Raw genomic sequence first — 72,089 nt, 5'->3', positions numbered from 1 at the left:
TTTAGAATAAATGATTTTTTTAAAGTTTCGTACTTGGAGTCCAGATTGTTGCTTTGAAGTCAGCCTTGTAGTCCTTAGACATATTCATTCCTAAAACTCATTTTTCAAGGGTCATAAGTGTCTCTAAGCCCATTTCCTAAAAGGAAAGGGGACTTGTGGATCAGCCCAGTGAATGAGGGAGAAAATGTTGACTATATTTTTCATTATCAATTCAAAATATAAAATTCAAACAATGAAATGTTTATTTTCACTATTTTCCCAAGCCTGTAGATTTTATAAGTATTGAAAGATCTATTTAAATTGGAAAGTCTACATTTTAGATTTTACTTCTCCCAAACCTGGCTTTAACTCATAACCCAATGTTTACCAGAAAAATAAATAAAAGCCACATTATTCGGGACCTAGTGAGACTGAAAATGTCCTGATCACTACCTCGAGTAGAAACAGACTCAAGTAAACAATTACAGAGTAATGGGTGAGACAAGACACTTCATCCAACTTGGAGCCTAAAAAGAGTTTATTGAAGACTAATTAGGATGGGACCAGAATTATCTCCTTAATTATACTGTCAATTTTAACAGATGTTAAGTATGAGAATAATGCTTTTTCAGAAGTACTTATCAGGCATTGGTGCCACCTGGTGGCCATTTTAATTAAATCTAAAATTATTGTTTAAAAGAATTGGAAGCTTTTCCCCCTCACTGGGGGAAAAAAAATAGGAAAACACATTTTTTATTATTTTGCAATATACTTTATTTTACAGTTTCTGAAACTTGGGGACCAATATATCAATTCACCCTTACTAGATTCTCCAGTCAACCTGACTCGAGTCACTTACTAAAAGACCACATCTCATCTTTATCCAGATTTGTGAATAGGTTAACAGTTACTACATAATTTGTAAAATAAGTACTTTACAGAGGTAATGCAAAGAAAATTCCGATGAAATGAGCAATAAGAGATCATCAATGTTCGATCATATATATATATTTTTTTCTCTGAGATGGAGTCTCACTCTGTTGCCCAGGCTGGAGTGCAGTGGCACAATCTCGGCTCACTGCAACCTCCACCTCCAGGGTTCAAGCGATTCTCCTGCCTCTGCCTCCCAAGTAGCTGGGATTACAGGCGTGTGCCACCACGCCCATCTAATTTTTTGTATTTTTAGTAGAGACGAGGTTTCGCCATGTTGGCCAGGATGGTCTCAATCTCCTGACTTCGTGATCCGCCCACCTAGACCTCTCAAAGTGCTGGGATTACAGGCTTGAGCCACCGTGCCCGGCCCTTGTTCATATTTTTAAAGACACTTCATTCAACAGTTTTTAAAGCAAAGGTCTTTACTTATTTAAAAAATCTAAATTATGGCATCAGTGGTCCTTCCTAAACAAGACTCAGAGAAGTACAAACCTTAAAGAAAAATAATTTATGGGCCAGGCATGGTGGCTCACGCCTGTAATCCCACTTTGGGAGGCTGAGGCAGGAGGATGGCTTGAGCCCAGGAGTTCAAGACTAGCCTGGGCAACATGGTGGGACCCCGTCGACACAAAAAATAAAAATAAAATTAGCCAGGCATGGTGGCGCACACCTGTAGTCCCAGCTACTCAAAAGGCTGAGGCAGGAGGATCACTGGAGCCCAGGAGGTCAAGGCTACAGTGACCTGTGATGGTGCCACTACATTCCAGCCTAGGTGACAATGAGAACCTGCGTCAAAAAAAGAAAAAAAAAGAAACTTACAGCTATAACTACATCAAAGTTAAATATTTGTTTAGCAAAGGACATCGTACACAAACTTAACAATGTATTTTCCATGTCTAAAACCAACAAAGTCTATTATAAAAGAAATTTCTTCAAATCAACATGAAAGGAAAATCAAAACATATGAAAAAATACTGACCCGGATGGAAATCTTAAATAACCAGTGAGTAATAAGAAAGGATAGTCAGCATGTAATGAAATAAATATAAAAGAGTATCACTTTATACCTATCAAAAATTAGGGGTAAAAAGTCTGATATTATCAATTGTTAGTGAAACTATGAGGAAACAGAAACCTTCATGTACTGCTGGTAGGAAAGAAATTTGACAGTCCTTATAGTTAGCTATCTGTGGGAGACCAGAATAAAAATAAAAGATTGTTGAGCTAAAGACTATTAAGAAGCAGCAGATGGGCCGGGCACAGTGGCTCAAGCCTGTAATTCCAGCACTTTGGGAGGCCGAGGCAGGTGGATCACTTGAGGTCAGGAGTTTGAGACCAGCCTGGCCAACATGGTAAAACCCCATCTCTACTAAATACACAACAAGTAGCCGGGTATGATGGCGGGCGCCTGTAATCCCAGCTACTTGGGAGGCTTAGGCACGAGAATCACTTGAACCTGGGAAGCAGAGGTTGCAGTGAGCCGAGATGGCACCACTGCACTTCAGCCTGGGTGACAGAGCGAGACTCTGGCTCCAGAAAAAAAAAAAAAAAAAGAAGGAGCAGATGCAGGAGAGCTCTCTGCCCTCCCTCTATCTGCCTGAAAGCAGGACATAGATTTATAAGAAAAAAGGTATCCTGCCACCCCTTCTTTACCACAGATAGCAAAGGTTAACCACTGAAGACGGCTTTAGACCCTCATTAGCCTTGAAATGATACCAGAGGAAATTTATTTTCACAAGCCTTACTAACCTTTAGCTGCCATTCGTTTGCCTTCCCCACAAGTTGTTGCTTGTAGAGACTCCAAGTCCTTTTCCTTTGTGCTGTCACTTCTCTAAAAATTTACTCTTCTTTGTTGAAAATAAAATAAAAGCTAGAATTCAAAGCTACCTCTTCTTTGTTGAAAATAAAAAGCTAGAATTCAAAGCTACTTCTTTGAGAACTACTCATTGGTATCTCCCTTGTACATATGAAACATATATGTTGATAAACTTGTTTTTCTCTTGTTAATCTGTCTTTTGTAACAGGGATCTTTTCTGATTACAAATGTATGGGAGTTATTTTCCCCCTACATACGCATCCTACAACCCAAGAGTCACATTCCTCGATGTATTCATTTTCTATTTCTGTGTAACAAATTACTCCATGATTTGGTGGCTTAAAAATAAATAATAAAACAACACTTATTATCTCAAAGTTTCTGTGGGGCAAAAATTCAAACATGACTTTCCTGAATGCCCTGAATCACAGTTTTTTGAAAGACTGCAATCAAGGACCTGGAGCTATAGCCATTTTAAGGATCAGTGTGGTTGTTGGTAGGCTCAGAAGATTCATTTCCAAGCTCACTCAGAGTGTTGCAGGTCTTAGGGCCTCACTGGCTGTTGGCCAGGGACATCAGTTCCTTGCCACATGGACCTCTTCCTAAGGGCAGTTTATAACGTGGCAGCTCACTTCCTCCAGAGCAAGAGCTCCAAAAACAGAGAATGAGAAATGGTGAGCAAGACAGAAGTCACAGTCTCTGTAAACCAATTTTAGAAGTGACATCGCATTACATTTGACATATTCTCTTTGTTAGAAAAAAATCACCAGACCTAGTGCATATTAAAAGGAAGGACATTAAACAAAAGCATGGATATCAGGGGGCAGAAATCATTGGGAGCCATTTTAGAGGCTGCTTACCACACTGGGTATGTATCCCAGAAACTCTCAACAAAGCCTCAAAAGAATAGAAAAGATGAGGCTTCTTTTTTTCCTTTTTTTCTGAGACGGAGTCTCGCTCTGTCACCCAGGCTGGACTGCAGTGGCACAATCTCTGCTCACTGAAAGCTCCGCCTCCCGGGTTCACACCATTCTCCTGCCTCAGCCTCCCGAGTAGCTGGGACTACAGGCGCCCGTGACCACGCCTGGCTAATTTTTTGTATTTTTAGTAGAGACGGGGTTTCAGTGTGTTAGCCAGGATGGTCTCGATCTCTTGACCTCATGATCCACCCGCTTTGGCCTCCCAAAGTGCTGGGATTACAGGTGTGAGCCACCGCGCCCGGCTGAGATGAGGCTCTTTATCACAGCACTGTGCAAGATAATTGCAGGCAACTTAGATGCCCAACAATGGAAAAATGGATACCAAAAGAGTATTTCTTTAAATTTAAACCATAAATAACAGTGTGAAGATTTGATTTTAGATAGATAGATAGAGACAGATTTCAATGTATCTACATAGAAGTATGAGAAGTAGACATCCTTGGCATGAGTGACAATGGGAGAAAGGAATGAGCATAATCAATGCAATTTTATGGATCTAAAGGCCTTAAAAACAAAGCCCCAAAACCAGGAGTAAAAATAATGTATCCCTCCACGGCTATGTTCCAGCCCCTGAGTTCTCCTTGCTAGAGATAGCCACAGTTACTGACTATAAAAGATAAATGCACATGTATGAAGTCTTTGTACAGGTTATTTACCTGTTGTTTTCCAGTCCACCTACCCTCCTATAATCTGAACATCTAGGGCTGGGAGGTATCAAACTACATTTCCAGGCTCTCTTGCCTCTCTTGTTAGGCACGGAAAGGAACTGAGAAGGCTGAAAAAAGAGAGAGAAAGGCTCTTGACTCCAAATGTGTGGTAGTTGGTGGCAGATACTCTTGCTGCTATGTGAATGAAGTGAATCCAGATGACCAGCTAGGGCAGAGGAGCACCCTTTGGCTAAGTGAGACTTCTTTAGCAGATCCAAGCTTGACTCTAACCATGCCTCCAATGGTGCAGTAGCCAGCCCAGGGGCATCTCTAACTTCTGATCTCTGGATATCACCCCTTCATCTTCCATGTTACTGCTCCAGTCCCATTTGTCTTTCTTTTTGCACTTCCAGCCCTTTTAGGTCAGGGCACCTGAAAAATACTGCTTTACTATTAACCTCAGAATAATTGGACCCCACAATTTTAGACAATGAAATTCCTGTTTTACAGATGAGGAAATTGAGTTAAAAGAAGGTACTTGCCTGAGGGTCACAGTAAGACCTGGGATTTAAACCCAGGGCATCTGGTTCCTGGGCCCATGCACTTAGTCATATTCGCTATGCTTTCTTTCACACACGTATAAGTAGAGCAATACTACACTTCCGCATGGTACCATATTAAAGGAAAGAAATGCATGGTAAAGATAGCGAAATAATGTCTGTGGGCCATTCAAGTAAATATTCATTCCTTAGAAAAAGGAAAATGTGGACAAAATAGTTATAAAATCAAGTGACATAACCAGTCTCCATTCCTTCTTGATAAATTCATTTATATGCTGGGGTAAAATTAAGTAAGTTTCCATATGTCATACCACAGATCTGCTGCTAAACTTTCCAAAGTTCAGTCAGTGGGGCGTGCCAGAATACGTGAAGATATTATCAGACCTATTCTAACTGCCCAATGGGTTCACCTCGCCCGCCGCCTAGACAGCCAATTTATCGAGACAGGGGAATTGCAGTGGAGAAGGAGTAATTCATACAGAGCAGCTGGGCAGGAGACCAGAGTTTTATTATTACTCAAATCAGTCTCCCCATATGGGATCAGAGTTTTTAAAGACAATTTGGTGGGTAGGGTCTTGGGAAGTGGGGAGTGCTGATTGGCCAGGTTGCAGATGGAATCATAGGGGGTCGAAGTGAGTTTTTCTGCTGTCTTCTGTTACTGGGTGGGATGGCAGAACTGGTTGAGCCAGATTACCGGTCTGATCCATTAAGTACAGGGTCTGAAAAATACCTCAAGCACTGACCTTAGGTTTTATAGTAGTGAGGCTCTCCTCAGGAGCAATTTGGGGAGTTTCAGACTCTTGGAGCCAGAGGTTGCATGACCCCTGAACTGTAATTTCTAATCCTGTAGCTAATTTGTTAGTCCTGCAAAGGCAGACTGGTCCTCAGGTGAGAAAGGGGTCTTTTTGGGAAACAAAATTTTTATCAGTTTTGTTTCAGAGTCAAACCATGAACTGAATTCCTTCCCAAGGTTAGTTTGGCCTATGCCCAGGAATGAACAAGGACAGCTTAAAGGAAAATGTGGACAAAATAGTGAATTTCAAAATCTTGAAAGCAAGATGGAGTCACTTATGTCCGATTTCTTTCATTATCATAATTTCCTCAGTTATAATTTTGCAAAGGTGATTTCACTATTTCCCATGTTAGACTGTCTCTTATCATAAGGTATTTTGAAATACCAAAAGAAATACTAAGACAAGCCATATCACAACCTTTAAAATTATCCTTTAAAAAAGAATTTCTGGCCGGGCGCAGTGGCTCAAGCCTGTAATCGCAGCACTTTGGGAGGCCGAGACGGGCGGATCACAAGGTCAGGAGATTGAGACCATCCTGGCTAACACAGTGAAACCTTGTCTCTACTAAAAAATACAAAAAATTAGCCGGGCGTGGTCGCGGGCACCTGTTGTCCCAGCTACTCTGGAGGCTGAGGCAGGAGAATGGCGTGAACCTGAGAGGCAGAGCTTGCAGTGAGCTGAGATCCGGCCACTGCACTCCAGCCTGGGCGACAGAGCGAGACTCCGTCTCAAAAAAAAAAGTTTCTCTTATTCTTGCTTACACTGTACATTGTCAAACCACAGAACCACGGGGAAAAGTATAGGACGTTGATGTTACTATCACTTTAATAGGCTAAAGTCCAAAGCTAGAAACTGTCAGAATATTTTATTTCCCAAGTTGCTAAGTCTCCATCCAACTTTTATGGGCTTCAGTTTATTCCATATCTGACAGCAAGCAAGCATGTTTCTGTGAACATTCACAGTGCTAAACACTCCTAATGAAAATAAACGGCTTTTCATTTTCTAAGACAGAAGTCATTCTGGATTGCCAAAATTGAAAATCGCTAGTCCTCTGTTATGTGCCACCTCCCTAACAATAACCTCACATAAAAGAGGATCTGCTTTTCTTTTTCCTTTATCCAATATCATCTTCGTCCCTTTTGCTAACATTAGCAATAACAACTAAAAAAAAAAAAAATGTGTCCCTTCATGGAACTCTTCTAAATTAGATTAGATGGAACTGAATAAACATACACACACTCTTTCTGTCACATTAACTTTTCTCTAAAGAACACCTCAGAGATCAATGATGGATAGATTGCTCAATAAACTGCCAATATTCACTCAAGTTTCTTTAAATAAATAATATAACAAAGGAAGAATTCTTTCCTTTCCTCTAACATTACCTTATATTAGCTAGTATATATATTATTCACCTTGTATACATTATATAAACACAGTATTGTAATACTAGCTAATATAAGAGGAAAAATATATAATACATATTTTAAAAGATATATTTATACATATTAGCTAATATATAATCCTCTGATATTAGCATTATATAATATGGCGATACTTTTAACTCTTAACTTTATTCTGAAATAATTATAGATGCACAGGAAAAAAAATTGAATGTACAACTGATCCTTGAACAGCATGGGGGTTAGGGATGCCTGCCACCCACACCATTGAAAATCCACGTATCATCCCCCAAAATTTAACTACTAACAGCCTACTGTGGACTGGAAGTCTTCACAATAACATAGTCAATTAACACGTAATTTGTATGTTATATATATATAATATACTGTATTCTTACAATAAAGTAAGCTAGAGAAAATCAAGAGGAGAAAATACATTTACAGTACTGTGTTGTATTTGTCAATACTGTAACTTTATATCATCTATTTACAAGGTGAACCATCTGTCTGAAATAGTGGACAGAGCTGCAAACCTCAATCTACAGTACATATTAAGCAACTCAACTTTTTCTTGTCATGATTTTTCTCTGCTTCTTGGGAGCACTTCCAGCATTACTAGTGGCATTTCATAGAGGTCGCATGGTGTTATTTAAAGTTTACAGTATTGCACTGAACACAATAAAAAATATGCAGGAACAAAGACAGATCACTTTTTACTGTGATAAGCAATTTACCAGAGAAATGAGCTGCTCATGCCAAGATGATTAGGGTCTCATGGAATTTTAAGTGGAACTTCCAACATGAGCTCACTACAATAGCAACAGGAAGTGGCTACAAAATTATTACAATAGTACAGTGTTATTCCAGTTAATTTTATGAAGATTGAATAAATCATTTTTGCATCTGTTTACATTTCTCAATGGTGAATAGCGCCATGTATAAGTGTTTGTGTGCCTAAGTTTTGATAAATGTTAACTTTCTATATTTGTGTATACTTTATGGTAGTAAATGATAAAATAGACTAGCATACATTTTATGCATTCATGCCATGTCTAACTTTTTCTTAACTTTTTGATATTTCTAGGCTACATGGTTTGTCTGTTTTTTCAAACTGTTGCAAATCTTCAAAATATTTTCCAATATATTTATTGAAAAAATCCACCTACAAGTGAACCCTCACAGTTCAAATGCGTGTTGTTCAAGGGTCAACTGTACTCTTCACCCAGCCTCCCCCAGTGGTAACATCTCACATAACATAGTACAGGACCAAAACTAGGACACTGACACTGCCACAAACCAATATCTAAAATAAGAGGCGGCCAGCCTGAAGTAAGACTAAGAACACTTGGAGTTATGTCTTCTTAGCTTCCCCAATCCCTCCTTGTATATTAGTCGGTTTTCACACTGCTATAAAGAACTATCTGAGACTGGGTAATTTATGAGGAAAAGAAGTTTAATTGACTCACAGTTCCACAGGCTTAACAGGAAGCATGACTGGAAGACCTCAGGAAATTTACAATCACGGCAAAAGGGAAAGGGAAAGCAAGCACATTCTTTACTTGGTGGCAGAAGTGGGGTGGGGGAAGTGCCAAACACTTAGAAAACCATCAGATCTTATGAGAACTCACTATCACAAGAACAGCATAGGGAAAACCATTCCCCCATGATCCAATCACCTCCCTCCATGTTCCTTCCCCAACATCAGGAATTACAATTCAACATGAGATTTGGGTGGGGACACAGAGCCAAACCATATCACTCCTCCACCTCAAGCCACCTTCCAGAGTACTATTAAAACCAATAAAATCTGTAATGTGTAGAAAGAATATATGCGGATTAACTAACCCACTCAAGACAACAGTAGCAGAAAAAGTCAAGCTACTTTAAAAGAATTGATAGGGGTACATCTACTATCATCTGAACTTTAACCTTAGTAGGTGTTTGGGGAAAGAGGGTTGTCCTACTTCTACAATCAGAACAAGCATTTCCCGTCAGAAGTTGCACAGTGAAATGAATTTTAAAGATGTAGAGAGTATCAGTTAGCTATTACCTATAATGCTGCATAAGAAACCACCCCCAAAACTCAATGGCTTAAAATAATAATCATTTATTCTCATACTTACGGGTTTGAGTTGTTTGGGGTAGGTAACACTGCTTCAAAAGTTCCATCCTGAGTCCAGTTTGGGGAGGCAGTGACTACCCACAGATGTTTTTCCAGTGATGATGGTAGGACAAGAACTCAAGTACAAATAACCACGTTTGTTCCCTGACAAAGATGAAAATACTCTCAAGAATATTATTTTAATCCATAACTATTTATTTATTCCTGACTATGAGTATCAGGCCATTTCTTATAAAGAAAAGAAGACAAACATGACTAGGGAGGGCAAAGAGTAAGGTAAATGAAACAACTCCCAAACGAACTTTTGCTCCATCACAAATTTGCCTAGCATCAAAGTCCGTCTATTATCAGAGAAGGCAAAATGCCAAAATTGGAACTCTACCATCAGAACACAGATTTTTTTAAAGACTCTCTTTGAGACAAAGCAAGTCACATTCCAGACTATTCAGTATCATCATCCCAGGAATTTAATACCATTCCATGGAGACTTCTATAGCCCTCTTAGTATAGAACATTCTTGAATCCAGATGTACACTGATTTATCTTGTCCTTTATTGAGTAGTCAGCCCATTAGCATTATTCTGGTACAAATCCATAAACACAGGAAAACTACCAGACATATTTTCTAGTTCGTGAATATTCCCCAATAGTTTTTCTTCTCTGTATAGGTCATTTGTGGTTGTCCACATGATTATTTATAAATAACATGTGACATTATACACAATAAAGTTCTCTGGAGAAATAAAATAATTTACTGTGCATTAAAACTGAACAGTCTGTGCTAATACTACAATATCAGACTTCTGTGGTTGACCAGCACTGAGAGGTGAAGCCAGCTGGACTTCCTGGGTCCAGTGGAGACTTGGAGAACTTTTCTGTCTTACAAGAGGATTGTAAAATGCACCAATCAGCACTCTGTAGCTAGGATTGTAAAACGCACCAATCAGTGCTCTATAGCCATCAAGAGGTTTGTAAAATGCACCACTCAACGCTCTGCAAAATGGACCAATCAGCACTCTGTAAAATGGACCAATCAGCAAGATTCTAAAAGTAACCAATCGCGAGGACTGAGAAAAGGGCAGTCTGATAGGACAGAAACAGGACATGGGAAGGGACAAATAAGGGAATAAAAGCTGGCCACCTCAGCCAGCAGTGGGAACCCACTCAGGCCCCCCTTCTACATGGTGGAAGGTTTGTTCTTTTGCTCTTCACAATAAATCTTGCTCACTCTTTGGGTCTGTGCCATCTTTAAGAGTTGTAACACTCACCACAAAGGTCCATGGCTCCATTCTTGAAGTCAGCAAGACCATGAACCCATCAGAAGGAACCAACTCCAGACACAGCACTACTCATATAAAATTTAACAATATATAGGATTAGATGCAGATTTGGCTTCTATAAACAAAATAAAGTCTTGATCAATACAGACAACTCTCTCTACAAGTTCTATTTACCACCTCTCCAAAACCTTAAAAATCTGCTTGACTTCCTGCTTCATGAATGGACTCTCAAAGAGTTATTTAAAACAAAGCAATACCCAACCAAAAAGACCACCCATTTTTCAAAATGTAGCTCAAATCAGATTGTACTACTAACTACATACTTGAGGACCTATGCATTGTGCTATATTTGTGCTGCCCTAAGGAAATATATAGCTTAGTTGGAGAGAAAGACATACATACATATAAAAATGGCAATGATAACTCAGGAGGTTTATAAAAACTAACCATGTAGGACAAATTATAACTGCTACAGAAGTTCATCTAATAGATCACTATAGACTGGGCTTCACCAGAATTGAGCCTAGAAAACATTAAAAGAGAAAAACATGCCAAACATCAAGAACAGTAAGACTGTAAAAGAGACAATCTCATAAACTGCATTACATGGTAGGTACAACCTTTCTGAAAAGGATTCTTCTATGTACTGAGATTCTTATATGCTCTTTGACACAGTAAATTCAGTCTTACATATATATTCTGAGAAAATAATGAGAAATGAAACAAATTTTTACAGGAAAAAAGAAAAAGAAAAAAACCTAGAAATGCCCAGCCACAAAAATTGTTAATTCAGTATTGGTATGTCAGAGTATCAATTGTCTAATGTCACAACAATGCTCTGTATCAACCACAAATCATCAGGGGCATACAAGTTTATTGCTCCTGTGTCTGGGGTGAGTTGGGGTTTGCTAGCAGCTCTGCTGATTTTAGCTGTGCTTGCTCACATGTCTGAGGGTTAGCTGGCTTCAGCTACGGCAACCTACGGCAACCTCTGTTTGTTCTCCCTCACTTCCTCCAACAGATTTAACTAAACATGTTCTCACAGCAATGGCAGAGGCCCGAGAGGAAACATGCAATCTCTCTGAGGCTCAGGCTCAGAACTTGCTCCTCATTCTAATCTCCAAAGGTCAAAACAAAAGTAAAAGGGCACTACAAAGGGACATCAGAAAAAACAACCTAACAATGCACTTTAAAGAACTAGAAAACCAAGACCAAACCAAACCAAAAATTAGTAGAAGAAAAGAAATAATAAAGATCAGAGCAGAAATAAATGAAATTGAAATAAAATACAAAAGATCAACAAAAGGTTGGTTTTTCTGAAAAGATAAACAAAATTGGTGACCTTTCAGCCAGACTAAGAAAAAAAAAAAAAAAAGACCCAAATAAATAAAATCAGAGGTGAAAAAGGAGACATTATAACCAATACTGTATAAACTAGAAGGATCATTAGAGACTACAATGAGCAAGTATGTGCCAATAAATGGGAAAACCTAGAAGAAATGAATACATTCCTAGACACACAAAACCTAGCAAGATTGAACCATGAAGAAATCCAAAATCTGAACAGACAAATAAAAAAATAACAGGATCAAAACCAAAAAGTCTTCCAGCAAAAAAAAGCCTGGAACCTGATGGCTTCACTGCTGAATTCTAGCAAACATTTAAGGAAGAACCAATACCAATTCCACTTAAACTATTCTAAAAAATAAAGCAGGAGGGAATACTTCAAACTGACCCTATGAGGCCATTATTACTCTGATGCCAAACCCAGACACACACATACACACACACACACACACACACACACAAAGCTATAGGCCAGTATCACTGATACGTATTGATGTAAAAATCCTCAACAAAATACTAGCAAACAAAATTCAACAACATATTAAAAAGATCATTTACCGTGACCAAGTGGAATTTATCCCAGGGCTGCAAAAATAGTTCAACATATGCAAATCAATCAACGTGATACACTATGTTAACAGAATGAAGGACAAAAACAAATGATTATTTCAATTGATGCTAAAACAAGCATTTGATAAAACCCAACATCTGTTCAGGATAAAAACCCTAAAAAAATTGAGTATAGAAAGAACACACCTCAACATAATAAAAGCCATATATGATAGACTCACCACTAGTATCATGCTGAATGGGAAAAAACTGAAAGCCTTTCCTCTAGGAACTGAAACACAACAAGGATGCTCACTTCACCACTGTTGTTCATCATAGTACTGGAAGTCCTAGCTGGAGCAATCAGGCAAGAGAAAGAAATAAAGGGCATCCAAACTGGAAAGAAAGAAGTCAAATTATCCTTGTTTGCCAATGATATATTTTAATTGGAAAAACCTAAAGACCACCAAAAATCTATTAGAACAAAGAAATTCATTAAAGTTGTAAGACACAAAATCGACATATAAAAATCAGTAGCATTTCTATAAGCCAACAATAAACAATCTGAAAAGGAAATCAATAAAGTAACTTCATTTACAATAGCTACAAATAAAATTAAATACCTAGGAATTAAACAAAGTGAAAGATCTCCACAATTAAAACTATAAAAAGTTGATGTACTTTGTAAATTGAAGAGGACATAAAAAAATAGAAAGATATCCCATGTTCATCAATTAAAAGAATCAATATTGTTAAAATGTCTATACTACCCAAAGCAATTCACAGATTCAATCCAATCCCTATCAAAGTATCAATGACATTCTTCACAGAAATGGAAAAAAAAAAAAAAAAATCCTGAAATTTACATTAAACCACAAAAGACCCAGAATAGCCAAAGCTATCTGAAGCAAAAAGAAGAAAATTGGAGGAATCACATTACCTGACTTCAAATTATACTACAGAGCTATAGTAATTAAAACAGCATGGTACTGGCATAAACAGACACAGACCAATAAAACAGAAGAGAGCCCTGAAACAAATCCATACATCCGCCATGAGCTCATTTTTAACAAAGGTGCCAAGCACATACACTGGGGAAAGGACAGTCTCTTCAATAAATGGTGCTGGGAAAACTGGATTATCAATATGCAGAAGAATGAAATTAGACCCATCTCCTACTACATACAAAAATAAAAAAATAAAAAAAAATAAAATGAAGACTTAAATCTAAGACCTCAAACTATGAAACTAATAAGAGAAAACATGGGAGAATCTCTCCAAGACACTGGCCTGAGCAAAGATTTCTTGAGTAATACCCCACAAGTACACGGAATCAAAAGAAAAATAGACAAATAAGATGACATTAAATTAAAAAGCTTCTGCACAGCAAAGAAAACAATCAACAAAATGAAGACAAAACCCACAGAATGGGAGAACATATTTGCAAACTATCCATCTGGAATTAATAACCGGAATACATAAGAAGCTCAAACAACTCTACAGGAAAAAAATCTAATAATCCAATCAAAGTATGGGCAAAACATTTGAACAGACATTTCTCAATATACATTTCATATACAAATGGCAGGCAGGTGAAAAGGTACTCCACATCACTGATTATCAGAGAAATGCAAATCAAAACTACAATCAGATATTACCTCACTCCAGTTAAAATAGCTTTTTTTTCCAAAAGATAGGCAATAACAAATGCTGGCAAGGATGTGGAGAAAAGGGAACCCTCATACACTGTTGTTGGGAATGTAAATTAGTACAATCACTATGGTTCCTCAAAAAATTAAAAACAGAGCTACCATTTGATCCCATAATCCCACCGCGAGGTATATACCCAAAAGAAAGGAAATCGGTATATCGAAGGGATATCTGCATTCTCATGTTTACTGCAGCACTATTTACAATAGCCAAGATTTAGAAACAACCTAAGTGTCCATCAACAGATGAATGGATAAAGAAAATGTGGCACTTACACACAATAGAGTACTATTCAGTCATAAAAAAGGATGAGATCCTTCATTTGCAACAACATGGAGGAAGCTGGAGATCACTATGTTAAGTGAAATAAGCTAGGCACAGAAACACAAACTTCACATATTCTCACTTATTTGTGGGAGCTAAAAATTAAAACAATTGAACTCAGAGAGAGAATGAGGTTACCAAAGGCTGGGAAGGGTAATGGGGGGAGGTTTGGGGGAAGAGGGGATGGTTTTAATGGGTACAAAAAAAAAAAAGAATAAGATGTAGTATTTGATAGCACAACAGGGTGACTATAGTCAATAATTTAATTGTACATTTTAAAACAACCAAGATACTTTAAGTGAAACAAGAAAAAAAATCAAGAGTATAATTGGATTGTTTGTAACACAAAGGATAAACATTTGATGTGATGGATATACCACTTACTCCCATTTGATTTTTATACATTGTATGTCCATATCAAAATATCTCATATACTCCATAAATATATATACCAATTACATACATACAGATAAGAATTAAAAATTAAAAACAAAAAACAAAGTGATATCAGGGTCAGCAGGTCTGTTGTCTGTTTTTTAAAATAACGCTTTATTAGGACACAGCCACTCTCATTTACACATTGTCTATGGCCCTTTCATGCCACAACAGGAGAGCTGAGTAGTTGTGATAGAGACCATATAACCTCCAAAGCTTTAAATATTTATTTGATCCTACTATAAGTTATAGGATAAAAGGCTTAGATACAGGGAAGAGTGATGAATTGGGGATATTCTGTGATCTACTAGTGTAATATTGTTTTATTAAATATATTTACAAAGAATTGTCAATGGCTTTGAAAGGGCTTATTTTATAATAAAGAAGGCACAAAAACTATATATACAGTATGATCTCACCACTAATCATCTGTAAGTTATATTACATATAAATAATTCACATAAATAATTTTCATATATATTTTTATTATATTATTTTTTATTAATTTTTTTTTTTGAGACAGAGTCTCACTCCTGCCCAGGCTGTAGTGAAGTGGTGCGATCTCAGCTCACTGCAACCTCCGCCCGCCAGGTTCAAGCAATTCTCCTGCCTCAGCCTCCCGAGTACCTGGAATTACAGGCGCCCTCCACCACATCTCGCTAATTTTTGTATTTTTAGTAGAGATGGGGTTTTGCTATGTTGGCCAGACTGGTCTCAAACTCCTGACCTCAGGTGATCCACCCGCCTCGGCCTCTCGAAATGCTAGGATTACAGGCAAGAGCCACTGCACTCAGCCCATATATATATATATATTAAAGGCAAGCCACAGACTGGGAGAAAACAGTTGTAAAATACATATTAACAAAGGACTATCATCCAAAATACACATCTTAAAACAAGAAAACAACCCAATTTAAAAATGAGCAAACATGTGAACCATCACATCACCAAGATATACAGGTGGCAAATAAGCATATGAAAAGATATTTATCATCATTTGTCATCGGGGAACTGCAAATGAAAACAGCAATGAGATACTACTGCACACCTATTTGAATGGCTAAAATCTAAAAACAACTGACACTACCAAATGCTGACAAGGATGCAGAGCAAGAGGAACTCTCATTCACTGAAAGTGGTAATGCAAAAGGATACAGCCACTTTGGAAGACAGTTTGGTGGTGTCTTCCAAAGCTAAACAATCTTAGAATAAGATCCAGCAATCATGATTCTAGATGTTGATCCAATTGATTTTAAAACCTAAGTTCACAGAAAAACCTGACCATGAATGTTTATAGCAACTTTATTCATAATCACCAGCAGCTGGAAGTACTCAAGATGTCTTTCAATAGATGAATGGATAAGCAAACTATGGTACATCCGTACTATAAAATATAATTCAGCAAATAAAAAGAAATGAGCTAACAAGCCACAAAATACATACAACATTAAAAATGCATTGCTAAGTTAAAGAAGCCAGTACGGAAAGCTACATGTTATATGATTCCAATTATACAACATTCTGAAAAAGGCAAAACTACAGAGACAGTAAAATGATTAGTGGTTGCTAAGAATTTAGGGTTTAGGACGAATAGGAGAAACACAGATGATTTTTAGGGCAGTAAAATTCTATCTATACTGTAATGCAGATACAAGGCATTACCCATCTGTCAAAACCATAGAAATCTACAACACAAAAAATAAATTTAAAAAAATCATTTAGGAGGTCAGGTGGTCCCAGGAAGAAATGAAGACTATGATAAGACTAACTTTTTTACAAGTATATGAAACAACTGCACTAAAGAGAATGGGGAGAAGGTGCTGACCGAAATAACTCTGGAAATGAGAACAGTCTGTAAGACTAAGGGCAAAAGGGAACTGCACATAAAACATTTACTGTAGTTAATAAAGTTATTTTTTACAGGATGTAGGTTAATGATTCTTGTACTACTATACTTGTATACTGGAATTTAATAATTAAGTAAATAGATGGCAGATGGTGGAAATCAGGTTTCACACTGTTGGAATGGCAGATAAACAAAGACAAGTAGCTAGACTGACCCATGCAGTAATTAATTATAATTGGAGACATCAGTATAAATGGATGGCAGATGGTGGAAATCAGGTTTTACACTGTTGGAATGAGAGTTCACGGAAAAACAAGGACAGGTAGCTAGACTGACCCATGCAGTAATTAATTATAATTGGAGACATCAGTATGACTTCATGTGTACTTTAACAGAGATATATTTGATACATATAGAAATATTTATAAACATATATAAATACATAGGTTAGTAAAACAGCATTTTTTTTACTCTGTCAGCTGAGAGGAACTAAATGAAATTACCTCTCAGTAGCAGCAAGCATGCCTAGCACCTAGATGTTGGTTTCCAAAACCATTCTCCAATAAATAAAACCAGAGTTCCTTGAAAAAAATGACCATTTCTAGGGCAATAAATACACAAGATGAGTCTGTAACACCTTATAGTACCAGAACGTAAGGAAATGCTCAAACACAGACACACCATAACACAATGATGGGCGTATGGCAAAGGACCATACACCCAAAGGAGACAACTGAAAGAGCTCCCAATGGCCAAAGCTAGAACAATTCGAACAAAATAATTAAAACAGTATCAGATTATAACACCAAGTATAAAATAAATATTCATGACTCCATATGGCTAAACATGACTGAAATAATTAGTAAATTAAAAAGAGACAAATCTCCCATCCAGGAGAATTCCAAATAATTTACATAGATATCCCATGCTTAAGGAGGGGCAGTATAACTCACTACCTCTTAGGCATGGGCTGTGCACAGTGACTTCCTTAGAAAGTGTACAGTAAGGAAAGGGGGAAAAAAAGAGTAACTTTACAGTGGAGAAACCCGACAAACTCTACCTCAGTCAGGTGATCAAGGTGAACATCAACAGTGAGAAATCATGTTGATAGTAAACACCATTGAAATTATGTCATGAAAATGGCACTTTGCCTCTGCAGTTTTTCTCCCAATAATCTGTAATCCCAGTCTTATCATGAGAAAAACATCAGACAAATTCCAATAGCAGAGCATCCTATAAAATATCTGAGCAGTATTCCTCAAAATGGTTAAGATCATCAAAAACAAAGGAAATCTGAGAAACTGCCACTACAAAGAGAAGCATAAGGAAATATGACAACTAAACATAATGTGATACCCTGGATGGGGTCCTGGAAAAGAAAATTAGATAATAACTAAAGAATTCTAAATATATGGACTTTAGTAATAATGTATCAATACTGGCTCATTAACTATAACGAGCATACAATTATGTTTTATATCATACTGATATAAAATGTTAATAGGGAAAACTGGGTATGGAGTATATGGGGATTCCCTGTAGGGTTTTCTTAATTTTTCTGTTAAATGTAAAACTAAATAGAAAATAACGCCTATTAAAAAAAGAAAAATATCAAAATGTTAACAGTGAATCCCTGTGGTAGGATTATGGGTAATTTCTACATTTGTCTTTATGGTTCTCTATATCACATGAATTTTCCAGAACAAACTCTATGACTCTATGCTGCTCTAAAAGTGTATGCATACAAAACGCAACAAGCAACAAGTCATTTCTCAACTTGTTTAAATACTAAACACTAAAACTGTTTATAAATTTTAAAAGCAGAAACTACTGAATTACAATTTGTTGCATACTGACTATGCTAAGAATTTTAGCAATCCTCTATGTAGTGAACAGTATTATGTCCTTTTAACAAACTGAAGAAATAGGTGTTCAGAAAGTTTAAGTCATGTAGCTAATAAGTGACAGGTAAGCTGATTCCAAAACGTTTTCATTTTCATCATACAGCTCCCAAGAATTGTCCAGCACTTAATAAACGAGTTCTAGAACTACTTTACCTTAGAGTACTTCACAACAACAACGCTGTGAAGCAGGTGATAAAGACCATATTGATGTGAAACTGTGTCAGAAGGAAAATGTCTGACAGGCACCACTGCAGTGCTGACTCCAACAAAAACAAAATAAAATTGCCATCACATAAAACAATACAAGCAACATTGCTACAGAAACATAGTGGCTGCCCAACCTATTCCAAATAACCTTTAATTACTATAGATCTTGCTTTGTCACCCTGAATCATATCTTTTCCCTAGACAATAACACAGTTTTCAAAATGTATCAAGTCAATCAACTAAAATTCAATTTTCTTATCACATTATTTTGAAGTACAGAAAGATACCTAGACTGATTTCTTGCTGTCATCAAGGCCCACTACCCCACCGATCAAGTTATTTCAACATGTGACAGAACTGATAAGCTGAGAATGCGTAACACTGACATCAGTGTTTATTTATGAAGCCATTTCATGATTCCTTAAATCACAGATTACTCAATTCAAACTGCCCTATTTTTAAGTACATTCGTTCCTCATGATGCAAAATAGCCAAGAGTAGATTATATGTGGGGCCTGAACAAGAAAAATTCAAATCCAGTTGTATCAGCATATGAACAAGATCAAATACAGAGAAGCACCTGTCAAAAAGACGTAAGCCCCAGCTTGAAGGGGTACCCACTGGCCAATTCTGGAACAATATGAACATCAAAATAAAAAACAAGAAAACAACCAAACTGCTATGGACTGGATGTTTACGGTGCCCCAAAATTCATCTGTTGACACCTTAATCCCTAATGTGATGGCATTAGGAGGTGGGTTATTTAAGAGGTAATTAGGTCATAAGTGGAACCCTTATAGCTGGGATGAGTGCTCTTATGAAGAGATAAGAAATACTGGAGAGCTCTCGCTCTGCTATGTGAGAAGATGGCAAGAAGACAGCCACGTATGTGCAAACCAGGAAGAGGGCTCTCACCAGAATCTGACCATGCTAGCTAGCACCCTGATCTCAGACTTCCTAGCCTCCAGAACTGTGAAAAGGTTTGCTTTCTTATTCAGTTACCTAGTCTATGGTATTCTGTTATAGCAACCCCAACTAAAACACAACCCAATTCTTAAAAATAGACGAAAGATTTGAACAGCCATTTTACTGACAAAAAGCTATACATAATACGCACATGAAAAGATGTTCAGTATTATTAGCCATGAGGGAAACACAAATTAAAAATCACAAAAAGACACCACCATCCACCTATTAAACTGACAATATCAAAAGATGACAAGGATGCAGAGTAAGTGAAACTCTCACACACTGCTGGTGGGAAAGCACAATGGCACAAGCCACTTTTGAAAACAGTTTGACAGGTTTTTGCAAAGTTAAATATAGGATGCAAGAATCCCACTCCTGGTTATTTACCCAAGTAAAATAAAAACCTGTATAGAAACGTTCATAGCAGCTTTACTACTAATCAGCAAATACTAGAAACTCAAACATACCTCAACATAGGAATGAATAAACTGTGATATTGATAATGCAGTATTACTCAGAAACAAAAAGGAACAGACTTTGATTTACACAACACCTTAGATGAATCTCAAGTGCACCATGCTGAGTGAAAGAAACCAGACTTAAAAGGCTACATATCGTATGATTTCATTTATATATTTTGGAAAACACAAACTGAAGTTAGAAAACAGAAGTTGCCAGGGGTTAAGGATGTGAGGATTTGAAAACAACAACAACAACAAAAAAACAAGGAATTTTTTGGAGGTGGATGTGATAGAACTGTTCTATAATGGAACTGTGGTAATTACATGATCTATGCGTTTAAAAGCCATGATCTGTACATCAAAGAGAAATTTCACTGTACACTGAAAATACATTTTTAAAAAATCAAGTAAAAATAACTATTGCTAAGGGCTAGATCCCATTGCATTAAAGTAAAAATTCAAGAGTCCACAATGACATGAAAAACAACTGAATAAGCAAATAAATGAAAAAAGAGATAGCTCTTCCTTACAACAGAAAACCAACAAATAACCAAGTTTGGGAACATCTGAACTAATCAACAGCACATGCTTCCTGATACTATGCATTGAGAATTTGGCATCACTCCTGGCATAGTCCTGCCAAAAGGACATAACCTAAAATTAATCATAAGAAAACATCAGACAAACCCAAATGGAGGTCACTCTACAAAACAACTGGCTTGGCCTCTTCAAAAATGTCAATTACATAAAACATTACACTCAGAACTGGTCCAGATTAAAGAAGACTGAAGAGATATGAGAACCTAATACAATACAGAATCTTAGATTTACTATTTTTACGAAGGACTTTATTGAGATTACTGACAACATCTCAACATGGCCTATCAGTTAGATAACAGTTTTGTGTCAATGTTAATTTTCTGATACTGATCACTACACTGTGATTCGAGAATTCCTTGTTTTTTGGACGGGGAAAATATTTGCAGGATAAAGCAGCATAATTTCTGCATTTTACTCTTAAATGGTTGAGGAAAAAATAATTAGTGAGAACAGGAAAGAAAGCAAATGAGGCAGATTGTTTACATTTGGCAAATCTGGAAAAATGGTATCCGGGAATGCTTGCAACCTTTTTGTAAGTCTGAAATTATGGATAAAAATATATATATATATTTTTTTTGAGACGGAGTCTCACTCTGTCGCCCGGGCTGGAGTGCAGTGGCCAGATCTCAGCTCACTGCAAGCTCCGCCTCCTGGGTTTACGCCATTCTCCTGCCTCAGCCTCCAGAGTAGCTGGGACTACAGGCGCCCGCCACCTCGCCCAGCTAGTTTTTTGGTTTTTTTTAGTAGAGAGGAGGTTTCACCATATTAGCCAGGATGGTCTCGATCTCCTGACCTCGTGATCCGCCCGTCTCGGCCTCCCAAAGTGCTGGGATTACAGGCTTGAGCCACCGCGCCCGGCCAGATAAAAGTATTTTTAAAAATAAACATTGCTTGGGCTGGAAATAACATACCCAGTTATGCAAGGATTGATTCAATGTGAGCGCATTTACTAAAATTAAAGAATCTAGGGGAAACTCTGGTACTAAGTACTGACCAGGGAGGCATCTCCTGGCACACGGCCCAGAGCTTCTGGGTTCTACTAAGGCAAAGAATTAGCTTGATGCTGTTAAACATCTCAGTTACACAAGCAACTCTACCCCTGAACTTTTCTTGCTCATCAGTGACTTTTATTGGGGAACTGGGGGACAGAGTCTCACTCTGTCGCCCAGGTTGGAGTACAGTGGCGAGATCTCGACTCACTGCAACCTCCGCCTCCTGGGTTCAAGCGATTCTCCTGGCTCAGTGTCCCCAGTAGCTGGGAATACATGTCTGCACCACCACGCCCGGCTAATTTTTGCATTTTTAGTAGAGACAGGGTTTCACTATGTTGGAAAGGCTGGTCTTGAACTCCTGGCCTCAAATGATCCGCCCTCCTCAGCCTCCCAAAGTGCTGGGATTACAGGCATGAGCCACTGCACCTGGCCCCTCAGTGACTTTTGACTCTAAATCAGCAGCTTCAAGTGCAGATTTGGCTACAAAAAAATAATGACCATACTGACTTGTAAATTAGTTGTATTTATAAATTGGTTAAAAATCATGTTCTTGTGCATTTGATTAATACCAGCCTTCCCAAGCCATAACAACTTTGGAACATGATTAAGAATACTGGGGGACCCACAAGTCTCAAGTATGGGAACCTTACTACAGTATAGTAGATTTATCAAGGTTATTTAACTTTGTGCAAGCTCTTGGATGAGTTTTTCTCTTAGCTACATTCGTTTGCCTATCACAGTCTTTCAACCAAGAAATTTCAATACTTAGTAGAGCATCAAAATGAGTAAGACTAAATAAGACTAAGTAAGGTTAGTGGGAAACTATATTTTTCAGTGGAAAGATTATAAAAGTACTTAAATAACATCAACAATTCTACTCTGGAAAATTGCATGCTTTCTCATGTAAATATGACAACGATGCAACCATTTCAAAAACATGAAAAAGGGCGAGGATGGCTTTATTTTCATGCTTTAAAATATCTTGACGTGGAAGATGTAAACACAGACCACCAATGAAAACTTGCTTTGGTCAATCTTACTTTTCAAGAACTAGGACAAGCCTCTCCTACTAGGCCACCACCAAAGAGAGCATATGGCTTTTAGATCCACAATTTTAACAAAATATGCAGACAGAAAAGAAGCCACTATAGAAAATTTAGGCCTTTATTCATAATTTCAAAATTGGAAAGTCCAATATTAAAAAAAAAAATGTTTCACACAGTGGCACTTGCTCAATCTCTTTATTTAATGGCACACACAGAATGAATGAATTAGCTCGTAGTTGTGGCATACTTAGTCTGATCTTGCTTATAGATATAGGATTTTTTTTTTTTTTTTTTTTTTTTTTTATTTTATCAAGTCTTGTCAAGGTGAAATCTTCACCACTGGGCAATAGATATAGGATCTTAATAATTCATTCTCAGAATACTTTAAAACCTAAGCCAGTTTTTCTTTCAAGGATGTGGAAAGCATTCCTCATTCAAATCTGATTAATAATGGTTTTATAAAGTATGTACCTCATTTTTATTAGTCATTATCTTCATGCTGGATTCTAATATTCTTTTTGATGGTGATGTGTTCAATGACAGAAATTTAGAGAGAGAAGATTCCTTCTCAATTTATAAACAAAAATTTTAAAAGCATTTTTGATGTGGTAGGAATATATTTATATGAGAAAAGCAGCTACTGCCCTAAACTGGCAAAAATAACAAAAGAACAAATTGTTATTTAACATTTAAATAATGAGTCTCTATTTGCTATAAATCTACAGACATTTTAAATATATTTCCTCCTACTGCAATAAAAATTAAAGTAACTCCCTGTTTAACAACTTTTGAAGAGTTAACTTCATAAGGAAGATTGACTTGCCTCCTGAATGTCCAGTGATAAACTGAACCCTAATTTCCCTATCTCAAGAACATAAAAATGATGTAAAGTGAATCAAAGTATGTACCAAGTTAATATTAAAAATGCTTCTTCATATGGTCTTTCACTAAAGTAATCAATGTAAAAATAATATAAAAATGTGTTTTTGCTTGAATATTTAGTGAATGTTCAAAGAATCACAATTTTTGAGCTTTTACATCCAGAGTACTATACTATGTGAAAATACTACAGTGCCTCATATAAAAAAGCACAGTGATAAAATTCCACATGTAAAATAGCCTAAATATCAATAATAATTACATTCTCCATAATCTTTTATTATCTAAAACTTCAAATCCATCCATCTTTTTCAGTGGTTTGAGTGAGCACTCAAAACAATCACGTTTATTCAGGTTTAAAACTAAATTTCTCCTCTTGAAATCTGGAGGCATAGAGAGTAGACACTTAAGGTAATTTTGTCCAACTTCTTAAGCCCATGTATGTGGAAACAGTCTACAACATCTCATTATGTCATCATTGATGCACCTTCTTCACCAGTGGCATCTTGGGAAATATGAAGGTCTTCGAGCATCTCAGCCAGACTAATTCGAGGTGCTCCTTCATCATCTGTGTCACTTTCCACAGGGATAGTTGAATCTAAAAAAAAATACAAAGAGAATAAAACAAATACAAAGTATTTATATGTATACAAAGTATTAAGTATATTTGAAAATATACAAATATCTACCTTTACCATTATTATGTAACTATATTGTATCAGAAACTCTTGTCTCTTACAGCAGTCATTCAAATTATATTCACTGAACGAATGAACTGAATAACTGTATGAATATACTTCCACCACTATAGGAGTGAGCAACTTAAAGGATCAGGCTAGAATGCAAATAATATTAACTGTAATATACAAAACAGTATTTTATAAAGTTTTATTTATTGTTTTGCAAGTTTTTTTTCTGTAGAAGTCTGACTAGAGTAGTTGAAAAAACAATTAAAGACATTTATGAGAATCAAGGCTTAAGATACCAAAATCATCACACTAGGAACTACACTTATATACACAACAAATGACTTAAACACTCCTAGAACACCAACCTCTGTAAATGTTGACATTTTTTCTAATTGCCTCATCTTCTTCAAGATCTTCAAGAAAATCTTGGTATTGCCTTTAAATAAACATTTAAATATTTCATCAGCAAAAATATACAGTTATATTTTCTTCATTGTAAGGACTATGTAGACATACTGCTGTTTCCCACTCACATTTCATGATACAATTTTATATAAACTCATTTTTTTTAGACATTGGCATCTTCATCAGTAAAGCCACTTTTTGAATCATTCAATAAACTGTTTTAGAACATTTTCTTCATTTCTGCTTAAATTATTTGAGAAATAACACACTTGGCATCAATGAGCTGTTTCCTCAAGCTAGAAGTACTCATCTGCTATTTGTGATATTCATAATGTAATTATTTATTATAAAGTCATGTGCCACATACTCTATGATGTTCACACAACAAAATCACCTACTGATGCATTTCTCAGAAGGTATGCCCACTGTTAAGCAAAGTATGACTATATTTTAACTTTTCAAATTAATTGTTTACATTAACACTACAATTATTAGGTCATAAACCAGGAGATAATTACTAAATCTGTGTTAAATGTCTTTACATCATCTTACATTGATTCCATTAATACCTTGATAAGAATCCAAGATTATAATAGAGTGGAAGGATCAATTATGTGATTCCTATTTCTTTACAACATAAAAAGTATTATCATAAAGATTTCCTTTGAGACAACATAAGAGATTTAAAGAAAAGCAAGACCTTTCATCATCTGTATCCATGTTTTCTCTCTCTCTTGCAAGCTCTTTCAATTTCCAGTTTCTACGACGCTGACGTTTGGTCCGGTCATAGCTCTTCTTGATTAATACCTGCAAGATAAATATTTGTAAAGTTATAAAGAATGGGAACTATACAGTGAGGCCACAAAATTCAGTAAAGCGAAAAAATGACCAAACTAATGACAGTGGTTACACCTCAGGAGAAAGGGGAAGGGATGGTGAGGCAGTGCCAATAGGACTTTTAAAATTTTTCTCCATGTATTTTAACTTTTTATGAGAATGGATTCAAGCATTATTTGTATAATTGTTAAAATTTACTAAAGTTTTTCAGTGACTGAATACTATTTTTCTTAATAAAAACTGCAGTTTTCTTTTAACTCAAACTTCAGTTTTCAGCTACCATTCATATAAATCATTCTGAATATCCCAAGTAGATACTTTTTCTTTCTCTTATTCCCACCAATAAGCATTTACAGAACTATATATAACTTTCACAACAACGTATTTTAGAATGCTTAATTATAGAATGAAAATAATTTTACAAAACACAAAATCTTGTAAGACTGCCATGATCTCCTCTTATGACCTTGTTAGAAATACTTATTTAGATTTACACTCCAACCATGCTGTTATTCCTAATTTATCAACTAACAAAAGCACAACTGGGCAGGTGGTCGGAGTCCTTGATTTGTCGTGGCTCTTTTTTTTTTTTGCTCACTGCTAAAGAAATCAATGTTTATTCTAAAAGATTAAGCAAGTAGAGAAGACAGGGTCTTTCACACTAATTTCATTCGGTTTCTAATGATTCTTAACCTCATCATGTTTTCCAAGACTTGATAAAGTGAAGATTATTTTTCAATGACATTTTATTCAGCTTTGAGTAACAGCCTTAACTCTAAATGCCTTCTTAACTGAACAATATATGTGAAACGAAGTGAGCCTAATAAAAATGACCTGAATAAATGCTAAATGTCATCATTTTTAGCTGCAAATTTATTTATTTATTTACCTTTTGGAGATGGAGTCTCGCTCTGTCGCCCAGGCTGGAGTGCAGTGGCGTGATCTTGGCTCACTGCAACCTCCACCTCCCAAGTTCAAGCAATTCTCCTGCCTCAGCCTCCTAAGTAGCTAGGACTACAGGTGCATGCTACCATGCCCAGCTAATTTTTTATATTTTAAAAGATGGGGTTTCACTGTGTTGTCCAGGCTGGTCGCGAACTCCTGAGCTCAAGCAATCTGCCCACCTCAGCCTCCCAGAGTGCTAGGATTACAGGCGTGAGCCACCACACCCGACTAAATTTATTTTTGCTCTACAGATAGTATCAGGTATTTTGAGAGAGAATGCAAATGTGATTAGAAGAGGAACAAAAAATCACAATAAATCTTGGATTTACCCCACCAAGAAAAATTATTTAAAATGAAACCAGGCATGATAGGTGACACCTGTAATTCCACCTACTTGAGAGGCTGAGGTCAGAGGATCACTTGAAGCCAGGAGTTCCAGACCAGCCTGAGCAACATAACAAGATCCCATCTCTACAAAACATTTTTTAAACATTAGCTGGGAGTGGTGGCATGTGCCTGTAGTCTCAGCTGCTCAGGAGGCTGAGGTGGGAGGATTACTTGAGCTCAGAAGTTTGAGCTGCAGTGAGTGATGATCATGACTGCATGCAAGCCTGGGCAATAAAGCAAGACTCCCCTTCCTCCCTTCCTCCCTTCCTCCCTTCCTCCCTCCCTTCCTTCCTCCCTTCCTTTCTTTCTCTCTTTCTTTCTTTCTTTTTCTTTCTTTTTCTTTTTTCTTTTCTTTTCTCTCTCTCTCTCTCTCCCTCCCTCCCTCCTTCCTTTCTTTCTTTTCTTTCTTTCTTTTCTGTCTTTCTCTCTCTCTTTCTTTCTTCCTTCTTTCTTCCTTCTTTCTTTCCTTTCCTTTCCTTCCCTTTCCTTCCCCTTCCCCTTCCCTTTCCCTCCCCTCCCCTCCCTTTTCTTTTCTGTTCTGTCCTCCCTCCCTCCCTCCCTCCCTCTCTCTCTCTCTCTTTTTTTTTTTTTTTTTGAGACAGAGTTGTTTTTGTTGCCCAGGCTGGAGTGCAATGGCACAATCTCAGCTTACTGCAACCTCTGCCTCAGCCTCTCGGGTTCAGGTGATTCTCCTGCCTCAGCCTCCCAAGTAGCTGGGATTACAAGAATGCACCACCATGCCCTAGAGGCAGGGTTTCTCCATGCTGGTCAGGCTGGTCTCAAACTCCCAAACTCAGGTGATCCACCTGCCTAGGCCTCCCAAAGTGCTGGGATTACAGTCTTGAGCCACCACACCCAGCCTCCCGTTTTTTTAAGGAAAAAGAAAAAAAAAAAGACTTTTGCTATTATACCTTATCTGCAGTTTCAGAAATCTCTAAATTGACTTGTTATTTTCAAAAGTGTGAACTCCTACCTACCCCTAAGAGTTACATTCATCCTCTTTAACACAGGAAAAAAGGGAAAAATCTAAAGCCTTACCACATCTGGAACTCTATCTGAGTTCATTTTGTTGACATGCTCATCATTTAAGTTACAATTGGCCAAATCAAACCTGAAATGTAAACAATGAAAAACTTAGTGACCATTTACCCTTTGTGTGTAACTTTTTATTTTATGGATATCACCTAAAACTTCCTAAAAATCAAACATTTAATATGCTTCCCACTTTAAAAGTTCTGTCATTTATTACACAATGAACATGCTTCTGTAGATGCTGGTAAAGATAATAAGGAACTCTGAATTTCATTTATAATCAATTATTGTCCACCTTGCCATACATCTGTAAAAGCAAAACAGACTTACATATCAGTCCAACTTTAGAACTCAATTAGATGCTTCCTTCTAGTTTATTTTAAACAAAACAAAACAAAATCTCATTCTCTAGTAAAAGAAACTGAAATCCTAAAAGCAAAAGTAATATTTGAGGGTTTAATCAGACACTCACTGATAAGCTCTGATTCAGAAATAATTGATGTATGCCTTTACAAGCCTTTGTATAAATAGTTGACATATCTTAAAAGTGAGTTACCTCATCAGTAGCAAATGCACAATAAAAAACGACCCAATCTGCAAAAGCGGCTCTAAATATGGATATAACCACATAACTTCAAGGTTCAATTAACAAAATCTTAGAACAAATTACTCTTTAAGATTATAACCAAAATGGAGTAGCTACGGGCTTCTGTCCAACCCACAGTTTAATTTAGTTATCAACAATAAAATGAGTTATAAGGTTCCTAAGAACCCTTTGATCTTTTTAGAGTAAGTAATGTTAGTATTTTAGGTGGTTTTGCTGGTTCCCAAAGGAAATTTGCAATCCCACTTGGTAGTTTAAAATATGAAATAATACAAACCCTAACACCAGGTCTCCGGGATTTAGAAGATGTCCCAAATGAGTACGACAAAAATACTGTTTATCTGTATTCATTTCAGATGTCTTCTGTATCCAGACTTCCCCGAGGGTATGCTTAAGAGGAAAGAAAATGTACTCTTCAATAATCTAAACATAACTCTAAAAGCATCTCAGAGAAAAGTTAAATACAATATTGATTTTTGGTTTTCTAATTTTTAAAGACAGAAATTTTTTTTTTATTTTTGACATGTGAAACACTGTCAAAATTAACAAATTACTGACTCATGAGTACAGAAAGACACACAAGCAATTCATAAAAATAAATCATTGACTTTTTCTAAGATTTTATTCAAGACTTTTATAAAACATTAACAATTTCCCTGAAAATATATATATGTAGAATTTTGAAAAGAAATGTTTTCACAGGAAGATGGGCCAATATAGGCAGAGTGAACAAAGTAAGTGAAAAGGTAGGGGAATCTTAAAGCAAGAAAGTATTCCAAGCAAACTCTTTCCTGACACAAGGGTTCAGACAAGACAGCCTAGAAATCCTAGTAGTAAACCACTAGAGAAGCCAAATCTTTATCAAATTAGTTTTTAAAGTATCTACTAGTGTAGAGTACAATCATTCATATATATATATACAAATACATATCACAGAAACAACATCCCAATTTTTAAACTAGAAAACTATCAATTCCCTTTCCAACATGCCAACACCTTTAACAACAAAGACAGACCAACTAAAGTGAGATCAAGTAACAGTTATAAATAAAATTAAGGAATCTCAAAATAAAGTTATGAAAAGAATCATTACTTCTTATTGCAGTTGGTCAAAGAAAAATAAATGAAAAAAAGAAAAGAAAAGAAATAGAGTGGAAGGAGAAACTGAAATAAAAGACAAGTCTCAAACTTAAGAACTGCAAAAGAAAAGTCAATTAACAGGGAAACTAAATTTTATTTAACAGGACTTACTTTCTAAATATTAGACTTCCTCTACTTGTAAGAAATTTATTAACCTCTTCTGTCTTTTAAAAACCAAGAAAATATAACATCTGGTTTTCTGTCTGCCTGAGGGGAAGTGGTACTCTACATTTATTATAAATGAAAAGTTTGCCCTTAAGTGTATTATCTTAATTTTTAAATAAAATGTAGAAAGTCATCTGTCTTCAATTTCCATTGATTTTTCCCAAATTATCACAAGTTATTTTTGTCTCAAGAAGCATTATTAGCGCGTGCGCACATATACACATACACACACACACACACACACACACACACACACGCGCGCGCGCGTACCCTGGGAGTCTCTAGATACTATTTCACAGTAAAAGAAGCCAGACTTTCATCTTTGAAGAAACATTTGATTTCAGATATGGGTTAGAAACCATACATGTGATTTTGGAACACCTGAATGCTGTGTTGTGCCAGAAATCAAGGATGCTTTCAAAGATTAGGAAAGTTATGTCAAAACAACAATAGGAACCATTCTGAAGGGGCTCCCATTGAAAAAATTTGGGGCAATATGAGGATTTTTAAAAAAGGAAAGTCCAGGCACTCATGTTCATGCCTATAAGGGAGGCAGGAGGATTGTTCGAGATCAGCCTGAAAAAACAGTGAGACTGACTCTACAAAAAATTAAAAAATAGAAATTAGACAGGTATGACAGCATGCTGAGGTGTGAGGTGGTAGGATCAATGGAGCACACAAGCTCAAGGTCCCAATGACCTATGATCATACCATTGAACTCCAGCTCTGAGAGACAGAGTGAGACCTTGTGTCTTTTTAAAAAAAAAAAAAAAAAAAAAAAAGGAAAAGACTAAGGGAGAGGAGGGGAGAAGAAAACAAAAGAAAATACAGTAAATATATAATATTTATACTTCATGAGATCATAGTGATAATCACAGAGACACCACCTGTACGTGTAAGCTAATTTTCACCACTGGAAATGACTCCTAGATCAACTCTTTACTCTAAAAATATTTACTAAAAGAATTAATAATTTATACATAGGCCAGAGGAGGTGGCTCATGCCTGTAATCCTAACACTTTGGGAGGCCAAGGCAGGAGGATTGCTTGAGCTCAGGAGTTCAGCCTGAGTAACATGGAGACCCCATCTCTACAAAGAAATAAAAAAATTAGCTGGGCATGGTGGCAAACACTTGTGGTCTCAGCTACTTAGGAGGCTGAGGCAGGAGGATCACTTGAGCCCAGGAATTTGAAGCTACATTGAGTTATGAAGCCACACTGCACTCCAGCCCAAACAACATGACAAGATCATGTCTAAAATTAATTAATTAATTAAAAGAATGCATGCAGATGAGCATTTCAGGAATGCTACATAGCCCCTAGTTAATAATGAAAAGCTCTTCTTTAAGAATGACAGCTAATAAATGTAGAATAGAAATAGAAAATGCACCACTTTGTAACCCTAAATAAAATAATTAATTTGTGGGCAAGAATTACCAACAGATGCTAAAGCCAGAAAAAAAAAAAGATAACAGGAACTCAATACTTGCATATTATTATAGTATGAAAGCCACAGATTGCTTGCTGGTCAAAACCAAAAAAAATCCTAACATTACAATGGAGGAATCTATCGCTGCTATGTTAACAAGTGAAACAGTCAGACATTACTTGTCTCTTTTACATGCATCACCTCTGAACTGTTCTGGCAAGAAAAATTTAACCTAAACGTAACCAAACCTTTAGATCAACTTTCCAGTTTAGAGGAAACACAAGGAATTAAGAGGCAAGTTAAATGGCATCATGAGGAAAAAAGATAGATTTAGAAGGTGGAGTATTCTACAAGATAAATGCATTAGTTGTCTAAGGAAGCTGGTATCATAACCAATAAAAGAAAAAAGAAGGGGCCTATTATTAAATAAAAAGACTAAAAAGGTATAATATTCCCATTTAATATGTGATCTCCAATTGAATACCTGTTTGAACAAGGCATAAAAGACACTTTTGGGACAAATGAAGAAATCTGAATATAGTAATCCCCCTTTATCCACAGTTTCCCTTTCAAAGGTTTCACCTGCCCACAGTTAATCGCTATCCAAAAATAGGTTGGTAGAGTAGAATTAGACAACTCTGAGAAAGAGACTACATTCACACAACTTTTATTACAGTATATTGTTATAATGGTCTATTTTATTATTAATCATCGTTAATCTCTTACTGTGCCTAATTTATAAATTAAACTTTATCATAGGTATGTTTGTATAGGAAAAAACAATATACATAGAGTTTGGTACTATTGTGGTTTCAAAAACCCACTGGGATTCTTGGAATGTATCCCCTTGGATAAGAGCAGAATACTGTGTAGACTATATGTTTTATAGATATGGTAACAATATTTTCATTATGTAGAAAAATATTCCTGTGTCTGAGAGATGTACACTGAAGTATTTAGTATTTGGTGATGACCTTTTAAAAGTCAAGATAACCACTACAAAAATAAAGGTCCTCCGCTATAAAAATAAAGCAAAGAAATGCCTCTTTTTTATATAATGGAGTAAACATTTAAAAGATTTTCCTACACAAAAGAGAATAAATTAACATTCTAAGTCTAATAATTTCCACAATGACCACATATTAAAAAGACAAAAAAAAAAAAAAAAAAAAAAAAGAAGAACTTTTGTCCTAATGTGGTGCTAAGTTTGGATTCCATACTGTGGAATCACCAACAAATTTTTATTTTAAAGAGGGACTGAAACAATAATAACTGAGGAAAAAAAAATTCACTGGCAGGTAGGATGTAGCTTACCTTTTTTGATATCATTCCAGCACCTGCAGCACGTTTTATATCTCGGACTATGCTGCATTCCATCACAATAAACTCCTCTAGCTGTTTGGGATGACATAAACTATTGAAAGGGTGACTCCAGAAAGTACTCCCATCAATATCTGCAACTAAAAATAAGGATAGAACACAAAAACATAAGAAAAACTATATACTTCAGAGTCATCAAATGTATTAACTAAGAAGAAACTGGTAGATACCAACTGGGAAGTGGCAAGTCAACAGAACTAGTGTCAACTCACTCCTTAGGGTCATCAATTACTCCTATAAACCAACCACAAACTTCTCAAAGCACAAGAAAAATATATCAGATGCCAAACATATCTTAAATAGTTACTATAACCAGAATGCCACAGGGCTAAGTGCCTTTTAAATAAGATCAGATTCAATCAGTGGTATAGTTGTTTCATGTGCTGGCACTTTATTTTAGAAACATATCTGTCATCTTAGCTGCTTAGTTTACGGGAAATACAGCCTAGTTCTACCAGATAGGTAAAGAATGTCCATCCCAACACTGCAAACAGATCTTTAACTTATGAATCCTAACTGATAAAGATAATGAATGACTTTCCAGAAAAATATCAAAATAAACTCACTTTTTGCATAAAGGAAACTTGTATTACAGAAAATACCTGAAAAAGATCAAGTAGAAGATACATCCAAATACTAAGATAACTACTAAAATGTGGTCTTAAAAAATAATTTACTCTATAGAGAATGTTAAAAAATGATCTACAGTAATAACAAAATCAGCTAAAATTCATATTCAAATTAAATGTTCCAATGGGCCACAAAAAGCCAAATGTTCCAAAATTTAAAAACTGCTAGGCACCAAATTTTGGCAATGGACTAAATAGTCCCAAAAATTAAATAAGGTAAGTAAGTCAATTTCAGGCTGGAAGGTAGTGGCTCACGCTTGTAACCCCAGCACCTTGGGAGGCCAAGATGGGGAGATTACAAGGTCAGGATTCGAGACCAGCCTGGCCAACACAGTGAAATCCCGTGTCTACTAAAAATACAGTAATTAGCTGGGCGTGGTGGTGGACGCCTGTAATCCCAGCTACTTGGGAAGCTGCAGCAGGAGAATTGCTTGAACCTGGGAGGCAGAGGTTGCAGTGAGCCAAAATTGCGCCACTGCACACTAGCCTGGGCGATAGAGCTAGACTCCATCTCAAAAAAAAAAAAGTCAATTTCAGTAAAAATCAATGGAATAAACCAGTAAATATGTAAAAGTTAATAGAATTGTTTCTTCAAATAAAAAATACAGGAGTAACTAATCAAAGTCTTGTATTTCCACAGTGTTTTGTATTAAACAATAGCACAAATTTTAACTAACGTTTCAAAACAATATTAGCAAGAATGCCTGAAAAATTAACAACACGAATTATTATTGTTCGTCATACAGAACAAAACTGTCAAGGCAAATCATTTCCAGAATTTACCTTGTAGGGTGTTTGGATCAATGAGGTGAATGGCACTGGTTACTCGAATACACACACAAATCTGGTTCATATTTCCCAGGCTTTGTGCCAGTTTTGGAGACAGACAGACAACATTATCCTAGGCATAAGAACTAACATTTAGAATGAGGCATATCCTAAATAACAGCTCAATAAACACCCAATCCAACTGCACTTGATCAACCAAAACGTTATTTTCAATTTATCAATCAACAAAGAGACTAAAGAAAAGAATCAGACCTTAATTATGACAGGCATTTTGTGTTAATAAAAATGCTTTTAAAAAAATCCTGGCTGAGCATGGTGGCTCGCTCCTATAATTCCAGCAATATGGAAGGACAAGATGGGAGAATCCCTTGAGCCCAGGAGTTCAAGTCTAACCTGGACAACTATGGAGACCCTGTCTTCACATATATATATTTTTTAATTAGTCAAACATGGTGATGCATGCCTGTGGGCCTAGCTACTTGGGAGGCTGAGGTGGAATGACAGCCTGGGCCCAGGAGGGCGAGGCTTCAGTGAGTTGAGGTGGTGCCACTGCACTCTAGCCTAGGTGACAACAAAACTGCGTCCAAAAAAAAAAAAAAACTCCAAGGCCTATTCACCAAGCTATTATTATTTCCATTTTACTGCAGTGTAAATGCCTCATCACTCTACATGTTAATACAGTGTACATTCTAAACAGAGTACTATAAACATCAGGAGGAGAGTGATTCTATAAATCCACCTGTGACTTCTTTCAATCTCCATTAAAAATAAACTTCAAAGGAACATATTTCTCTTACATGGCTACATGTGCCAATATACAAGCAAAGATTTAAGCCCAAAAAAGTCAGGTATTCATTTATATTGGGAGACATGAAGCAGCAACGTATCTGTTTTTAAACTGAATTAAAATACAAAAAAGATCTGAGTTATATTTTAAGGTGTATCTATTCACAATCATAACAGTGATTAGTCCAGTCCTTGTTTTTTAATACATGAGTTTCCAAAGATAAACAAATCTACTTTTTTACATAGTGTAAGACATACGTTAATTTTTACATGTGTAAAACTCAGTTACACAAGGCCTAAATATGCCCTCACACCTAAATTCACATTGCTCAAGCTTTGTATTAGGGAAACATTCACTGTTTTAAACCAGAGGTTGGCAAAATGCCACCCTCAGGACAAATCTGACCCAGTATCTTTTTGTAAATAAAGTTTTACCGGAACACAGCCCTGACATTCCTTTACATATTACCCATGCTACTTTTATACAACAATAGCAAAGCTGAGTAACTGCAAAAGAGATTATACGGCCTGAAAGTTAAAAAAATTTACCATCTGGCTCTTTACAAAGAAAGTTTGCTGACCCTATTGTAAGCTATCATTTAATCCCTAGTACATACTATAAAACAGCAACAGCAGCTTTAAAGCTTTAGAGGCACAGACCTGGGTGCAAATCCTAGCTTCATCATTTTGTGATGAAGCTAGGATTTTGTTAGACAACTTTGGGCAAGTTGGCTAACCTCTTCAAACTTCAATTTCCTCATCTTCAAAATGATATGGCTTACCTCAGTTATTATGAGATGAGAATGAGGTGAAAGACACTAAAGTATCTACGTTAACTTTATGCAGAATGGTCATAATAAATAATGGCAGTTATCATTATTGGTGGTTTAATAATGACATATAAATTCTTACATGGCAGAGATCTATAGTTATACAATCCTCAGTACACAGCCTTCTATACAATAGATGCTCAACAACTATTTATTGAATTGTAATTCATATATTTTTGAAGCAGAGTTTTATCTTAGTACAATAAAATGAAATAATCTACATTTTAAATGTTTTATTCAGCTGTTTTAAAATCATAAAAATGATTCTATGATCTCATTTTCACATTATCCCAATATTCTTTAATTTCTGGCCAAAATTTTGTTTGTATATGTTCCACAAAGTGGCTCACTAATAATGATTTTAATGTCATTTCTTTTATTCAATTTCACTGAGCTATCACATAGGCTCACAGGATCACAAATTTTAAACAATATGGATTTTATCAACTGTAACCAGGTCTTTTCATTTTAATACACCAAAATAAAAGGCATGTCAATTCATAATTATAAGCATGATTTTTTAAAAAACATGTATCTTTTAACATGGCTGAATATGTTACAAATCACTTAAGGAATTTATTCTAAATTTTTAACCAACCCTAGACGAAAACCAGGAGCTACAAATTACATATAAGCCAATTAATTACTTGTACTCTTTTACAGATATGGATTAAATGAAAAAAAAAAAAGTACCTTGCATATTGGAACAATTTCCACAGAAAAAGTGCTTTTGTAATTGTATGTGTTATTATGGATATCTTGAGAGATCAGTCTTTGTGATGCTTTGTATCTATTAAGAAAAAAGTTAGTGGTAATATAAAGACAAAGGTCATTAACTTGTACAGACTCAGGAATATCAATTTTCATTAAATCAAACCATCATCGTCCAAAGTCTAAAATGGCTTCCTGACGCCTCCTCTGGTAAAACCTAGTGTCCTCCACTTGCATTTCAAAACCTTCACCAATCTGACTAAGCCCTACCTTTTCTACCAAACCTCTAGAACACGCTGTTGGCTCAGACCAATCTACTTTCTATATAGCATTATTAAAAGTCACACTAATGCCCACTGCAAGTCTGTTCACACTAATAGTACCTTTCAATATAAACTCCAGCTATGAAAATTTCCTGATCTTTGGAGCACAAGTCCTACCTCCTCTATGAGTGTGTGGTTAACGCAATATATGCTTCCTGATTGTATAAGTATCTCTACTACAATTTTAAAGAGAAGTTGTCTGAGCCTGAAGAATATATGTGATCCACATCCATTCCTGGGTCCTTAGACTTAGTCACAGTCAGGTCCTGAACATACCTACAGGGAACTGTACACTGAAGAAATTCGACCATCTTCTGAGCATGTTGTTTTGAGGAATAATAAAAATCCAGACCATCTTAAAAAAAAAAAAAAGCCATATGAAAATAATTATGCAAAATAGAATTCTCCTCTACTAACATGACTATATTATACATTATATCTGTTTTAAACAAAATCAAATTATTAGAAAACTTTATTGTAGTCACAACAGATTAGAGATATCACTTAAGACTTCTTTGGCAAAAAGACAGACAAAATAAATCAGCAAATGAAAATAAAACTCATAATTTTAATTCTAGAAAAAATAAAACTCAAGGCCAAGGGGGACAGAAAAACAAAGAACAAAGAAAGTTTATGAACAGCCAGGCACCGTGGCTCATGCCTGTAATCCCAGCACTTTGGGAGGCTGAGCCAGTCGGATCATGAGGTCAGGAGATCAAAACCATCCTGGTGAAACCCCGTCTCTACTAGAAATACAAAAAATTAGCCAGACGTGGTGGCACGTGGCCGTAATCCCAGCTACTCGGGAGGCCGAGGCAGGAGAATCGCTTGAACCCAATTGGCAGAGGTTGCCGTGAGCCCAGATTGCACCACTGCACTCCAGCCTGGGTGACAGAGCAAGACTTCTTCTCAAAAAAAAAGAAAATTATTTTATGTAATAAATGGATTAATATACCAAGAAGGTAACAGGAAACTATCTGAGATACAGAAAACAAAAACTATTAGAAAAAGAAAAAAAAATTAACACATATTAACACATACAATCATTGTGAAGGACTAGAATGGGACTCTCTCAAAACCAAAATGATAAAATTGACAAAAAACAGTAACAATTCACAGAACTTGAATAACCAACTATCAAGGTCAAGTTAACTGAGATTACAGAATACAGTTCTAAGAAAGAATACATATTTTTTCAAACATTCATAAAATATTCATTTAAAAAACATGAATTAAGATTTTAAACAGAAAAACAATTTCAATAAATACTAAACAGTAGAAATTACTAAAGACAACATTATCTCATCACAAAGCAGTAGCACTAGGAATCATCAAGAAAGGAATAGCCAAAGGCAAAACTACCTAGCTGAGAAATATTAAACATATTCTTGCAAATAACTCAACTAAATATAATTACCAAAACAGCCAATACTAAAACTACCCAGAATAGCCAAAACAATTTTGAAGAAAATGAACATTACATATTTAACATCAAAACTCACTAACTTTAGTAAGTATTCAAGACAGCATGGTACTAATATAAGGATGGATACAGAGATCAATGGGAGTAGACTTGAGATTCTAGAAATAAACCATTACATTTACAGTCACTAGATCTTTGACAGAAGACCCAAGGCATTCACTGAGGAAAAGACAGAGTTTTCACTGGGATGAAGAATATCCACACAGAAAAACATGAGTTTAGACACTTATCTCACACTCTGCACAAAAATTAACTCAAACAAGACCTAAATATATAAGACCTAAAACTATTAAAACATTTGAAAGAAACTACAGGGGAAAATCTTTGTGACCTTGATTAGACAGTTTTTAAGCATAACCCCAAAATCACAATTAAAAGAAAAAACTTGATAAACTGGACTTCATCAAAATTTAAAACTTTTGCAATTCAAACGACACCATTAAGAATACCCGGCGTGAATTTTCTCCTACACACTAGGAGAAAATATGTGCATACCATATATGCAGTAAGAGACTTGTATCCAGAATATGCTCAACATCGTTAGTCATTAGCAAAATGGAAATTAAAACCACAATGAGATACCACTTCATACCACCCTCTAGAATGTCTATAAACAAAAATATAGTAACAAGTGTTGAGGAGGATATGGAGAAATATTGCTGGCAGGAATGTAAAATGGTACAGCCACTCTGAAGCAGTTTGGCAGCTTCTTTATATTAAACATAAATTTACCATATGACTTGGTAATTCCACACCTATGTACCCAAAAGAATGAAACAGCTGAGGTCAAATAAAATACACAATGGGCAGTGGAAAAAGGTAGCTATAAGTACCAGCTACAGACCCATTATGGTACTCAGAAGAAAATTTATGACCTTAAATATATTTATTAGAAATTAAAAATAAACTAAGCTTTCAATTAATTAAAACAAAACAGAACTAAAGAGAGTTGAAGGGATTAGTGTTAAAAAACAAAATTGAGAAAAAGATTGTTTAAAATAAAACTAAAAATAGTTTTTTGAAAAAACATAATAGATAAAAGTTGCAAGTCTAAGGTGAGCTGAGTAGAAAAAGAGAAAAGATAAACATTAGGAACAACAGAGAGGACATAACTACAGTTACAGATGAGATTTATTACATTTGTTCAATTTTATACCAAGAATCTAAAAAGCTAGATGAAATGTTTTTTCTTGGAAAACGGTATTAAAATTGACTCAAAGGGTAGAATACCCGAGAGGTGAATATCATAAAAGAAACTGAAAAGACATCCCCTAAGAGATATCAAATAGGATGGCTTAATGGGCAAGTTCTTAAAAAATTTCAAGAGGTTAATTAAACAGTAGGTAGAAAGAAGGCAAGCTTTCTAACTCTTTCCAGTGTCACTCACATAACTGAGAGCAAGACTGGACAGAAGTATGTATGCATATATATCAAAGAGAAACCTCAAGAAATATTATACTTAGGTATGAAACACAAAAAGATAATTATGTTTGACATTAGGAGAAAATTAAAAATTCAGTTTCTCAGTTGCTCTAGCCACATTTCAAGTACTCAGCAGCCACACATGGCTAGTGACTATACCATACTGGACAACAATGCAGATAAAGAACTAAGTTTTTTTTTTTTTTCTTTTTTTTCTAACAGAAAGTTCTTTTGGACAGTACTAATCCAGATATTATCAGTAAAAATAAGATTACTTAGGTATGTTGAAATAAAAATCCGACATCATTTCAAATGCTTCTGAGTTTTAACTCACCATGAATCTCTTTGATACGAAGTGTATTCTGATGCATTCCATATTTCAGAATTAACTGCTCCAGATAATAGAAAGTTTTTTTGTGCAAAGTCTAAAATATAAATTATTTGATCAATAAATGCCCCACAAAAAGCCATTTATAAGTATAGGACATACATACCATCTACAGATACAGCACACTGATTTTTCAAACAATAACAATCTTTAAAGATTATCTAAAATGTAATAATGATCTATTTCCAAAGGTGAATGCTCAGGGAACCAGACTATCCCTGGTACCCACAGGATGTAGAAAGAAGGGAAAGAGGTTTTACTAGCTATCTTATAATTGACAAAGATGAAATACAAGATGTAGGACTCACTCATCATCTTCTCTCATTACCTTTTGCCTCACTTGAATCACAGCCTTCCAGAAATCCTTAGCTTCTACTCTATGGCAATCTCCACACATTTGAGACTGAACAACATAATCCACCACAAACACTTGTTGAAGGATAGCACCATTCATCACCTGATAAAGAAAACAATCACACTCCTTCACTCTTTTGGTTTTGTTTAATAACGAGTATTTTCTTTAAGAGAAGAACCTTTAATATTTAATTTAAAACTTTTTCCACTAATGCTTTTTTTTCCCATTAATCAATCAAATGTCCTCAAATTTAAAGTCATAAAAACCAGTTATACTATTTCAAGAATGGTATACAGATTTAATTCCTATGATTTGTTAGATCAGCATTTCAAATTTTTCTTTAGCTGAAGTGGTTGTGAGAATATTCTGTGTATATTTTACATATATATATATACACACACACACACACATTTTTTTGAGACAGGGTCTCACTCTGCCTGTTGCCCAGCCTGGCATGATCTTGGTTCACTGCAACTTCCGCCTCCTGGGCTCAAGTGATTCTCCACCTCAGCCTCCTGAGTAGCACACGCCACCATGCCTGGTTGACTTTTGTATTTTTAGTAGAGATGGGGTCTCGAACTCCTGGGCTCAAGTGATCTCCCTACCTTGGCCTCCCAAAGTGCTGGGATCACAGGTGTGAGCCACCATGCCCAGCCTATACATGTTTATATAGAAAAATCATCCTTAGAAGAAAAAAATAAGGAAAACTTACCAAAAAAAAAAAAAAGAAAATTCCTTAATTTAATGGTTCCCAAACATAGCTGATGAGAAATCACATGGGAAGTTTTTTAAATACAGATGGAACATTCCAAATCCAAAAACCCAAAATCTGAAATTTCAGCTTCAAAATCTGAAACTTCTTCAGTTTTTAATTGACATTCAAAGAAAATGTGCACTGGAACATTCTGTATTTGAATTAGGGATGCTCCACCAGTAAGTACAATGCAAAATTCCAAAATGCAAAAAATCCAAAATCTGAAACACTTATTGTCCCAAGCATTTCAGATAAGGGATAATCAACCTACATACAGATTCCCAGGCCTCACATACAGAGAATTTTTGCTTCAGTTATGATGAGTCATTACAATGTTAGCCAAGTTTGAGAATCAGTACCTTAGCCCATGTTTTCACTTCAGTCCTTTTCCTAATGAAAATAACTCTGGAAAAGATCAGTAAGTCTGCTAATCAGAAGCAATGACTACTCTTACTTGTGATCTAATTATCTGTACAGATGCTCAAAAGAAAACAAACAGCTAAAATTGAGTGTGCTCTTTTACTTTTAAGCTGTTCAAGCCATAAAATAACTTATCACGAGGTCATTTTCACTACCTGTACTTTTAACCATGCTGAGAAAATTATGTACCGCTTACCTCTTTCTGAATAGTCAATTTAACTTTAAGTCTCTTAGAATGAGGCTCAGTCCAAACAAAGCCTGCATCTACAAGCCGTACCTTTAATAAGACATAAACAAAAAGAAACTTAAGTTCTCACCTGAGGAGAAAAAAAAAGGCGAAAGAACAAATCATCAATAAACAGATTTCATAAGATGCTTAAGGAATCTGTGATCAGCATCACTACACACCATCACCACAAAAAAGGTTAATCATCAGTTATGTAACAATAACAGCAAATCAAAGGACAACCCAATGACTATATTAATGCAACTGATATAATTTAAGCAAAACTTAAAAGTATTTGCATAGGAAAAAAGTTCTTTTCCCTAAAAAAAAAAAAAAAAAAAAAAAAAAAAAAAAAAAAAAAAGAGCACACTGTGCTTTAAAAGGAAATTACATTTTCCAGAAGAAAGCAAAGACCTGGTGACCTCATTATTTATTAGTAACTTCATGAACAAAAGTTTCCACTTGGATTATTCTCTCTATATTCTGTGACTTTTTTTTTTTTTTAAAGAATTGACATTCATTAGAGAAGTTTCATGCACTGAATACTAAATCCACAACTATAACTCATTACTAAATGTGCAGCATCTGCATAGCCCCAAAACAGTTTGCTATATGTGAAGATCTGAATATAACTCAAGAATGGTCAGAATGGGTGTTTGGGGAGAAGGGGTAGGTGGGAGAAGAAGAATAGGGGCTGCGGTAATCATTTGGGCAGAGATTGTAGATGATCTGAACTGAGAGGCACTGGAAATAACAAAAGCAGATTCAAGGGTTAGTTAGGAGATAAAAATCTGTTAGGTTTATCTGCACAGTACATGTGACGTAGAAAAAAAATGTGTAAGATTTAATGGTAACTGGATATGGGAAAGAGAAAGAGAACAGACTCTAGAATGATGCTCAAGTATCTGCTTAGATAACTAGGAGGGAGGGAGGGAGGGAGGGAGGGAGGGAGGGAGAGAGAGAGAGAGAGAGAGAGAGAGAGAGAGATCAGCCAGATGTGGTGAGGGTGAGCCAGAGGGAGAGGGAGGGAGAGGGAGGGAGAGGGAGAGGGAGGGGGAGGGGGAGGGGGAGGGGGAGGGGGGAGGGGGAGAGGGAGGGGGAGGGGGAGGGGGGAGGGGGACAGGGAGGGGGAGAGGGAGAGGGAGGGGGAGAGGGAGAGGGAGAGGGAGAGGGAGAGGGAGAGGGGGAGGGAGAGAGAGATCAGCCAGATGTGGTGCATGTTTGTAGTACCAACTACTTGGGAGGCTGAGGCAGAAGTATCACCTGAGCCCAGGAGTTTGAGGCTGCAGTGAGCTATGACAGCACCACTGCACTCTAGCCTGAGCAATAAAGCAAGACCTTATCTCCAAAAAATAAAATAAGAAGACATGTGTCCCTTCTCAAACCTCCCCTTCAACCACTGCCCCATTTCTTTGTTTTCCTTTACAGCAAATCTCAAAAGAATTGTCTATCTTCCTTCTCCAATTTTCATTTCTATTTAAATGACATCTTTACCACCACCTAAACAGAAATTGCCCATGTTATTAAGGTCGTCCACATTACTAAATCTACAGAACTCATGACTTGACTCATCAACTGCAAATCACATAGCTACTCACTCCTTTCTTAAAACACTTCCCTTTCCTCCCAGGACATCACACTCACCTAATTTTCCTCCTACCTCCCTAGCAGCTCCTTTCAATCTCCTTTGCTGATTCCTCCATTACCTGGTTATTTCTTCCTCATTACCCATTAAAGGAATGATTCCAGGATTCAGTCCTCCAGTTTGTTTCCTTCTCTATGTAAACTCCTGAAGTAATCTAATCCGATTCATGACCTTAAATACACCATCTATATCCTAAATTCATTATCTCTAGACTGGACCACTCACTGGCTTATTTATCAACCTACCTACTCAGTATTTCTACTTAAGTGTCTAGTAGACATCTAAATACCAGTTACAGATGGAACTCTGATCTCCCCTACCCAGTGACTTGGCTGCTCAGGTCACGAACAGTGGAAGGCATCCTTAACACATCCAGCTACATCAGTAAATGTTATTACCTTAAAAATAGATCCAAAATCTGTCCACTTGTGACCACCTCCATTGCTGATCCAAAACCATTTCTCATGATTATTACAATCACTTACACCTTTACCTCCTTACATTCATTCTAAAAAGAGTAGCCAGATGAATACTAGTAAGTCATGTCATCTCACTACTCTGCCCTTCACCCTCCATACTCCTTACACTCAGAATAAGAAACAGCCTCTATAAGGGCCTACAAGGTCAGACATACTGTGGCCTTCCATGACTTTTCTGACTCTATTCCCAACTACTTTTCCCCTCACCACTCCGTTCTATTCACACAAGTATGTGCTTGCTTTTGGTCTCTACATTTGTTTTCTTTAACCCTAATACTCTTCTTCCAGATTTCTGCACAGCTTCCTTCCTTACCATCTTTAATGTTTACTCAAATGTCACCTTATCAGTGAGACCTCCCCTAAACACCCTTACTTTAATTTCAACTCTTCCATGCACAGTTCTTATCCTCTTCCTAGCTCCTTTCTCCACAGACTATACCTTTTAATATACCATGTAATATATCTACCTATTTTGATCACTGCATAGTAACATGCTGCTCCACACTGGTGGGTTAGTGTGCAATTAGAATATAAGCTTCCTAAGACAGGGATTGTCTTACTCACTTATTCACATATCCCCAGCACCAAAAGCAGTTTGGCACAGAGCTGGTACTTAATAAACATCTGATGAATTAATTAATGAACTGTTAAGACTCACTAGACACTTGACAAAAACCCCAAGTATAAGCAAAAAACCAAGATACACAAAAAACTGACTTCATAAAAAAACAGAGACAAATGAGGGAACAGAAGGAAACAAACAAAAAAAGTCCTATTATCAAAATCTTCAAAACTTAAAACAAAATGCATCAAGAACATGAAAGACTCTCGAACTTAAAAACATTACTACTGGAAAAAAAATCATTAGAAAGATTGGAAGATAAAGTAAAAATCACCAAGAACACAGGGTAGTGAAAAAAAACTAAAAAGGTGTTTTAAAATACGAAGGGAAAAAGACAAAGTTTTATGCCAGGAGGGCCAACAAGTGACCATCAGAAATTTGTGGGGTTGGCGGGGACCTAGTACGAAACTAAAGGCAGAAAATTTCAAAAAACTATTACATGAAATTTTATTAGAGCTTAAAGGAGAATCAGAAAAGTCTTCAATCTGAAAGAGTCAATTTTTTTTTTGATGCTATTTTCAATTTTATTCTTGCTTTTAAAAGAAGGTATTTCTCTCCATTTATGTATCTAGCTATTTATTTATTTATTTTTTATTTTATTATACTTTAAGTTCTAGGATACATGTGCACAACATGCAGGTTTGTTACATATGTATACACGTACCATGTTGGTGTGCTGCACCTATTAACTCGTCAATTTTAAAAACATGGTAGAAGTGAGTTATAAAGCTTAAAATAAAGAAAACTCAAAGTGTCAATCACTTTCAATTTTATATCAGGAAATAAACTGTATTTTAAACAAACTCTGTTTGTTTGTTGAATACATTTATGCACTGACTTTCAGTAACAGCCACAAGTATTTTCTTTCCAGAGCAATAACGACAATAAAAAGAAACTACATAACATAGCTCTTATATTATAATCTCAATTATGTTCAGTGATGGTTTTACATAAAAATTTCCGTTACAAATTATACATGAGATTCTCAATAAATAACACATAAAAAAATTAAATTCTGTAAGTCTTTTTAAAGCAAAAAGATATTTTTACTTTTCATAAAAAGAATATATATAACTTTAAAAATTGTTTGTAGTGGGGTGCTACTGGTAACAATAGTTAACATTTAATAGTTACTTTCGAGGCTGGAATGGTGGCTCATGCCCGTAATCCCTGCACTTTGGGAGGCCAAGGAGGGTGGATCATGAAGTCAGGAGTTCGAGATCAGTCTGGCCAACATAGCGAAATCCTGTCTCTACTAAAAACACAAAAAATTAGCCAGGTGTGGTGGTGTGCGCCTGTAATCCCAGCTACTCGGGAGGCTGAGGTAGGAGAATCGTGTGAACCCGGGAGTTGGAGGCTGCAGTGAGCAGAGATCACGCCATTGCACTCTAGCCCAGGCAACAGTGTGAGACCCCATCTTAAAAAAAAAAAAAAAGTTACTTTTGAAAAACCTACTCACAAGAATTTTCTGAAAATGAGACCTTCAATGAAAACATACCTATAAATACTGATTTTAGTTGTTTAACTTACCTTACTCAGAGGGGCTTTGATTTTTTTCAAGCATAAAGCAAGAAGTTCCCTGGATTCTAAAGCACACTGTATCCAAGTTCCTGGTGGCTGAAAATACCTAAAAGAGAAGATAACATACTGAAATCCAACATCTCTCAGAAAACACAGAAATTTCCATTTGAATATACAGATATAACCCAAATTATTAACCAGCCATAATAAAACCCAAGGATGATATGAAGCACATAACTCAAAAATACTTTAATGGTTCCAAAACTTTCAACTAGACTAGTAGCTTCAACTAAAAAGGTAAAATTCTGACTGAGAAAGCCAATCTGAAGTAACCTACTAAAGTGATCTTATTACTTCAATCACCAAATCACCACTAAAATGTTTAGAGTCTCTTGAAGTTATGCTCTGAAAAACAGGTGAGAATTATCTCAAAATGGCATTAAAATGGTTTATTATATACTTCTAAAATGCCTGAGAACTGCTTATTTTTCACAAAAAAAAGGTACGTTAGTACCTCACAACACTATGAATCGCAATAGTTCAGTCTATTCATCTACATTTCAAGTCCTTTTCAAATTTCAAATTGTAAAACAATGTTTAAAATCTTAAGTAAAACCTTACTAAAACAAAACTTAAATCTCTCACACATGTGCTTTAAGGTTTTTAGTCCCGCCTATCCAGGACTTAGCACAATGTCAGACACATCTTATAGTAGGTATTCAATAAATGCTTGTTAAATATAAAATACTTCCAAACATATTACGTGAATGCCTTTTTGCCATACTTGTTAAATAACCGAGAGTTTTGATTTTCACTTTTCAAGGTTCAATCAAAAACATTACACAGGTCCCCCTTTGTTTATAAGTACATAATTATTTATTTATTTATTTATTTATTGGGTATTTTTTCTTTTTTCTTTTTTTTTTTTTTGAGACAGAGTCTCACTCCGTCCCCCAGGTTGGAGTGCAGTGTACGATCTCAGCTCACTGTAACCTCTGCCTCTTGGGTTCGAGCGATTCTCCTACCTCAGCCTCCTGAGTAACTAGAATTACATGCATGCCCCACCATGCCCAGCTAATTTTTGTATTTTAGTAGAGACAGGGTTTCACCATGTTGGCCAGTCTGGTCTCGAACTCCTGACCTCAAGTGATCCACCCACCTCAGCCTCCTCAAGTGCTTGGATTACAGGCGTGAGCCACCATGCCTGGCCTATGAGTATACTTTTAGAGTTAGAAAAGGCTTCACATATCACCTAATAAAACCCTTCATTCTGATGAGGAAATTGAGGCCCAGAGATGATAAATGGCCAAGAGTTTCAAACAGCTAGTTTGTGAGGAAGCCAAGACAAACTAAGTCTGTTTAGTTCTTTATCAGTACTTTTCTAACTCCACCAGGCTTTTAATAGCAAATAGTTATAACAGATTAACCCTCACACGTGCTAAGTTTGTGTATTGTAAACTCCCTGAAAAAGTACACAAAGTTTCATGTGTTTGTTCATATACATATGTAAATATTTGGGAGGAGAGATACAGTTTTCAAATTCTCAAAGGAGTCCATGAACCACCCCTCTAGACATACACACTCAAAAAGTTAGGGTCTTACCCCATTTTGGAAATCACAGGCATATACTTTTATACTCATTAGGCAGTTATGTTTTTCTCAATGGCCTAATAGATATAAGCTGTTTATCACAACAAAGAAAATCAAGAGGAATGAAACATTAACTTTCAGAAGTCTTCTGCCTTCAAATACAATCTTTACTTCAGACCATTCCAGATATGATTTACTGAGCTTCTTTTCCATCAACAATAGTTATTTTAATTACACATGAAGTTATAAGAGTTTTTAAAATATATTACTAAATTACTACAAACATAACGTGCTTTTTATCACACACGGCTTCTAATAACTAAAGAAAAAAAAACCTTATAACAACAAGAATATGTCCTCAATAATCTGCTCTCACCCTTACAAACATCAACTCCCATCTATTAATTGTATATATCAAATCTATTAGATCCTTTAACAGAAGGACAGAGTCAAATACCTTTACACTATCTTTACCAGATTAGAAGGACACACAAAGTACACTATAAAATTGCAACTTCTAAAATTTTTGGCGAAACCAAGAGAAAATTTAAACCTTAACTGCATGCACTTTACTCCATATACCTTCGTGTAATCTCAGCGTATCTCCGTGGTTCTCTAAATGTAAATTCCAACTTTAAAAAGAGCAAAATTGTACTGCAACGTACCTTTGACATTGTTTGCAGAATGAAATCGAGACTTGTTTTGGAATACCTTGGCTGATGTCCACTTTACTTCGCAAACAGGCCACACAAATATTGGCAGGATTTGGACTTATCGGAACACCACACTCACAGCACAAGCTTTAATAAATAAAGGATACATTTTTCAAATTAGATTTTTAAAATACACAAATTTTTTTTTTTAGATGCCAAACAAACAAAAGTCTTCAAGTTAGGCCATAGTATCTTTGCCCTTTTTTAAAAAAATGACGGAAACAAGGCAACCTGGGCCAGTCACAGCGGTTCATGCCTGTAATTCCAGCACTTTGGGAGGCTGAGGCAGGCCGATAACCTGAGATAAAGAGTTCGAGACCAGCCTGGCCAACATGGTGAAACCCCACCTCTACTAAAAATAGAAAAATCAGCCAGGCATGGCGGCACATGACGGTAATCCCAGCTACTTGGGAGGCTGAGGCACGAGAATCGTTTAAACCCAGCAGGCAGAAGTTGCAGTGAGCCACATCACGCCACAGCACTCCAGCCTGGGTGACAGACCAAGAAACAAAGTCTTAAAAAAAAGAAACAAAGCAATCTTCAAAGATGCAGTAGATAAAGAATAACCCCGTAATACAGGGGCAAAAACACCAAAAATGGCTATAATTCTAAAAATCCTCAATACAAGGCCGATGTCCTAAAGCTTCTAGAGAATCAGTACTGTCCAACAGAACTTCATGCCATGACAGAAATGTTTTATTCTGGTCTGTACAACAAGATAGCCACTAGCCACATGTGGCAAACTGGGCCATGAAAAGTGACTAGTACAACTGAGAAAATCAATGTACTTTTTTTTTTAAATTCAAATCTACATTTAAATAGCCAGTGTGGGTCTAAACAAGTCTTTTTTTATTAAAAGCAAATGAAACTATATTGTCACATTAAAACAAACGGAGGTATATTGATGAAGAATACAAATCTTGCACTAATTTTAATTTTAAATACTTAAATACAATAAAAAAATGTTAACGTGCTCTTTACCACACCCAACCAACACTATCCATAAAGGTAATATTTATTAACAATTTGTAGATATCCTTCCAAACATTTTCTATGCAGACACAAACATTCACATTAACTTTTATAAATAAACAGATAAACTTCCTAACCGCAAGTGTAGCAACAAACTTGGGAAAAATTTGAGAAGCACTGTTATTCATTATCCCTTATTGAAAATTGGAAAACCAAGTAAGAATCAATTAACAAGGCAATAGTGTGTCAATGGCAAAAACCAAAAAGAAAATCCTGTATCAAGAATATGTAAGATCAGTTTGTCTCTTTTTAATTCAACCACCTCATTTCTAAACACTAAGCCTTTAAAAATGTATTTATTCAGGGTATACAGGTGAAAAGTATGGTGTCACTACATTAAAAGACTACAGCTGTCTACTTATCTCTAATGAACATTTCTTCAAGTATATCTCTGGACTACACCAATAGAAACTAATATCTAAATCATTTCTAACAGAATTAGACACCAACATACTCCAAAGGCAATTTAAAAAAAAACCATAAGGACTCCTAAAATATAAACATTTACGCAAAGCAGAATTTTTTTTTTTTTAACAGGATGGGAAGTCTATCAACATCTAGAGACTCAGTACAAATGACGAACTATCATAATTCGAGATGTACTTGGGGCAGAAAAAGTCTGAGAACCCCTAATGTAGAACAACATTGTCCAAAATAAAAGTTCTATAATTTTCCATGTCCAATGGTAGCCACCAGCCACATGTGGCAACACGGCTAGTACAAACGAGCAATCAAGTATTTAATTTTATTCCATTTAAATTAATTTAGGAAACTTCCAACTTAAACTGCTTGGGGCTTATGTTGACAGAGTAGAGCCAGTGGTGCCACCTGGAAAGCAAGCAGTTCCTGACAGAGCTTACCAGGCTCCTTCAGAAGTGCTAGTTGTCCGGCATAGAAAAAGTATAATGGTCAAACAACCCATTCCAACAAAGGGTTTTGTGAAGGAATCTGAACCCTTCCACAAGTGTCTGTTAAAAGCTACTGACAGAACAAGGAAGATCAGTACTATGCTGAGCTCCAAAGACATTTTCAGATGGCTTATCCAAACCCAGAGATAACTGAGTGACAAGGGAAGAGTTAAAGCATCACAGGGAAGGGGGCCAAAGTTCCTGCTTTCACTAACCACTGAATTCCAAGCTAGTTTCTCCATAGTTAGTGTTTTCCTGTGAGATTAGGATCATCTTAGAAGGACTGCAATGTTTACAGGGTAGTTGTGGTAAGAAGCCAATTTATTTTAGATTTAGCTAATTGGTCTGTGCTGAACGATTCCAGGATTATCGTTTATAAGTCTCTGTAGTCATCTCTTTGAAGAGCACTGTATCATTAAACCTATTTATCAGAAAAAAAAAAAAAAAGTTAACTTGAACTTAAATGCAAGAAATTAAAAATTGATAATTAAGTTTTAAGATGTTCAAAATTTAAAAATTATGATATTATAATCTCCAATAAAAAACAGCAAGTTATTCCCAGCTACTCGGGAGGCTGAAGCAGGGAATTGCTTGAACTCGGGAGGCGGAGGTTGCAAAGAGCCGAGATCACACTACTGCACTCCAGCCTGGGCAACAGAGCGAGATTCTGTCTCAAACAAAAAAAGTAAGGAAATGTAAATAAAAAGTAAATTTAAATAGCCACACGTGGCTAATGGCTCCATATTGGACAGTGCCGATATAAAACAATGTATGGAAAATATTTTAACCCTCTTAGAGAGTGTATTTACTAGAATAAGCTTTATAATCAGAAACGAGTTCGATTTTCTACAGAAATAAGACTTTTATTTTTTCCCATTTATGACAATAGAAGCTCCTTCCCACCCACCCATAGTGAGTTTCCAGGGTTCACAGAAGATTTTCACATGCAAGGGGGAAAGAAGAAGTGTCGCACTCACATGTGTCCAGGGCTGCGGTCGGTGGATTCCGTCATGTACTCCATCGTTCTGTATGCCTTAAATTGAAAAAATAAAATAAAATGAGAATGTTGGGATTTAAATCACACTGTCTGGTCTCCTCTTTTTACGTCTTCCTCCAGTCTCTCTGAATAATTAACATATTCACGTAAGTTCCAAAAAGCAGGAAAGAAGGAAAGCCAACTCCACTGGGTAAGTTCGGAAGAAAGAACTTTAAGATGAAGACCAAGGGATTACTGAGTTTCCCAACTGCAAGACCCTCGGTCCACCCAGCTCTGCCGCTGACCTCCATCTCACCTGGGCTCCAACCCTGGACGACCCAGGGCGAGGTCAGCTCGGGACTGCGGACGCCCAGACCCTCCTGCTCTCCACCAACCCGCCGCGCCTCAGACATACGCCGCAGGAGTCCCCGGATGAAGTCCCTGCGCCCGTGGGTCACCCACGCCGACCCCCAACCCTGGGGCGCGACCACATACGGGTTCTGGGCACGCGGCGCTCACGCGGACTGAGCACGACCCGAGCCCAGGGAGCCCGCCCCACCCCCTACTCAGGGGCCCGCGCCGACGGCCCGGGTCTCGGACCCCGGAACCTACTTCGCGCCGCCGGACCAGCACCGGATTTGCTGAAAACCTGCAACAAAATAGATCCCGGCCGTCCTGTCACCTGCCACCCCGTTTGTCTCCGCCACAGAGAGGATCTCGCGAGAGAAATGCTCGAAATCCCGCGGCCTGAGTGACGTGTGGAAAGGGGCGGGCGGAGGCGGGGAAAGGGGCGGCACAGACGGGCAGAAGGGTGAGGGGAGCTGCTGGGAGGCTGAGAAAGCGCGCGGAGGGAAGGGCCAGGGGCTCCTTCGCCTTCAGCGACTGCTTTTCAGTTATCGTCTGGATTTTCCCAGGCCGGAGTTCACTCCAAACCAACCTCGCCGGTATATTAGTCTCTTTTCAGCTATCCCGACTGTGCGCTTGCTTCTCGATTAAACGATTATGTTATATAAAAGTTATATGTAAACAGTACCTTACACAAAGAAACTCCATCCAGGCCGGCGCCTTTGTCTGGTTCACCATCATATACAGGCCTGATGCCTGCCACACCCTAACTACTCAAACGATTATTTGTTGAAAGAATGAAATGTAAAGCATAATTATCTGTGAAGAAGTCTATGCGATTTTTAGACAAATTATTAATTATGTGATTCCAGATAGTGCACTTAATATCCTCTTATGACTGATTTATCCCTCAAACTTGGAGCAGCACAGACCATGTCTAATGGGTCTCATGACAGCCTTTCAAATATTTGAAGAGTACAACCTTTTTTTTTTGTAAATCCTCTCATCCCAAATTTCAAAGAATAAGCAAGGGCGTTTTGTAGAGGGTGATCAGAGAAAGCCTCTCATCATTTCTTGCCCAGAATACTTAAGTAGCCTCTCATCAGCTCTCCCTAGTTGTAGACTCCAATCCATCCTTCTGAAATGCAGTTCTGATTTTGCCACACTCCCCTGCTTTCAATCCTTCAGTGGCCTCTGCTTACCTTAAGCATTATTTCCAGTTTCTTTGCATGGAAAGAAGACCTTTCAGGATCTGATCTCCACATATCCTGTCCTCCTCCCAAGCACACGTACTCCCAGGCCATGCAAACCAACTGGCAGGTCTCACAGGAAATAGTCTTCCTTTGCTTCTACCCAGGACTCCGTAAAGATTAAGCATGAATTAGTTTCCTAGTGCTGCTCTAACAAGTTATCACTGATTTAGTTGGCTTAAAAAACACAAATTTGTTCTCTTCCAGTTTTGGAAACTACAGGTCTAAACAGATGGTGAGGGCTGACTCTGGAGGCTCTAGGAGAAAATGTCAGGCCTCTGAGTCCAAGCTAAGCCATCATATCCCCTGTGACCTGCACGTATACATCCAGATGGCCTGAAGTAACTGAAGAATCACAAAAGAAGTGAAAATGGCCTGTTCCTGCCTTAACTGATGACATTACCTTGTGAAATTCCTTTTCCTGGCTCATCCTTGCTCAAAGGCTCCCCAACTGAGCACCTTGTTACCCCTTCCCCTGCCCACCAGAGAACAACCGCCTTTGACTGTAATTTTCCTTTACCTACCCAAATCCTATAAAATGGCCCCACCCCTATCTCCCTTCACTGACTCTCTTTTCGGACTCAGCCTACCTTTGCGTTGCTCACACAAAGCCTGTTTGGCAGTCTCTTCACACAGACGAGAGTGAAATTTGGTGCCGTGACTCGGATCGGGGGACCTCCCTTGGGAGATCAATACCCTGTCCTCCTGCTCTTTGCTCCATGAGAAAGATCCTACACTCAGACTGACCAGCCCAAGGAACATCTCACCAATTTCATATCAGGTAAGCGGTCTTTTCACTCTCTTCTCCAGCTTCTCTTGCTACCCTTCAATCTCCCTTTCTTGCTACCGTTCAATCTCCCCATCCTTCCAATTCCAGTTCTTTTTCCTCTCTAGTAGAGACAAAGGAGATGCATTTTATCCGTGGACCCAAAACTCTGGCGCCAGTCACGGATTCGGGAAGACAGCCTTCCCTTGGTGTCTCACCCCGTGGGGATGCCTGCCTTGGTCATTCACCCACATTCCCTTGGTGGCAAGTCAATTGCGGGGGCGCCTGTTTTGGCTGCTCACCCACATTGCAACCCAGGGCTGCTCATCCACAGCCTTCTCCGTGTCTCTACCTTTCTCTTTAAACTTACCTCCTTCACTATGGGTAACCTTCAGCTCTCCATTCCCCCTTCTCCCTTAGCCTGTGTTCTTAAAAACCTAAAACCTCTTCAACTCACACCTAACCTAAAACCTAAATGCCTAATTTTCTTCTGCAACACTGCTTGGTCCCAGTACAAACTTGATAATGACTCTAAATGGCCAGAAAATGGCACTTTCAATTTCTCCATCCCACAAGACCTAGAAAATGTTTGTCGAAAAATGGGCAAATGGTCTGAGGTGCCTTACATCCAGGCATTTTTCACACTTCGTTCCCTCCCTAGTCTCTGTTCCCAGTGCAATTCCTCCCAAATCCTCCTTCTCTCCCTCCAGGCTGTCCCCTCAGTCCCAACCCCAAGCGTCGCTGAGTCTTTCCAATCTTCCTTTCCTACAGACCCGTCTGACCTCTCCCCTCCTCCCCAGGCTGCTCCCCGCCAGGCCGAGTCAGGTCTCAATTCTTCCTCAGCCTCCACTCCTCCACCCTATAATCCTTCTGTCACCTCCCCTCCTTACATCCGGTCCAGCTTACAGTTTAGTTCCGTGACTAGCTCTCCCGCACCTGCCCAACCATTTCCTGTTAGAGAGGTGGCTGGAGCCGAAGGCATAGTCAGGGTACATGTGCCTTTTTCTCTATCAGCCCTCTCTCAGATCAGTCAGCATTTAGGCTCTTTCTCATCAGACCCCACTAAATATATACAGGAATTCCAATGTCTAACTCTGTCCTACAATTTAACCTGGAGTGACTTACATGTCATCCTGACTTCTACCCTCTCCCCAGATGAACGGGAAAGGATTTTTTCTCTAGCCCAATCTAATGCTGACAACCGCCAGCTCCACGAGCCACACCTCCAGGAAGGCATTAGAGCAGTTCCCCAAGAGGATCCCCAATGGAACTATCAGGCAGATTCCCCAGGTATAGCTAGGCGAGATTACATGATTTCCTGCCTAGTTGAAGGGCTTAAAAAGGCAGCTTACAAAGCTGTTAATTATGAGAAGCTTAAAGAAACTACCCAAGGTAAAGACGAAAACCCAGCCCAGTTCATGGCCCACTTAGCAGCATCCCTTAGACGCTTTACCGCCCTAGACTCAGAAGGGCCAGAAGGCCGCCTTATTCTTAATATGCATTTTATCACCCAATCCGCTCTTGACATTAGGAAAAAACTCCAAAAGTTAGATTCCAGTCCTCAAACCCCACAACAGGACTTAATTAACCTTGCCTTCAAGGTGTACGATAATAAAGATGCAGCAGCCAAACGACAACGCATCTCTGAGTTACAGCTACTTGCCTCTGCTGTAAGACAACCCACAAGCACGTCTCCAGCATACAAAAACTTCAGAACATCCAAGTCACAGCTCCCAGGGGCTCCTTCAAAACCTCCTCATGGACCTCGCTTCAAATGCCAAAAGCCTGGCCACTGGGCCTTGGAATGCCCGCAGCCCAGGATTCCTCCTAAGTTGTGCCCTGTCTGTATGGGCCCCCACTGGAGGTCGGACTGTCCGACTTGCATCGCTGCTGCTCCTAAAGTCCCTGGAGCCCATATTCAGCATTCCTTGGCTGACTCCTTCCCAGATCTCCTCAGCTTGGCGGCTGAAGACTGACGCTGTCCTCTCACCTTGGAAACCCCCTGGACCATCATGGACACCAAGCTTTGGGTAACTCTTACAGTGGAGGGTAAATCCGTCCCCTGTTTAATTGATATGGGGGCTACCCACTCCACGTTACCTTCTTTTCAAGGGCCTGTTTCCCTCACCCCCATAACTATGGTGGGTATTGACAGCCAAGCTTCCAAACCTCTTAAAACTCCCCCACTCTGGTGCCAACTTGGACAACATTCTTTTATGCACTCTTTTTTAGTTATCCCCACCTGCCCAGTTCCCTTATTAGGCAGAAACATTTTAACCAAATTATCTGCTTCCCTGACTATTCGTGGACTAGAGCCACATCTCATTGCCGCCCTTCTTCTCAACCCAAAGCCTCCTTTGTATCTTCCTCTCGTATTGCCCCACCTTAACCCACAAGTATGGGACATCTCTACTCCTTCCCTGGCAACCGATCACATGCCCATTACCATCCCATTAAAACCTAATCACCCTTACCCCGCTCAACGCCGATATCCCATCCCACAGCACGCTTTAAAAGGATTAAAGCCTGTTATCACTCGCCTGTTACAGCATGGGCTTCTAAGACCTATAAACTCTCCTTACAATTCCCCCATTTTACCTGTCCAAAAACCGGACAAGTCTTACAAGTTAGTTCAGGCTCTCTGCCTTATCAAATTGTTTTGCCTATCCACCCTGTAGTGCCAAACCCATATACTCTCCTGTCCTCAATACCTTCCTCCACAACTCACTATTCCATTCTTGATCTTAAAGATGCTTTTTTCACTATTCCCCTGCACCCCTCATCCCAGCCTCTCTTTGCTTTTACCTGGACTGACCCTGACACCCATCATCGCAGCAACTTACCTGGGCTGTGCTGCCGCAAGGCTTCAGGGACAGCCCTCATTACTTCAGCCAAGCTCTTTTTCATGATTTACTTTCTTTCCACCCCTCCACTTCTCACCTTATTCAATATATTGATGACCTTCTACTTTGTAGCCCCTCCTTTGAATCTTCCCAACGAGACACCCTCCTGCTCCTTCAACATTTATTCTCCAAAGGATATCAGGTATCCCCTTCCAAAGCTCAAATTTCTTCTCCATTGTTACCTACCTCGGCATAATTCTTTATAAAAAACACATGGTCACCCTGCTGATTGTGTCCGACTGATATCTCAAACCCCAACACCTACAAAACAACAACTCCTTTCCTTCCTAGGCATGGTTGGATACTTTCGCCTTTGGATACCTGGTTTTGCCATCCTAACAAAACCATTATATAAACTCACAAAAGGAAACCTAGCTGACCCCACAGATCCTAAATCCTTTCCCCACTCCTCTTTCCATTCCTTGAAGACAGCTTTAGAGATTGCCCCCATCCTAGCTCTCCCTGACTCATCCCAACCCTTTTCATTACACATAGCCAAAGTGCAGGGCTGTGCAGTTGGAATTCTTACACAAGGACTGGGACTGTGTCCTGTAGCCTTTTTGTCCAAACAACTTGACATTACTGTTTTAGCCTAGCCCTCATGTCTGCGTGTGGTGGCTGCCACTGCCTTAATACTTTTAGAGGCCCTCAAAATCACAAACTACGCTCAACTCACTCTCTACAATTCTCATAACTTCCAAAATCTATTTTCTTCCTCACATCTGATGCATATAGTTTCTGCCCCACCCCTCCACCAGCTCTCAGCAAGCTGAACTCATTGCCTTAACTCAAGCCCTTGCTCTTGCAAAAGGACTACATGTCAATATTTATACTGACTCTACATATGCCTTCTATATCCTGCACCACCATGCTGTTATGTGGGCAGGAAGAAATGTCCTTACTATGCAAGAGTCCTCCATCATTAATGCCTATTTAATAAAAACTTTTATCAAAGCTTCTTTACTTCCAAAGGAAGCTGGAATCATTCACTGCAAGCAGCCATCAAAAGGCATCAGATCCCATCACTCAGGACAATGCTTATGCTGATAAGGTAGCAAAAACAAAAGAAAACAAAAAGCAGCTAGTGTTCCAACTTCTGTCCCTCACAGCTGGTTTTTCTCTTTCACATTGGTTACCCCCACCTACTCCCCCGCTGAAACTTCCACCTATCAATCTCTTCCCACAGAAGGCAAATGGTTCTTAGACCAAGGAAAATACCTCCCTCCAGCCTCACAGGCCCATTCTATTCTGTCATCATTTCATAACCTCCTTCATGTAGGTTACAAGCCGCTAGCCCATCTCTTAAAACCTCTCATTTCCTTTCCATTGTGGAAATCTATCCTCAAGGAAATCACTTCTGTGTTCCATCTGCTATTCTACTACCCCTCAGGGATTGTTCGGGCCCCCTCCCTTTTCTACACATCAAGCTCGGGGATTTGCCCCGTCCAGGACTGGCAAATTGACTTTACTCACATACCCTGAGTCAAAAAACTAAAATACCTCTTGGTCTGGGTAGACACTTTCACTGGATGGGTAGAAGCCTTTCCCACAGGGTCTGAGAAGGCCACTGTGGTCATTTCTTCCCTTCTGTCAGACATAATTCCTCAGTTTGGCCTTCCCACCTCTATACACTCTAATAACGACTGACCTTTTTTAGTCAAATCACCCGAGCAGTTTTTCAGGCTCTAGGTATTCAGTGAAACCTTTATATCCCTTACCGTCCTCAATCTTCAGGAAAGGTAGAACGGACTAATGGTCTTTTAAAAACACACCTCACCAAGCTCACCAAGCTCAACCACCAACTTAAAAAGGACTGGACAATACTTTTACCTCTTGCCCTTCTCAGAATTCGTGTCTGTCCTCAGAATGCTACAGGGTACAGCCCATTTGAACTTCTGTATAGATGCTTCTTTTTATTAGGCGCCAATCTCATTCCAGACACCAGACCAACTTGGACTGCACCCCAAAAAACTTGTCATCCCTGCTATCTTCTCTCTAGTCATACTCTTATTCACCATTTCTCAACTACTCATAAATGCCCTGCTCTTGTTTACACTGCCAGTTTACACTGTTTCTCCAAGCCATCACAGCTGATATCTCCTGGTGCTACCCCAAACTGCCATTCTTAACTCCCTCTTAGAGTAAATAAATAATCTTTGCTGGCAGGGCTATGCTGAACCCCCTTGAGCACTCTCCAATTGGATGCCCTGGGTCCTCCCAATTCTTAGTCATTTAATACCTGTTTTTCTCCTTCTCTTAATTTGGACCTTGTGTCTTCCATTTAGTTTCCCAATTCATACAAAACTGCATCCAGGTCATCAACAATCATTCTATATGACAAATGCTCCTTTTAACAATCCCACAATATTGCCCCTTACCATGAAATCTTCCTTCAGCTTAATCTCTCCCACTCTAGGTTCCCACGTTGCCCCTAATCCCGCTTGAAGCAGCCCTGAGAAACATCACCCATTATCTCTCCATACCACCCCCCAAATTTTTGCCACCCCAACACTTCAACACTATTTTGTTTTATTTGTCTTATTAATATAAGAAGACAGGAATGTCAGGCCTCTGAGCCCAAGCTAAGCCATCATATCCCCTGTGACCTACATGTATACATCCAGATGGCCTGAAGTAACTGAAGAATCACAAAAGAAGTGAAAATGGCCTGTCCTTGCCTTAACTGATGACATTACCTTGTGAAATTTCTTTCCTGGCTCATCCTGGCTCAAAGGCTCCCCAACTGAGCACCTTGTGACACCCGCCCCTGCCCGCCATAGAATAACCCCCTTTGACTGTAATCCTATAAAATGGCCCCACCCCATCTTCCTTTGCTGACTCTCTTTTCGAACTCAGCCCGCCTGTACCCAGGTGCAGCCTTGTTGCTCACAAAGCCTGTTTGGTGGTCCCTTCACATGGATGCGAGTGAAGGAAAATCCATTCCCTGGCCCTTTCCAACTTCTGCACGCTGCCCACATTCCTTGGCTTGTGGTCCCACATCATTTAGCAGTCAGGTCTCCTTTTCTCACCCCCTTGCCTCCCTCTTGCAAGGACACTTGTGATTTCACTGGGCCCAACCAGATAATCCAGAATAATCGCCCCATCTTAAGAAATTTAATCACATCTGTAAAGTTTATTTGCCGTGTTAGGTAATATATTCACAGATTTCAGGGAATAGGATATCTTTGCAGAGCCATTATCCTGTCCACCATACATCGTCTCTTCTAAATCCCTCTGTCCCTAAGGGCCAGAGGAGTTACATGCTCCTTCTCTATATATGGTTCTGTGATAAAACCTTTATAGAAGGTATATGCCTCTATAATAATGCTTTGAATTGGATCATAAATTTTCTACTCTGCATGTCCTGCAGTTTCAAAACCTTGTAGAGCAATTCGGGTCTTGTTCTTGGTATTCCCTGTATGTAGCACAGTAGCTGACAAAAACAGACCCTCAATAAATGTTGGTAAATTAATTATCCATTTAATACCCACAACAACTCTGAAGAGACAGTGTTTTTCTCCCCATTGTTTCTGTTCACATTGCCTATGCCCTCAACCAAACACCATGAGGAACACAGCTATAGTTAAGCAGCTTGTGTCTATTTATTATTTTTTGAAGTGAGCCCAGACACACACCATGGAGACCATTTGGATATCTCAGTAAGAGGGTGTTTAGAACAAACCTATCATAGGATTGGGGCTTTAGGAGGATGTTTTCAGGGAGGCCCTAAGAAAATAGGGGTTTTTCTATGAATTGGAAGCTATCAGAAAGCAGGAGCAATTCTGTGATTGGATGTCTCAGTAAATCTCATTTACACAAAGGGAAGCAGGAGAATAAAGCTGCAATTAGCAAAGAAGTAGCAGTCACTCATTTTGGTGAAGAAAGGAAATGCTTGGTATTTTGCAGGTGGCATAGTGAACTTGTTTTGGTCTGTGCTTAAACAAAATTATGAAGTGACCTTGCTTTGCCTCATTTTATCATGGTTTCAGAGTAATTTTGTCTGAGTGTAGTATTCTGTGAAATTATTTATGTCTTAATAGGAAAATATCATGGCATAGCCGTGAGTACCAGACAACCTTCTAAATGTCAAAGGCTGCTCATTTTTTAACAGATTCCTTCAACAAGTATTTGATTTGGCCCTGAATGCCACAATGCCAGGTTTGTTAAGCACTTGGTATGATGATAAACAGCACAGATATGGTCCCTGCCCTCATGGACCTTACATATTACAGATGAAGCTGGATTACATTAGGCAATTTGTTGAAAGTCCTATAGCAAATAAGTGATAGAACTGGGACGTGAAATACAATTTGTTTCTGAACCCAGACCCTCACCATAGCAGCCTACCTCCCCTTCTGAGGCTGAGGCCATCTATTCCTATCCACAACCTTTTGATAAACTAAATACGCCCGCAGTAGAAGGCACCTATATTTTTCTCTTCATCTCCCAGCCCCCTCCGCTAAGATTTCCAGATGTCAGAATTAAGTTCTTGATTTCAGCTACCTCTGTCATGAACCTGAATGAGCTTGCTAAGATTGGACAGAGTGGGATAATATTGGCAAACAATATCAGAGACAAACTCACTTTGCACTTTTTATTTAATCCCCAAATCTCACCTGAAAATAATAGGTGAGATTATTTTCAACTCCCATAGTCCTTACACTGAGGATATCTATCCATATTCAAATCTAAGCCTTAGTATATGTTTACAAACTTCATTTCTATGTGTTTGACCATGGTATTAAAATCGAATTCCTGGACGAACATGGTGGCTCATGCGTGTAATCCCAACACTTTGGATGGCCAAAGTGGGATGATCACCTGAGGCCAGGCTAGCCTGGACAACATAGTGAGACCCCCACCTCTAAAAAATGAGAAATAAATATAAAACAATCAAATTAGCTGGGCATGGTGGTATGCACCTGTAGTCCTAGCTACTCAGGACACTGAGGCAGAAGGATCACTTGAGCCTAAGAAGTCAAGGCTACAGTGAGCCAAGATTGCACTACTGTACTCCAGCCTGGGTGACAAAGGGAGACTCTGTCTCAAAAAAAAAAAAAAAAAAAAAAAAAATCTGCTAATCAATGAAATAATGAAATTCTACACAGAACTTTCAAATGCATAGTGTGATATTTTTCATGCTATCGAATGTGATAGTACATTTGGGGGTGTCAAGATAATATTGGAGATTAGTGCAAGGGAGATGTATTAGGGTATCCTCTTAGAATCAACACCTGTGGAAGAGAAGAGAGGAATCACCATTGGGCAGAGGGGAGCTATGCTGCCACGCAGTCTAGTGGAAGCCTCAGCTAGCCCTGTGGGAGGTTCTGAAGTTGAAATGACCATTCTGAGTTTTCCTGAGGGGGACTTTGCTCATCGATGAGTCACTGGATGTGACTGTCCCAGGAAAAGGACATAGCATTGGGTGATGTTTCTCTCTTCAGCCAAGTCAGTCCCAGAAGTAGATGAAACTGAGGGCTTTCTGCCAGCAGCACTCCCTGCAGTTGTGGGATAAGTACTTCATTCCTTGAGGGTATCTGGGCAGTATCTCACAGCCACAGCATGCGCCATGTAGAAAGGAGTGTGCCTAGGAGAGTCAGTAAAAGACACGGACTCTAAAGTCCTTGTTTCAAGTCTGAGATTTGTGACTGATAGACTCTGTGACCCTAAGGATTTGCTTTACCACTCTGAGCCTTTCTAAAGGCTCCTTTCCTCCTTTCTGAAATTATGTAATAATCCCTACCTCAGAAAATTGTTATGAGAATTGACTGAGATAAGGTACATAGAAGTGTTTAGTAAACTGCAAAATACTATAATGAATCTAGGCCCTGTTATTCTCTGGTGAAGATCCTTAGCAGGAATTGAGTGAGGCAATAAGAAATGGTTTGTATCTGATACAGCCATTGTATCAAATTTGAAACATTACACCTGCGATTCTGCTTCACCCTTAATTTACAATATAAAGAAATCATTTAGTAAATGAAATAAAAATTTAGTGTTCACTTTGTAAAATTTGTTAGGGGTGGTGAATATCTGAGTTACTGGTGGCAAATAGATACGGGTCTGCAGCAACCTCAATTCTTGCCTCCTCGGCAGAAAGAATTCAACTGAGGGGCATAAGGCAGAAAAAGAGACTGAAGCAAGTTTCAGAGCAGGAGTAGAAGTTTATTTTAAAGCTTTAGAGCAGGAAAGAAAAGAAAGTACATTTGGAAGAGACCCAAGCAATTACTGTGGAGGTCAAATGTGGTGTTTGGCCTTTTGACTTGGGGTTTTATATGTTGGTATGTTTCTGGTGTCTTGTGTTCCTTTCTTCATGATTCTTCCCTTAGAGTGGGCAGCCCACATGCATGTTGCTGTCCTTGCACTTGAGAGATGAGCAGGTGCAGTGTGTTTAAGAAGTTGTACGCATGGCCACCTGAGGCTTTTTTCCCTTTTCCGGTGGAATGCCCCCGGAAGGTTACATAACCAGTTAAAGTCTGCCATTTTAGGCCAGGCGCGGTGGCTCAAGCCTGTAATCCCAGCACTTTGGGAGGCCGAGATGGGCGGATCACGAGGTCAGGAGATCGAGACCATCCTGGCTAATACGGTGAAACCCGTCTCTACTAAAAAAATACAAAAAACTAGCTGGGCGAGGTGGCGGGCGCCTGTAGTCCCAGCTACTCCGGAGGCTGAGGCAGGAGAATGGCGTGAACCCGGGAGGCGGAGCTTGCAGTGAACTGAGATCTGGCCACTGCACTCCAGCCTGGGCGGCAGAGCGAGACTCCGTCTCAAAAAAAAAAAAAAAAAAAAAGTCTGCCATTTTACCTTTCAATGCACTTACTCAAGCCCACTCACCCAATTCCTGAGATTTTATTGGAAGTTGCTGATTACCAAGTCTTTTTATCCATTGGGAAATTGCCTCTCCCTGGTGCCTTCAACCAATTATTATTTTTAGAGAGGTGATGTGACAACTGCCAGACCATCACCTGATGGTTGCCTGACATTCCTGGTGGGTAAGGGAAGCCCTCTCCTGTCCAGCTCATGCCTAATTACCACTGTAACAGATTCATTCAGCTATACATTACAATCTGTGCCTATTTCTGCCTGTGTATTTCCTTCAACAAAAAGTTTTACAAGTACAAATAATATCTTAACATAGAATCCCATAAATACAATAGAGAAGATGAAATAAAATTACAATAATACTTGTGCAATTTCTCCATTATTACAAATTCCAAAATATGAGACTGAATTTATAATATTTTATTGTAATTTTTAAAAGATGTAATCACTGAACAACCTCTAACTTTTACATGTTAGTGATGGGGGAGAATAACACTGTATATAGGTTGACTATCTCTAATCCATAATCCAAAAATCCAAAATCCAATATGCTTCAAAATCTGAAATTTTTTGAGCACCAGCATGACACTCGAAGGAAATGGCCATTGGAGCATTTCAGATTGGGGGCTTTCAGATTTAGGATTCTCAATGAGTAGGTTTTAAACCAAAATATCTGAGACAAGTCTCAATTTAGAAAGTTTATTTTGCCAAGGTTAAGGATGCACCTATGACCCAGCCTCAGGAGGTCCTGACGACATGTCCCCAAGGTGGCTGGGGAACAGTTTGCTTTTATACATTTTAGAAAAACATAATGCATTAATTAACATAGGTAAGATTTGCATTGGTTCAATTTGGTAAGGCGGGACAACTTGAAGAGAGGTCGTGGAGAGAGGGTTGGTGGCAGTGGCTGGGTGTTCCAGGTCATAGGTAGATTTAAACATATTCTGAATAGCAATTGGTTGAAAAAGTTTTTGTCAATAGAATGGAATATCTGGATTACAATAAGTGGTTGTGGAGACCTAGGTTTTACCAGGGAGATGATGCGTCCAAGTAGCAGGCTTTAGAGAGAATAGATTGTACATGTTTCTTATGAGAGTTAAGGTCTGTGTTGACATTCATGCTGGAGGGTTATAATGAGGCACTTGCTGGTGCAAGTCTTAGAGTCCAAAGTTTGAGTCTGATGTCCAAGGTCAGGAGGAGAGGAAGTAAAGCATCCAACACCCCATAGCGGGAGAGAGAGAGCCCAAGCAGACTCAGCAAGCGAGCTACTCATCCCCCTTCTTCTGTCTTTGTTCCAGCCGCTGGCAGCAGATTACATGGTTCCCACCCACTCTGAAGGTGGGTCTTCCCCTCTCCCAGGCCACTAATTCAAATGTCAGTCTCCTCTGGCAACACCCTCACAGACACACCCAAAAGCAATACTTCACCAGCCATCTAGGCATCCTTTGGTCCAATCAAGTTCATACCTAATATTAACCATCATAGATGTCAATTCTCCTAAATTTGATGTCATTTTAATGCAATTCCTGTCAAAATTCTAGCAATTTTTTTTTTAATGTAGAGAAGATTATTCTAAAATTTACATGGGAAAGTAAAGGAACTAGAACAGCTAAAACATTTTTTTAAAAAAGAAGAAAGTCAGGGCCAGGCACGGTAGCTCATGCGGTAGCACTTTGGGAGGCCGAGGTGGGTGGATCACAAGATCAGGAGATGGAGACCATCCTGGCTAACATGGTGAAACCCCATCTCTACTAAAAATACAAAAAATTAGCCGGGCGTGGTGGCGGGCGCCTGTAGTCCCAGCTACTTGGGAGACCGAGGCAGGAGAATGGTGTGAACCCAGGAAATGGAGCTTGCAGTGAACCGAGATCGAGCCCCTGCACTCCAGCCTGGGGGACAGAGCAAGACTCTGTCTCAAAAAAACAAACAAACAAACAAACAAACAGTGAGAAAAATTAGTCAACTTAGTTTTAAAGACTTATTACGGGACTACAGTAATCAAGATTGTGCGGAATTGGTGAAAGGATAGACACACATCAGTAGAAGCAAATAGGGAACCCAGAAAGAGACCCTCCAAAAACATGTCCAACTGATTTTGACAAAAGTGCCAAGCAAGTCAGTAAAGAGAGCCTTTTCAGTTATAGCCAGTGGACATACATAGGCAAAATAATAAACTGCAACCTAAGTCTCACATCTTACATAAAAATTAACTCAAAATGGACCATGAATTTAAAGCAAAATGTAAAACTAGAAAAAAATAGAAGAACAGTTTTACCATCTAGGACTAGGCAAAGAGTTCTTAGCCCTGACTTCAGAAACAAGATCCACAAAAGAAAAAATGACAAGTTGGAGTTCATCAAAATTAAAAACTTTTGCTCTATTAAAGGCCCTGTTACAAAGATAAAAAGACAAGCCAAAGAGTAGCAGAAATATGTGCAAACTGTATTCAACAAAGAACTAGTATTTATTAATAGAATAGATATAAAGAACTCTCAAAATTTAACAGTAGAAAACCAAGCAGCCCAATTAGAAAATTAGCAAAAGATATGATGACATTCCACTGAAGAATGTATACAGAAGTCAAGCATAATTGAAGATGTTCAACAATATTAGTTATGAAAGGTATACAAATTAAAAACACAATAAAATATCACTGCCTCTTTATTGGAATGGCTAAAATAAAAAATACAATAACACCAAATGGCAAGAAAGCAGAGAACTGGATCACTCATTCATTGCTGGCAAAAATGTAAAATGGTAGAGCCACTCTAGGAAAAAGTTTAGCAGTTTCTTATAAAATTAAACATGCAACTACCTTATGACCTAGCAATTGCACCCCTAGGTATTTATCCCAGTGAAATAAAAACTTGCACATAAAAAACTGTACATGAGGAGGGTAGCAGCTTTATTCATTATAGTCAAAAGCTGGAAACAACTTGGAAACAACTCAGATATCCTTCAGTGGGTGAATGGTTAAACAAACTGCAGTACATCCCTACCATGATTTCTTTTGTTTGTTTGTTTGTTTGTTTAGTCAAGTCCTCACTTTGTCACCCATACTGGAGTGCAGGGATGCAATCTCGGCTCACTACAACCTCACCTCCTTGACTCAAGTGACTCTCCCTCCTAAGCCTCACAAGTAGCTGGAACTACAGGCATGCATCACCATGCCCAGCTAATTTTTGTATTTTTCTGTAGATATGGGTTTCGCCATGTTGTCCAGGCTGGTCTCAAGCTCTTGAACTCAAGAGATCCACCCTCCTCGGCCTCCCAAAGTGTTGGGATTACAGGGGTGAGCCACCCTGCCTGGCCTATATAAAGTTATTGAATAGACAAATTCATAGAAAAGGGGGATGGATTAGTGGTTGCCAGAAATTAAGAAGGGACAGGGGGTGTGAGAGCTATATCTATGAATGGGTAATATGAGGAATCTTTATGGTGATGGAAATGTTCTGTATTTTAGCTCTGTCCATGTCAATATCTCAGTACTTACATTGTACTATAGTTTGTAAGATGTTATTATTGGAGGAAAAGGATCTCTCCATATTATTTTCTACAATTGCATTTGAATCTAAAATTATCTCAAAATTTTTAAAAGTTTATTTTTTTTTAATGAGTTGAAAATTCCTGATAAAACGAAGGAAAACAATTCCCTGGTTTTATCTTTTGTACTCATTATTTTACAAGGCCTCAGCAATTTTGTCGCCAGTGTGGGTTGGCTGATTAACCCTATCCACATCCCCTTTCTTCCACTGTGGGCAGCCATGAGACACAATTTTGGTCAGAGGAAAATTTCAAGAGAAAGTCTTGCAATTCCTGGGCAACTTTCCAGGAAAGCTTTAACTCTCTTAATAAAAAGGCTCAGACTCATGGGTATGCCATCTGCCCACACTCTCTGCTCCTTTGCCCTTCTGTCTCTTTTCAGTATGGGGTACCAACGTGATACCCAGAGGTATACCAGCCATCAAATGAGCATAAGGCAACAAAAGTATAAGCACAAATGCCATCCTAACAATGGTGAGACAGAGACCCAGAAAGTGCCTAGCTAGAAAGAGCAAGAAAGAGCCTTGATAGTGTCATTATGCAGAAGCACCAACTCTGGATTGTTTACCTTTAGGTTTTCTCCAGTTAAGGAAAAAAAAAAAAAAAAAAAAAAAAAAGACTTTGTTTAAGCCACTGATGACCAGGTTTTCCATTATGTTGCCAAACACATTTCTAACAGATGTTGTCTGTCTCAGAAACCAAATTGCTGATACTGCCTTTTCCTTTCTCCTTTCTCACCAGTATTTTGTTTCTTATTCTCCTCAGCTTGGCCCGAATTTGTATTATAATCAGACTCTTGCCAGTCACTCTCCTAATTGAATTGAGTTTTTGTTGTAGTTCAGACAGCTCAGATTTTTTTAAATGGTTTTCCTAAACCATTCCGGCCCAAGGTAGTGGTTCCCCTCTTTGACCTATGAGCACTTACTGTCCACACCTTCCAATTGCCATTCATCATCCACTGCCCCCTGATGCTTCTCACACAGCTGTCATAGAATAATCAATGTTTATAGCTGCAAGGGGCTTTAGAGATCATCTTCTCCAGCCACCTCAGTGCATGTGAATTGTGACTTAACTCTTGGAGTTTTTGTTACCTCTTCATAGGTTTATAGCTTATCTTCCCAACTAGAGCTCAAAAAGTGAAAAAGGAGATAAGAAATAAGTTTTGTTGAGTTACTTACTACATGCCAGACACCTTACACACATGAGTGAATTTTCACAACAATCTTAGAAGTGGGTATTAGTCCCCACTTGACAGGTGAAATAACTAAAGCTCAGAGAAGGCTGGGCATGGTGGCTCATGCCTGCAATTCCAGCATTTTGGGAGGCCGAGGTGGTCAGATGGCTTGAGCTCAGGAGTTTGAGACCAGCCGTGGCAACATGGTGAAACTCTGTCTCTACCAAAAATACGAAAAATTAGCCAGGTGTGGTGGGCACACCTGCAGTCCCAGCTACTCGGTGGGGAAGCTGAGATGGGAGGATCACTTGAGCCTGGGAGGTGGAGGTTGCAGTGAGCTGAGATCATTCCACTGCACTCCAGCCTGGGTGACACAGTGAGACTCCATCTCAAAAAAGAAAAAAGCTCAGAGAAGTTGTTACTTAGTAAAGGTAAGGTACCTAAAAAAAAGGGATGCCCAGATTCTGACTCAGGTTTTAACATAGTTAAGTGTCTTTAACCTCCTCCCAGGCTGCTAAATTAGTTGCTTGGATTTACTTTTTGGAGTTCTTCAACATTTAAACTTCAAGAAATTCTACATTCTGTTCATAGGCCTTCTCTTTCGTAAGAGATTTAAAATATATTGAATCGCTAAATAAAATCATGGTTCTTTGTTTCTAACGTCATTATTTTTATTTTATATATGTGTGTGTATGTGTGTATATATATGTATGTGTGTATATATATATATATATTTAAGACGGAGTCTCTCTCTGTCACCCAGGCTGGAGTACAGTGGCCCTATCTCCGTTCACTGCAACCTCTGCCTCCCGGGTTCAAGCGATTCTTCTGTTCAGCCTCCTGAGTAGCTGGGACTACAGGCACACGCCACCACGCCCAGCTAATTATTGTATTTTTAGTAGAGACAGGGTTTCACCATATTGGCCAGGTTGGTCTCAAACTCCTGACCTCGTGATCCGCCCGCCTCGGCCTCCCAAAGAGCTGGGATTATAGGCGTGAGCCACTGCAGCCGGCCAAGAGTTTTTAAATGCAGTACTGATAGAACCAAAATACTATACTGGTTTTAGTGGAAAAATGATGAGATATCTGTCATGTTAAATGTTAGTGAAAATACATATATCATTAACACAAGGTGGTTTTCCTTGTATCTGAATAACAAAAGATACAAGTGTTTTATAGACAATAACTTTGTAAGCTATTATATTTAATATAATTTGCACCACTGGGAGAAAACAATACAAAGAAATATTCAGAGAAATGGAATTTAGTTGTTCCAAACTTCAAAGAAAGTTTTTATTCTATCCAATAAGCCAATTGCATCTTTATTATTTTTCACATGGAACAGTCCATATTTTAATCTGAGCCTAGAAGATTTTTAATTTGGAGTTGAATCCTTCCAGTTGTATTACATTTTTGCAGAACCTCCTTAATGCCAGATAGACAACTAAAATACAAGCTAGTTTCCCTTTAATGTTGTTCTTATTGTTTAGGAATAAGAAAAATATTAAGGTAATTGGCTTTCGACTTCATAATCTTTCCCCTAAATTCTTACTAGATTTCTTTCACATTCTTACAGGTAATATATTTTCAATGATAATTTTTTTTTCTTAGAAATCGTGTTCTCTTAAACCAATACAATCCTATAGAGATCATTCATCTTTGCTATATCACATTTTATTTTTGAAGTATATAAATGATGTCTTCATTTTTAAAGGTATAATTTTACATTTCTGCATTCTAAAAATAGGTGGGTCATAATTTTAGATGCATCCTTTTAATTAATGTATGTATATGTGTCATTTTTAGGAGCACACCTTTGCCTATATAATCTGAGTTTGTGTATAACTTTCTGATTATATACTGCTTATATCTGTGGACTCAAGATACAGAAGTGAATACTAATTTTTTTAACAAAAAAAAATCCAATAGGTTATGGTGATTGTTTATACATGCTTAAAATGTTAACTAAAAGTAAATAAATAATCTAATAAACATATCTTGTAGGCTTCTGTGTATCATGAGGCCACATAGGTCTTTAGTCAGGTAAATTGTAATAATACCTATTAACCATAAGCCCCAGAGGACAAGGACATACCTTGTATGTCTTTCAATCTGTAGGGTCTAGTGGAATCTAATAAACATTTGAAAAAATGAATGAATGAATGAACAAATGTATTTTCTTTAAGGTCAGTCAGGTGACTCACACTTCTTAATTTTCTCCAGACTGCTGGCACAATGTGTTGTCCAAAGTAGAAACTACTGATTGGTATTCGTATTAAAAGAAGGCAAGGAAAAAGGTTCCTTTGTGTCTGAAAGAAAGACATCGCTCTTTCTCCCCAGGAAAGCTGTTGTCTTAGGTACTATGAAATATGCATTTTCCAGCCAGCTTGTTATGGTGTGTCAAGATCTAAGGCAAACTAGATGTGCCCTATGTACTAGCCATTCCACCCTTGATCCATACCTTTTCCCTGAACCTATAACACTCTGTTAAAGAATTATTTTATTAAAATTCCTCTGTTAAAATTACCATTTTTAAAAGATAAAATGATGTAATACTTTGATAAGTAGGAGAAAAAAATGAAGAAACCTAATTAGTATGGGTTCTGTTTATATTTTCCTCTCTCCCACTTCATACATGAAGGAATTTATAATTTATCAGGGGGGTTTCAAATTTGGTGCACCATGCATCAAATCTAATCCATGAGAATTTTTTAAGCCTAACATTTCACTTCTTAAAACTTTAGTTAATGATTCTATCATATAATGTTCTTAGTTAAAGGAAGAGAAACTGATTCTGGCTTATTTAGCAGAAGGAATTCATAAGTACACTTTTGGTAGCCCCCACAATCCTAAGAAGGGTTGGACAACAAGACTCAGGGGCATGCAGTCAGGAATAGCACCCAAAACCACACAGCAGAGGCAAGTCATCCAGTCAAGGCCACGCAGACGTCACCCTTGCAGGATACATGCTACAGCCTACACCATGGGCACCATCTACTGCTGCTAGCACAACATGCCCTGCTCCACTGGGGTGCCTATATGACCACTGTAAGGCTCCCCTGTCCTTGCTTCTTTGCATCATTAGCTCAGAAGTTCAAGGCATGCAGATCTAGTCAGCAGGGCCTAGATCATATGAGCAGATGAAGGAGAATGGGCAGTAAGTAGAGATGAAGAGAGAGTTGAGCCACTGCTTCCTGCTGGCTTCTCCCTTTCTTGCTAATTTTCAAATAATGTCCTCCTACTCTCCCACGGTTGCTTTTCAAAGTTTAGAATCCCCAAACAATCTTAGTAATTTGCGTATTCATTGCCAAAATTAACAGTAGGAAGCGCTAGGTTAAGAAGTCTAATAGCCGGCTATTGTGGTCAATATTTATCAGACCATTTTTAGACAGTGGTAATGTGTCCAATTAATATTTATGAATGTAAAATAGAAATCCCTAAATGATTATGATGGCACTCTTCTGGTATTTCTTTAAAATTCATCATTAGCTCCTGAATAGAGTCTGCCAAGTGCCTTGTGAAACCAATTAAAATCTTAATACCTATTTGGGGTGATTTTCTTTCCCTGTTTCTTGGTACATCAGTTGCACTGTCAACTATGGCCCCCCTCCAATAAACTATAATCCACTCAACAGAGTGAGCAATCAAACAGCCCAGTGAAAATTTACTTGAATTCCACAAATTTTTGGATAAGCTCATTAATTGTCTCAGAAAGCTTCCAAGAGGGTAAGTGGCAGCCTAGATTAAGATACTTATTTGTGAATTGCTTGGCATGTAGTCATAAGCCTTAATTTCACATACAAGGAAATGCTTTTAGCTGCAAGAATTTTTATTTCTATTTAGGATACAACAAACCCATCCTCTAAAATTCTAGCAATTAATTTATTG

At 38.0% G+C, this 72,089-nt stretch overlaps 1 protein-coding gene across 3 annotated transcripts; it reads right to left on the bottom strand.

Annotated features, from left to right (window-relative positions):
• Nucleotides 1-22,240: 22,240 nt before the first annotated feature.
• On the bottom strand, nucleotides 22,241-52,115 carry NMD3 (NMD3 ribosome export adaptor). 3 transcript variants are annotated; one of them, XM_030932091.1, is made up of 17 exons: nucleotides 52,011-52,115; nucleotides 51,400-51,455; nucleotides 48,435-48,569; nucleotides 46,189-46,285; nucleotides 41,883-41,963; nucleotides 40,486-40,614; nucleotides 40,104-40,194; nucleotides 37,141-37,219; nucleotides 36,524-36,620; nucleotides 34,209-34,326; nucleotides 32,731-32,876; nucleotides 28,960-29,072; nucleotides 28,085-28,157; nucleotides 25,578-25,684; nucleotides 24,838-24,908; nucleotides 24,271-24,381; nucleotides 22,241-22,338 (listed from the first exon to the last, which is right to left on the bottom strand). In XM_030932091.1, the coding sequence occupies exons 2-17, from the start codon at nucleotides 51,441-51,443 to the stop codon at nucleotides 22,241-22,243; spliced, it is 1,590 nt and encodes a 529-aa protein (XP_030787951.1). In that variant the 5' UTR covers nucleotides 51,444-51,455; nucleotides 52,011-52,115. The 3 variants fall into 3 exon arrangements, with proteins under 3 accessions (XP_030787951.1, XP_010365027.1, XP_010365028.1); XM_010366725.2 differs by lacking the exon at nucleotides 22,241-22,338 and having other exon boundaries at nucleotides 22,801-24,381; XM_010366726.2 differs by lacking the exons at nucleotides 22,241-22,338; nucleotides 41,883-41,963 and having other exon boundaries at nucleotides 22,801-24,381.
• Nucleotides 52,116-72,089: the final 19,974 nt, after the last annotated feature.

Source organism: Rhinopithecus roxellana, chromosome 1 (genome assembly GCF_007565055.1).
Source record: "Rhinopithecus roxellana isolate Shanxi Qingling chromosome 1, ASM756505v1, whole genome shotgun sequence".
In the NCBI taxonomy this organism is placed as follows: Eukaryota; Metazoa; Chordata; class Mammalia; order Primates; family Cercopithecidae; genus Rhinopithecus; species Rhinopithecus roxellana.
This window is presented reverse-complemented; position numbering and strand designations above follow the sequence as displayed.

What these genes read in the sequence shown, in the direction of transcription:
- NMD3 (XM_030932091.1), bottom strand. Translation starts at nt 51,443, where the DNA reads ATGGAGTACATGACGGAATCCACCGACCGCAGCCCTGGACACAT. An exon ending in AAATTGTTCCAATATGCAAG is followed by an intron (nt 34,327 to 36,523) that starts GTACTTTTTTTT and finishes TCTTATGCCTAG; the next exon opens with GATAATGTTGTCTGTCTGTC. An exon ending in AGATGCCACTGGTGAAGAAG is followed by an intron (nt 22,339 to 24,270) that starts GTGCATCAATGA and finishes ATTTTTTTGTAG; the next exon opens with CCAAATCTGCACTTGAAGCT.